The sequence below is a fragment of the Heptranchias perlo genome, chromosome 4 (genome assembly GCF_035084215.1).
Source record: "Heptranchias perlo isolate sHepPer1 chromosome 4, sHepPer1.hap1, whole genome shotgun sequence".
In the NCBI taxonomy this organism is placed as follows: Eukaryota; Metazoa; Chordata; class Chondrichthyes; order Hexanchiformes; family Hexanchidae; genus Heptranchias; species Heptranchias perlo.
This window is the reverse complement of record NC_090328.1, coordinates 71669138-71741226: the sequence shown is the minus strand read 5'-3', so window position 1 is coordinate 71741226 and position 72089 is coordinate 71669138. Positions and strand designations below refer to the sequence as shown.

The following is a 72089-nucleotide window of genomic DNA, read 5'->3' as shown; positions in this document are numbered from 1 at the left end:
AAGTTAGGTGAGGTGAGAGTGACTGCCCTTGACATCAAGGCAGCATTTGACCGAGTGTGGCACCAAGGAGCCCTAGTAAAATTGAAGTCAATTGGAATCAGGGGGAAAACTCTCCAGTGGCTGGAGTCATACCTAGCACAAAGGACGATGGTAGTGGTTGTTGGAGGCCAATCATCTCAGCCCTAGGACATTGCTGCAGGAGTTCCTCAGGGCAGTGTCCCAGGCCCAACCATCTTCAGCTGCTTCATCAAAGACCTTCCCTCCCTGTTCGCTGATGATTGCATAGTGTTCAGTTCCATTCGCAACCCCTCAGATAATGCCCGCATGCAGCAAGACCTGGACAACATCCAGGCTTGGGCTGATAAGTGACAAGTAACATTCGCGCCAGACAAGTGCCAGGAAATGACCATCTCCAACAAGAGAGAATCTAACCACCTCCACTTGACATTCAACAGTATTAGAATCGCAGAATCCCCCACCATCAACATCCTGGGGGTCACCATTGATCAGAAACTTAACTGGACCAGCCACAAAAATACTGTGGCTACAAGAGCAGGTCAGAGGTTGGGTATTCTGCAGCGAGTGACTCACCTCCTGACTCCCCAAAGCCTTTCCACCATCTACAAGACACAAGTCAGGAGTGTGATGGAATACTCTCCACTTGCCTGGATAAGTGCAGCTCCAACAACACTCAAGAAGCTCGACAACATCCAGGACAAAGCAGCCCGCTTGATTGGCATCCCGTCCACCACCCTAAACATTCACTCCCTTCACCACTGATGCACCGTGGCTGCAGTGTGTACCATTTACAGGATGCACTGCAGCAACTCACAAAGGCTTCTTCGACAGCACCTGTCAAACCCACAACTTCTACCACCTAGAAGGACAAGGGCAGCAGGCACATGGGAACAACACCACCTGCACATTCCCCTCCAAGTCACACACCATCCCGACTTGGAAATATATCGTCGTTCCTTCATCGTCACTGGGTCAAAATCCTGGAACTCCCTACCTAACAGCACTGTGGGAGAACCTTCACCACACAGACTGCAGTGGTTCAAGAAGGCGGCTCACCACCACCTTCTCAAGGGCAATTAGGGATGAGCAATAAATGCTGACCTTGCCAGCGACACCCATATCCCATGAACGAATAAAAAAAAGTTGAAGCTTTTTTGTAAGGGAATTATTCGCATGGGTCCTCCATTCAACTCGCAACAAGTTGAATGGTTGATTCCTTAGGTATTTGGTTATCCACTCAAAATGCAGTGTATGATGTTGCTACCTAACCTTTGTACCTCCAAAAAGGAGCCTACAATGAATTACATCCCAGTGCAGAATTCTCATTGAACAGGTATTTGGCGTGTTCAAATAATGGTTCCAAAGTTTGAAGTGCACCAGGGGAGTTCTACAATATAACTTGACTCAGTTAGCAGAATTGTATTGGTGTGCTGCACTATTCTGATAATGTTTTTTGAGATTCCACCCTCATACTCCCTCTTTGCTGTCTTTATCCCTCTGTAACCACTTTCTGTATTTTTCTTATTTCTATACCTATAGGCTCCATTTTTAGTCTGTTTCTAATCTCTCTATTTATCCACAGCATCCTGAAACTTGAAGTAGTCTCCCTTTTTCAAATGGTATATTTTTATTCTCCACCTTTGCAATCTCCTTATTAAAACTATCTCATTGTTGACCTGTCTACAGAATTCTTCCTATATTTCCCTCCCACAATTAGGAGGTCTGTAGTACAACCCCACTAATGTAACAATCTCTTTTTTAACTTTTATCCCTAACTATAATGAGTCTGTCTGACCTTTTTTGTTGTGTACACGAGTCCTGTCTACAGCATGTATTCCCTCATTCATTTATGTAAGTGGTTTGCCTTGGTGGTTCGAATTACCCCCCCACCCCCTTACACAGTTCTGGACGACGAGAATTACGGTGAACAGAATTGACTCACGGACAAGTTTCTCGGACTCAATCGTACAGTGCTTATTAAGGTTAACACACACCGCTGTCTTCAATATATCAAAAAAAACGGTGGCGTAAGACAATACAGTACACTACGTCACTACCCAGAGTAGAGTATACGCTATACCCCACCCGCAGAACCTTCCCACTAAACCCCTATGGCTTGGTTGGGAACACACAACACCCCTTCACACAATACCGGTGATCTTAAGGATGTGGACTTGGACAATGCTCACCCCAATCGTCCCTTGACTTTCTCGCTGCTTCCCCTTGTAGAAAACGTGTCTCCTGGTTCCGTATTGCTGACGCAGTATTCGAGTCTCAGCTTGAGGTTCGTCCATACAGTTGAAGAGCGAGGCTCTGTTTCTCATGGTGGTTTTTTCTCTCCGCCCCAGGCGGAGTGCTCGGTTCTTGTTGTGATGGTGAGGACAAGCGAAGATGAGAGTAGGCGAGGAAGCAAGAGAGAGAAAAGTCCCAAAACTGCCTCCTCTTATACCCCCCAAAGTTCCAAACTTCTTCGTGCCAAAAAAATGAAATGTTCCTTTTCCTGCGGTGCTGTTTTCACAGCCTGCTGTTATTGTGTAGTCAGTAATCTTACAGTGATGTCCTTTTGCTTCCAACCAGTCTGGGATTTTGATGGCCCTCCTTTGTTTGTTTTCCCGCCCTTCGGGGTTACCTCATCTAGGCAATGGTGGTAATGGCTGATAGTGGGTTTCACTTCGCACCCGGTCCTGGGTTAAGTGTAAAGAATCTTACAACACCAGGTTATAGTCCAACAATTTTATTTGAAAATCACAAGCTTTCAGAGGCTTTCTCCTTCGTCAGGTGAATGTGGGAATCCTTGAACGTTTCGCATTTATATTCAGAGAACAATACCTGGTGATTACAGATAATCTTTCCAACTGCCCGTTGTCAAGGCAATCAAAGTGTTCAGGACCACCGAATATACAAACGGCCAGAACACAAGACAGAGAGAGAGAGGGAGAAACATCCGAAAGGAAGAGAAAGACAGAGAATGACCCGTTGTATTAAAAACAGGTAACTTTTATTCGCTGGTGGGGTTACGTGTAGCGTGACATGAACCCAAGATCCCGGTTGAGGCCATCCTCATGGGTGCAGAACTTGGCTATCAATTTCTGCTCGACGATTTTGCGTTGTCGTGTGTCTCGAAGGCCGCCTTGAGAACGCTTACCCGAAGATCGGTGGCTGAATGTCCTTGACTGCTGAAGTGTTCCCCGACTGGGAGGGAACCCTCCTGTCTGGCGATTGTTGCGCGGTGTCCGTTCATCCGTTGTCGCAGTGTCTGCATGGTCTCGCCAATGTACCATGCTCCGGGGCATCCAAGGCCGCCTTTGAGACGCACGACAATGCAAAATCGTCGAGCAGAAATTGACAGCCAAGTTCCGCACCCATGAGGACGGCCTCAACCGGGATCTTGGGTTCATGTCACGCTACACGTAACCCCACCAGCGAATAAAAGTTATCTGTTTTTAATACAACGGGTCATTCTCTGTCTTTCTCTTCCTTTCGGATGTTTCTCTCTCTCTCTCTCTCTGTCTTGTGTTCTGGCCGTTTGTATATTCGGTGGTCCTGTAGGTAATATCTCTCTGTCTGAACACTTTGATTGCCTTGACAACGGGCAGTTGGAAAGATTATCTGTAATCACCAGGTATTGTTCTCTGAATATAAATGCGAAACGTTCAAGGATTCCCACATTCACCTGACGAAGGAGAAAGCCTCCGAAAGCTTGTGATTTTCAAATAAAATTGTTGGACTATAACCTGGTGTTGTAAGATTCTTTACATTTGTCAACCCCAGTCCATCACCGGCATCTCCACATCTGGGTTAAGTGGTTTAACATTGATTAACAATGGTGTCTCCATCTCCTGCCAATTACCGTATGCATTGCCCTTCCTGGCTCATTGATTTCCCAAAGAAACTCTGTCCGCTCAGACATTTCCCTTAATTGGCTTAGGGATCTGGTTGGAATCCCTTGTCCATTACACATACCTGGGCCACAACCACTTTTCAAACGGGCTGCTGTTTTTTTTCAGCAGAAAATCTTAAAACACAAAAGTCCACAAAATGTCTGTTTGTAAATCCCTGGGGCCTGCGCCGATGCTTACATTTATATTGCCACTCCTCCTCCATTCTTACCTATTGGGTCCCTCCTAAAAGTATTATAATCCAAAAAGTTCACATTCCACTTCTTCCCAATTTGCAGCCATGTTTCTCCGTGACATAATTGCTTCTAAATCCCGCAGTTTATTACCCATACTGAGCGTCGCAATACGTGTACTTTATCTTTTTTTTAAACTCATATTTAACACTACACCTTTTCTCTTGAATTTTTTTTTGTCCAAGCTAACAGCTCATTTTGTTATGTTAGTCTTTTCCTTGCTGTAGTAATAGGCTAAAGGTGTCGGCATTATCTTCCCTCTAACCTCTTACAATTGCATTCCTCACTGAATTGTTAATCTACCCTCTTTGAGCCAGCTCGTGTTTTTTTTGGAGTTATTGTAATCCATTTGATAGTCTGTTCAGTCATCATCCTCCCCACAGGAAGCTAATGCTTCAAACTTGTTGAAGAGGGTCATTTACTCTGGACGTTCTTGCTCTAGCCTGTCCCTCCTCACTCTCTTTGACCTGTGGATAATCATTACTCCTTCTTCTACCGCTGCCACCTCCCCATCTCACAATGGGGCGACTACCCCCTGAAACTCTTACTCCAAAAATCTCTCTCCCATCCTGAAGTGTTGGATTGTCTCCAACTCCACCTCAAGTTCTGAGATCTTAGGCTCAAGTAATCAGTTGACACTTCCCACAGATGCGTTTGTCTAAGTTAACATCGGTTACACAAAACATATCACTGTCCCTGCCTGTGCTGCCATTCTTAATATAAATGTCTGTTAAAGTATAATTAAATTTATATTCTTTCTCTACTTATAATTTCAATTATATTCTTTATCTACTTATAATTTCAATTTAACTACACTGCTCCTCCTTTCCCCTCTGCTCATAATTCCCACTCTAGCCAAATTCCCATTATAGAAGTGCTTTGTACCCCCCTTACTTCATTACCAACTCACTCCATGGTGTGCTCTCCGCTCCAGCTTTAACAAATGTTGAAAATGCACTATTCCAGGCACTAATTGTTATTTTCAAGTTACATACAAGACAGATGGTGCCTGTCATTGGAAAAATTGATGTATCTGTGACTTATGCAGATCAGACTGTTGTTTGTAAAAAGAGCAAAGATTTATTTTATGTTGTTTGAGGAATCAGCCCAGTTTTATTTGTATGTTGTTTGTAAAAAGAGCCCAGCTTTATTTGTATGTTGTTTGAGAAAAGAGCCCAGTTTTATTTGTATGTTGTTTGTAAAAAGAGCCCAGCTTTATTTGTATGTTGTTTGAGAAAAGAGTCCAGTTTTATTTGTATGTTGTTTGAGAAAAGAGCCCAGTTTTATTTGTATGTTGTTTGTAAAAAGAGCCCAGTTTTATTTGTGTTGTTTGAGAAAAGAGCCCAATTTTATTTGTATGTTGTTTGTAAAAAGAGCCCAGTTTTATTTGTACGTTGTTTGAGAAAAGAGTCCAGTTTTATTTGTATGTTGTTTGAGAAAAGAGCCCAGTTTTATTTGTATGTTGTTTGAGAAAAGAGCCCAGTTTTATTTGTACGTTGTTTGAGAAAAGAGCCCAGTTTTATTTGTATGTTGTTTGAGAAAAGAGCCCAGTTTTATTTGTATGTTGTTTGAGAAAAGAGCCCAGTTTTATTTGTATGTTGTTTGAGAAAAGAGCCCAGTTTTATTTGTACGTTGTTTGAGAAAAGAGTCCAGTTTTATTTGTATGTTGTTTGAGAAAAGAGCCCAGTTTTATTTGTATGTTGTTTGTAAAAAGAGCCCAGTTTTATTTGTATGTTGTTTGAGAAAAGAGCCCAGTTTTATTTGTATGTTGTTTGTAAAAAGAGCCCAGTTTTATTTGTATGTTGTTTGTAAAAAGAGCCCAGTTTTATTTGTATGTTGTTTGTAAAAAGAGCCCAGTTTTATTTGTATGTTGTTTGAGAAAAGAGCCCAATTTTATTTGTATGTTGTTTGTAAAAAGAGCCCAGCTTTATTTGTATGTTGTTTGAGAAAAGAGCCCAGTTTTATTTGTATGTTGTTTGTAAAAAGAGCCCAGCTTTATTTGTATGTTGTTTGAGAAAAGAGTCCAGTTTTATTTGTATGTTGTTTGAGAAAAGAGCCCAGTTTTATTTGTATGTTGTTTGTAAAAAGAGCCCAGTTTTATTTGTATGTTGTTTGAGAAAAGAGTCCAGTTTTATTTGTATGTTGTTTGTAAAAAGAGCCCAGTTTTATTTGTGTTGTTTGAGAAAAGAGCCCAATTTTATTTGTATGTTGTTTGTAAAAAGAGCCCAGTTTTATTTGTACGTTGTTTGAGAAAAGAGTCCAGTTTTATTTGTATGTTGTTTGAGAAAAGAGCCCAGTTTTATTTGTATGTTGTTTGAAAAAAGAGCCCAGTTTTATTTGTATGTTGTTTGAGAAAAGAGCCCAATTTTATTTGTATGTTGTTTGAGAAAAGAGCCCAGTTTTATTTGTATGTTGTTTGAGAAAAGAGCCCAGTTTTATTTGTATGTTGTTTGAGAAAAGAGCCCAGTTTTATTTGTACGTTGTTTGAGAAAAGAGTCCAGTTTTATTTGTATGTTGTTTGAGAAAAGAGCCCAGTTTTATTTGTATGTTGTTTGTAAAAAGAGCCCAGTTTTATTTGTATGTTGTTTGAGAAAAGAGCCCAGTTTTATTTGTATGTTGTTTGTAAAAAGAGCCCAGTTTTATTTGTATGTTGTTTGTAAAAAGAGCCCAGTTTTATTTGTATGTTGTTTGTAAAAAGAGCCCAGTTTTATTTGTATGTTGTTTGAGAAAAGAGCCCAATTTTATTTGTATGTTGTTTGAGAAAAGAGCCCAATTTTATTTGTATGTTGTTTGTAAAAAGAGCCCAGTTTTATTTGTATGTTGTTTGTAAGAAGAGCCCAGTTTTATTTGTATGTTGTTTGAGAAAAGAGTCCAGTTTTATTTGTATGTTGTTTGAGAAAAGAGCCCAGCTTTATTTGTATGTTGTTTGTAAAAAGAGCCCAGTTTTATTTGTATGTTGTTTGAGAAAAGAGCCCAGTTTTATTTGTATGTTGTTTGTAAAAAGAGCCCAATTTTATTTGTATGTTGTTTGAGAAAAGAGTCCAGTTTTATTTGTATGTTGTTTGAGAAAAGAGCCCAGTTTTATTTGTATGTTGTTTGTAAAAAGAGCCCAATTTTATTTGTGTGTTGTTTGAGAAAAGAGTCCAGTTTTATTTGTATGTTGTTTGAGAAAAGAGCCCAGTTTTATTTGTATGTTGTTTGAGAAAAGAGCCCAGTTTTATTTGTATGTTGTTTGTAAAAAGAGCCCAATTTTATTTGTATGTTGTTTGAGAAAAGAGTCCAGTTTTATTTGTATGTTGTTTGAGAAAAGAGCCCAGTTTTATTTGTATGTTGTTTGAGAAAAGAGCCCAGTTTTATTTGTATGTTGTTTGAGAAAAGAGCCCAGTTTTATTTGTACGTTGTTTGAGAAAAGAGCCCAGCTTTATTTGTATGTTGTTTGAGAAAAGAGCCCAGTTTTATTTGTATGTTGTTTGTAAAAAGAGCCCAGTTTTATTTTATGTTGTTTGAGAAAAGAGTCCAGCTTTATTTGTATGTTGTTTGTATAGGGGGTGGTGGTGTGTGTCAGCTTCACCTCTGACTTCTGAGCGGTTCGAATCGCTCCCACTCCCTGGGTTCTAGACCTTGGACTTATTTAGGGGTTGTGACAAAGTGCAGCAGACAACTGGTTTTAGTTCAAGAAACTTTGACCTTTATTCAAGAGAGAAAATACAACACAACAATCTTAACACTCTAATAAAATGGGGAACACTTCGGTACACACGAGGGAAATTACAGTAGAAAGATACCTCACCCCTCCCAATCCCACTGTACTAGCTAGGTTGGACTCTAAAGGGCCAGAGATAATGCTCACCAAACGAATCTTTGACAGTAATTCACCCAGAGGTAAGTCAGAAATAGATTGTAGAGTGGAAACTTTGCGGATCTTCGGTTTTCTCCCAAGTTGGTTTTCTTTGGTCGCGGTGGCTCAATATTACCCGGTTGGTTGGTGGTAATATTCGGTTGGTTGTTCCGTAAGGTCCTTGTTGCCGCGAGGTGTCTGATGGTCATTGGGGCTGTTGCTCTGGTTTCTTCTTGTGTGTCAGCCTGCTTCTAGAGCTGCTGATCTTCCCTGTCGAACTGCCTTCCCCTGGTCTTGTTGTTTGCTGGAAACTGCTTGTCTTTCCAGACACAGGCAGAACCAAGACAATTGTAAACAATTTTACAACACCAAGTTATAGTCCAGCAATTTTATTTTAAATTCACAAGCTTTCGGAGGCTACCTCCTTCCTCAGGTAAATGTTCAAGAGCTCTTGAACATTTACCTGAGGAAGGAGGAAGTCTCCGAAAGCTTGTGAATTTAAAATAAAATTGCTGGACTGTAACTTGGTGTTGTAAAATTGTTTACAATTGTCAACCCCAGTCCATCACCGGCATCTCCACATCAGAACCAAGACAAGCAGCCCACCAGAGCCAGCAAGCCAGAGAGAGAGAGAGAGAGAGAGCGAGAGAGAGAGAGAGAGCGAGAGAGAGAGAGAGAGAGAGCGAGAGGTTTCCAGTTTCCACTTGTGGATGTCTCTCTTACAATTGGTCTTCGACTCTTTAAAAAAAACACTTTGTGTCTGTTTAAACAGTTCTTACAAAGTCCTTAAGAATCTTTGATGGTTTTTTGATGGTCCCTCATCATGTTGCCATTGCTTCTCCCGATGGGTCATTGTTAATTCCGATTTGCTGATCACCTGGTATACAGGCTTCCTTTTGTATCCAACATCCTAGGTGTTGATGGGTTTTGCATTAAAACAAAAACATGGCCCCACCATGTCTGGAGCAGTTGCCTCTTTCAATGGCTGACTGCCTTTTGAATTCATGCTGAGTGTCGACCACCTACTGTCGGTTTTGCATTAAAACAGAGACATGTCTAAGCATTAATTCTCCGAAGTTCCACGGTGTGTGTGTTGTTGATTTCGTCTGGTGACCTCTCAACTCTCCTTCCATTTTAGGATTATAGTCAATGGCCAAAGTTTCCCCATACTCAGGGTTTTTTAGGGTTTTTCTCCGGGTTTTGGGGGATCTGTGAATTTTGAGAATCTTACATTTGAGAAAAGAGCCCAGCTTTATTTGTATGTTGTTTGAGAAAAGAGCCCAGCTTTATTTGTATGTTGTTTGAGAAAAGAGCCCAGTTTTATTTGGAGGAAACTGGTTGTCTTCAACATAGTTAAATTGATATAAAATTAAAGGTCTGAAAAGTGACACAATGATAAAAGGGTTACTGCATAAGTACACAGAATGTGATGATACACTAAGGGTTGTGCTTAGCAAAAAAGCTAAATTAAGAGTAAAGTGGGATGCCACCCGAAAGTTCTTTAAAAAGAAACATTTCTGCTGAAATGGAAAAACTAGAGTAACAGCAGTTGACTTGAATCAGTTGATTTGAATCTTCAGCCTGTGTCACAACCAAAGCATCCCAATATATTCAATTAAAGTATTTTCTTGGGTTAGTTAATTACTATAGAAAGTTAATTCCAAATTTTCCAACCATAACCAGTTCTTTAAACAGTTTGCTTCAGTTAAGATATGCCATGGAATTGGACGAGAGACTAATGAACGTAAGGCCACTTTTCATCTGTTGAAACAGACTTTGTTTTTTTAAAATTCATTCTTGGGATGTGGGCGTCGCTGGCGAGGCCGGCATTTATTGCCCATCCCTAATTGCCCTTGAGAAGGTGGTGGTGAGCCGCCTTCTTGAACCGCTGCAGTCTGTGTGGTGAAGGTTCTCCCACAGTGTTGTTAGGAAGGGAGTTCCAGGATTTTGACCCAGCGACGATGAAAGAACAGCGATATATTTCCAAGTCGGGATGGTGTGTGACTTGGAGGGGAATGTGCAGGTGGTGTTGTTCCCATGTGCCTGCTGCCTTTGTCCTTCTAGGTGGTAGAGGTCGCGGGTTTGGGAGGTGCTGTCGAAGAAGCCTTGGCGAGTTACTGCAGTGCATCCTGTGGATGGTACACACTGCAGCCACAGTGCGCCGGTGGTGAAGGGAGTGAATGTTTAGGGTGCTGGATGGGGTGCCAATCAAGCGGGCTGCTTTGTCCTGGATGGTGTTGAGCTTCTTGAGTGTTGTTGGAGCTGCACTCATCCTGGCAAGTGGAGAGTATTCCATCACACTCCTGACTTGTGCCTTATAGATGGTGGAAAGGCTTTGGGGAGTCAGGAGTGAGTCACTCGCCGCAGAATACCCAGCCTCTGACCTGCTCTTTTAGCCACAGTATTTATATGGCTGGTCCAGTTAAGTTTCTGGTCAATGGTGACCCCCAGGATGTTGATGGTGGGGGATTCGGTGATGGTTATGCCGTTGAATGTCAAGTGGAGGTGGTTAGACTCTCTCTTGTTGGATATGGTCATTGCCTGGCACTTGTCTGGCGTGAATGTTACTTGCCACTTATCAGCCCATGGAGCATATCAGCCCATGGAGCATATCAGCCCATGGGGCATATCTGCCCCAGTGTGGCAATCATCGCTGTAGCTCCTGCGAAATAAATTTACAAATGTACTTACTCTGGGCTCTGCGGCGTCGACTTGTGTGATTTTAAACTTTTAAAGAATTGTGAGCAATCAAACTAGCCTCTGAACAGCGTAGGTCGATGCACATGGAACAGTCTGTGAGAATAGAAGACATGCACACAAAATCTGTCAGGAAGATAAGTCACGCCCACAAGCAGGCAAGCAGACTTCATTGATTTAAAGTTAGTATTCTGGAAACCATTGTAAATAAAAATCTTTTTTTTATAAAAAGCCAAAGAAATAATTGAATTAAATTAAAGAGAGAGAAGGGAAAAGTAAAAAACAATTCAATTTTAAAAAATTGTAATCTTTTGAAAGACCAGAAACTATTAAAATAAGGAGTAATATAAGATGCCACATTTTTAAAATTTAATATTTAGTTGTTTGGCAGTCAGCAAGAGTTATCACACTTTTAAAACTTAATTTAGACCTGGTATTTTCAAGCGTACCTCTTGGCATAATTAGTTACGTTTCAACTGGGTAGATGAACAAGTTTGCGATTTTTCAGTGATTTCTATGATTGTAGGGTGCAATGGCCCTTTAATTTTTGCAGCTTTCAATTCGCCGGCGAACCAAAAGGAACAAGTTCACGACTTCCGCATTTTACTACGCATGTGCAAATGCGGCAACTTGCTCTTTCAATTCGCCATAAAAAACGGAGAACGCCGTTGAGCTCCTTTGTTTTATCAGGAGCAAGTTCTACCCCTACGACTCTTCAATCTGACACAGGGTGCCTCACATTATGGACTGGTGAAGGTCATTTCACATACATTCAACAGGGCTGGAGAAAGACCAAAAGCAGATGCTTCTTAGTTACTGACCTCTACAGAAGTTACTGACCTCTACAGAAAGGAATTATTCAGACTATAAAGGAAGCAATGGCTCAAAGGGATACCAATTATGACCCATGTATCATATGTGGCTCACAAAACCAAGCAATCTGGTCCAGGTGTAAGAAGAGGAGGTCTACTTAAAGATAGGGCCAGCTTCCCTCAAGGTTCTGAATTTAAGATGATGCAAAGCAACTAGCAGGTAGATGTGGATTTCCACTGAATAACTGAACAAGGTTTATTCACAATAACTACACAGATACTTCCTTCCCTAACCTATAGTACAGATAAAGACAAGTATAATTGCACAGGCTTACCACAGAACAACTTCTGTGGAAAAGACATCAATTTTTCCTACCGTAAAATTTATAGGAAGGGGTTTTATACCCCCTGCTCCACTCCTACAAGGGGTCTCCCCAACTCTAAAAGAAGGATCAGAATATCACCCATCCTCCTCCACACTTCACTGCCAGTCTGAGCCAATGGAACAAATCCACTGTCCTGAATCCTGGAGCTGGATGTAGTTAGAAGCTGAACAATTCCTCCCTTTATGAGGGAAGGGAAGCAGTTACTCTGCTGTGGACAGAATGCAACATTGTTCCAAAACACTGATCAGGGAACACCGTGTTCCAGCCTTAACAGTTCAATTCTGTAACAGTACAATGTACTGCTAAGCTGTAAATAAGAGATAAACTAAATTCACATTAATAAAGCAGGGGTTGTTAATATTCTTAGCGGGGTCATTTGTTGATAAAGTCCTTTTTATTTCAAGTCTATCAAATCTATACAGAGTCACCTGGTTCCAACACCATGCCCTCAATGTTGTCCATACCAATTGGGTGGAATACCCTTTGGTAGACCTGATGGATCTCTGCAGTCCCACCTCTCCTCTGTTTCAGAACTCACCTCTGTTTCTGAACTTGCCACTCCCAGGCAGACTATCTCTCTGATGTCAGTCATTTGTGGTTGATCTTGAATAGCACTGGTCCTGCTCCCATTTCATTGCTCTGTATTCCATCTATATCCACAATGTCCTCTATGGTTGTGCTGATATGGCCCTGCCTGCCCTAAGTCCTTGGCTATGCGAAGAATTCAGCATCTAGTAATCCTCACAACCTCAACTTTTTACCACTATCCCTCCTTGATCTTCAGACTCAGCCAGGCCTTGGAACATTGGAACAGGAGCAGGCCATTTGGCTGCTTGAGCCTTTTCTGCCAATTAGATCATGGCTGATCTGTACCTCAACTCTATTTACCCGCCTTTGCTCCTTAATACCCTTACCCAACAAAAATATATCGATCTCAGGGGGACAAGAGTTCCAGATTTCCATTACCCTTTGTGTGAAAAAGTGCTTCCTGATTCCTAAATGGGTTGGCTCTAATTTGAAGATTTTGCTTCCTTGTTCTGGATTCCCCCACCAGGCCTTACTGCTTGACCTGTTTGGAGGGGAAGCCTAAGGACACAGAAGGTTTCTATGCAACATCCTTTAGATTGATTAGTATCCACAGCTTGAGTTATATGCAATTTAATTGAAACATTTATTAAAATTTTATGGCCTAGAAATTCAATGGCACCGCGTCTGTTTTACAGGCATAAAACGGGTGCCCAAGGCTCCATATTGGTTAGGGCTGCTCAGTATGCACCCAGGGTGTGCATCTGAAACCGGCATTAAAGCCATTACCTTTGACAAATTGGTCTGAGCAAGCTGCAGTCAGTTTCTTCAAGCGCTCAGCAGCCAAACCAGCGGTCCTTAAATGGTCCGCTGAAGGCTGCAACCGAAAAGGTAAATTTCACGTTCTTTGCTTACCTTGTTGTGGAGCCAGGAAGAGCAGGAGTGCTCCTCCCGGCTCTACATTAAAACCACGTGCCACTGCTGGTCCCCCCTCCCGATTGCCTCCCCCCCGAGCTGACCGATCTTGTTGCCCACCCGTAACCGGCAAGGTGTTTCTGGGGTCGCGAATGGCACCCACAGCTCATTGGTACTATCCTAATGAGGCCGGTAGACCAGTTTGCCGTGATCCTGCCACCTGCCTCATTAGGTGTGTGTGACTTGTGCTGCAGCTGGATTGTGCTCTGATTCGGGCACGATCCAATTTCTAGACCTATATGTGGTTCACTGGGCTGAATGGGACACTTCTAAGAGGCCCACAAAGACAAAAAGCTTGGGCACTGCTGCACTAGCTAGCACATTTAGCCTATCAAAAACTAATATCTGTACAGCAAGAAGTTGATTTTGATGACTAATCATAAAGAACTTACTGTGATCAAAAAATAGAGAAATTCTAACTCTGGCAGCTTCTAGACTACAAAAATGGGCTATATAGGTATTGTCTTTCATTACAATATTAGGGATAGACCTAGTCAGCAAAATTACTAATACTTATAGATTCTCTTCGTTACCCCAAAAGGTTAAACAAACTGAGTGCTAGTAATTCTATTAGAGGCTTTTGTTTTTTTCTGTTCTGAACATTATCAGGTGACACCAAGTAAAATTGATGAAGCTGTACCAAGAGTTAAACTTTTGTCATTAATTTTGTATTTTGCACTATTAGGGTTGCCAGTTAGTAATGACAGTGGGGATGAAATCCTCATACAGGAAAAAGGACAAAGTTACATACAATAAAGTTGTCTGCTATGGGGTATTTGAGTTAACATTCCAATTCAGTATCAAAGCTAGGTTTGCCATGTTTGCATGAAAATCATCCTGATACTGTATGAAAGGCCTAACCAGATTCTTTGTTTCATGGCCAAATGTTCATTCTGATATTCACCAGTTGGTAGAATTCTCCACCTTGTCGAAACAGTCAAACTAAACCCATTACAAATCTAGTTAATCCCTGGATTTAGCTTTCAAGATTACAGCAATTGGTCAATATTAATTTTGCTAGTCCATTTATCAATGATAATTTTCTTATGAGGGTGGATGTTGCAACTAAGTGAAGTTAAGTCATTTGATGCATCCAGAACCACCAGTTCTACCATTAAAGCCTTGGTCCTCGACACCGTTAAAGTTTCCTTGGTTCTCCAATGATGGCCTGCTGCCACGCGATTTCCCACTCCCAATCACCAGTCAGCGGGTAATTCCCACTGGGTTCGGGTGGGAGTCAGATCTGAGATATTGTAATGAGGCCCATGTTAAAATCGAAGCTATCATCTCACAAACTTGATCTAACTTGACCCACCTAATAACTCCTTTAAACATTTCAACAATAACTTGCATTTATATAGTGCCTTCACCATAGAAAAAATCCCAAGATGTTTCACAGGAGAAAAGGACTGAGCACTGAGCCTTAGAGGATGGTCTGTCCCCATGTTAGACTTGTAGAGTGTCATGTTAATCTTAATTATCTTGCTGTTGATTGAGTTCTATACACAGGAACTATTGAGTTACAGCAGGGGCTTAGCCATGGCCCACCCAATTAGTACCCAGGCCAACTCAAATCAGCCTGAGTGAAATCATTCATTCACCTACTCAGCCGCCTTCTCCCACTAATGCTCCTTGAGTGGAAGTGATGGCATAGCAACCGTGAGCAGACACATATCGGCCACGGCCGAGTGCATGGGACATCTATTTGGCAGAAAACTGATTCTGCAGCGGAGCGCACAAGAGCCACGAGTAGTTTGTTGCAACAATTTCAGGGATTGCTCGTCCAAAGACGCTGTTCCATGCTGTACTCAACAGTGGGATCTGCAACAAAAAAAGGGGCGAGAGACTGCTCTTGAATTATTCTTTAATGTGTTGCAGGCTTTTTTAAATCAGAACTTGTTTGTTAATTTTCTCTAACAAAATAAAAACAAGCAGTGCTAATGAGAGTATTTTCATAAGTACCCTGGGTCATTTTGTCTTGTTAAAACATATTAAGTGGATGTGCTGGGGTAATAGTTAATGTATTCATTGTTTTGAATCATTGGCAAGATAAGTTTTAAGCACAGAGCTTGGTGAATCTGCTAAACAGAGTGGCTTGCTAAACAGACTGACGGCAGAAATTTGGAGAGTGGGAATTCGGTGCAGAGGGAGAAGGAGTTGCTAAATAATTTAAACCAAGAGGCAAATAAGTTAATATATAAATAATCACAGTAATTAATTAGATCTAAGAGGATAAAATTAAAATTAACTAGGTGGATTATACTAAGATTAAAGGGATCCAAATTGCATCACGCGCACACTTAAGCAAAATAATGGGGAAGCTGAGATCCGTTGCCTGCAATTCCTGTGCCATGTGGGAACTCCAGGTCATTTCATGTATCCTGGATAAACACATGTGCAGGAAGTGCCTCCAGTTGCTCGAAGTCAAGCTCAGGGTTTCTGAGCTTGAGGAGTGGCTGGAGTCACTGCAGGGCATACAGGAGGCTGAGAACTTCCTGGAGCACATGTTCCAGGAAGTGGTCACCCCACAGCTAGAGAGAGTTCAAGAGGATAGTAAGTGGGTGACCATCTGGCAGGGTAGGAAGAGGCAGGCAGTGCAGGAATCCTCTGGGAGTGTGGCACTCTCAAACCAGGTTCAGTGCTGAATACCAGTGAGGGTGAAGCCACCGCGGGGATGCAGTCCAGAGCACATCCACAGCACCGTGGGGCAAATGGCTGCACAGTGGGGCACAGCAAAGTGCAGAAATAGGGGATTTGTAGGGCAGGGGGATAGACAGGCATTTCTGCAACTGCAGTGAGTTTCGCATGGTGTGTTGCCTCCCTGGTAATAGGGTAAAGGACAACACTGAACAGGTGCAGAACATTTTGCGGGGGGATGGGGAACAGCCAGAAGTCCTGGTCCATGTTGGAACCAATGGCATAGGTGGGAAGAGGGTTGCAGTCCTTCAAACAGAGTTTCAGGAGCTAAGGAGAAAATTAAAGAGCAGGACCTCAAAGGTAGTAATCTCTGAATTACTCCCAGTGCCACGTGCCAGTGAATATAGGAGCAGTAAAATAAGACAGGTTAACATGTGGCTGGAGAAATGGCTTCAGATTCCTGGGGCACTGGGACCAGTTCTGGAGCAGGGGCGACATGTACAAGACGGACGGGTTGCACCTCAACGAGGCTGGGAACAATGTCCTCACAGGGAGGTTAACTAATGTTGCGGGGGAGGTTTAAACTAATTTGGCAGGGGGAGGGGCACTAGGATGAAGCATTAGAGATATAAAGGGTGCACAGAGGACTGGGAGAGACAAACAGCATTAGAATAGTAGTTCAGAAATTGGAGGGACCAGACAGGGGAGAAATGCGAGGGATTAGAGGGCGTAGAGTGCATGTGCATAAATACACGGAGCGCAGTAATTAAGGTTGGTGAGCTGCACGCACAATTAGCCACATAGGAGTGTGATATGATGGCAATAACAGAGACCTGGCTCAAACAAGGGGAGGAATGAGCACTTAATATTCCTGGCTACAATTGAGGAAAGATAGGGAAGGATTAAAAAAGGAGGTGGGGGGGGAGGGTTGCTGTATTGATCAAATATACTGTTACAGCACTAGAAAGGGATGATCGTTTTTTTTATTCATTCATGGGGTATGGGTGCCGCTGGCAAGGCCAGCATTTATTGCCCATCCCTAATTGCCCTTGAGAAGGTGGTGGTGAGCCGCCTTCTTGAACCGCTGCAGTCCATGTGGTGAAGGTTCTCCCACAGTGCTGTTAGGAAGGGAGTTCCAGGATTTTGACCCAGCAATGATGAAGGAACGGCGATATATTTCCAAGTCAGGATAGTGTGTGACTTGGAGGGAAACGTGCAGGTGGTGGTGTTCCCATGCGTCTGCTGCTCTTGTCCTTCTAGGTGGTAGAGGTTGCGGGTTTGGGACGTGTTATCGAAGAAGCCTTGGCAAGTTGCTGCAGTGCATCTTGTAGATGGTACACACTGCAGCTACGGTGCGCCTGTGGTGGTGAAGGGAGTGAACATTTAAGGTGATGGATGGGGTGCCAATCAAGTGGACTGCTTTGTCTTGGATGATGACGAGCTTCTTGAGTGTTGTTGGAGCTGCACTCATCCAGGCAAGTGGAGAGTATTCCATCACACTCCTGACGTGTGCCTTGTAGATGGTGGAAAGGCTTTGGGGAGTCAGGAGGTAAGTCACTCGCCGCAGAATACCCAGCCTCTGACCTGCTCTTGTAGCCACAGTATTTATGTGGCTGGTCCAGTTAAGTTTCTGGTCCATGGTGACCCCCAGGATGTTGATGGTGGGGGATTCAGCAATGGTAATGCCGTTGAATGTCAAGGGGAGGTGGTTAGACTCGCTCTTGTTGGAGACGATCATTGCCTGTCTGGCGCGAATGTTACTTGCCATTTACCTGCCCAAGCCTGGATATTGTCCAGGTCTTGCTGCATGCGGGCTTGGACTGCTTCATTATCTGAGGGGTTGCGAATAAAACTGAACACTGTGCAATGCTGTGTGCATACTATAGGCCACCAAATAGTGGGAAGGAGATAGAGGAGCAAAGTCACAGGCAAATTGCAGAATGATGCAAGAACTTTGGAGTAGGTGATAATGGGGGACTTCAATTATTCTAATATAGACTGGGAAAATAACAGTGTAAAGGGCAAAGACAAGGAGGAACTCCTGAAATGTGTACAAGAGAACTTTCTTGATCAGTATGTTTCCAGCCTAATGAGGAAGTAAGCAGTGCTGGATCTAGTTCTGGGGAATAAAATGGGGCAAGTGGAGCATGTTTCAGTGGGAGAGCATTTGGGAAACAGTGATCACAATTTCAGTAGGTTTAGAATAGTTATGGAAAAAGACAAGGAAAAATCAAATGTCAAAATACTCTACTGGAGGAGGGCTAATGTCAGTGAGTTAAAAAAAAGTGGGTTGGAATCAGAGATTGGCAGGTAAAATAGTAAATGAGCAATGGGAGTCCTTCAACGAGGAGATAGTTCAAGCACAGACTAGACACATTCCCATGAGGGGTAAAGGAAGGGCATCCAAAGCTCAAGCTCCCTGGTGACTAAAGATATAGAAATTAAAAATGAAACAGAAAAAGGACGGTTATAACAAATTTAAGGTTCATAATTCAGTAGAGAACCAGTCTGAATACAAAAAGTACAGGGGAGAACTGAAAAAGGAAATAAGAGGGGCAAAGAGAATGTACGAGAATAAATTAGCGGGTAACATAAAATGGAACCCAAAAGTCTTCTATAAACATATAAATCATAAAAGGGTAGTCAAAGGAAGGCTGGGGCCAATTAGGGACCAAAAAGATCTTCTTGTGGCGGCAGAGGGCATGGTTGAAGTGCTAAATGAATACTTTGCATCTGCCTTCACGAAAAAAAAGAGGATACTGCCAATTTCGCAGTAAAGGAGGAGGTAGTAGAGAAATTGGATAGGATAAAAATAAATAAAGAGGGGGTACTAAAAAGGTTGGCAGCGCTCAAAGTAGAAAAGTCACCCAGTCCGGATGGGATACATCCAAGTTTGCTGAGGGAAGTAAGGGGAGAAATTGTGGAGGATCTAGCCACAATCTTCCAATCCTCCTTAGGTATGGAAATAGTGCCAGAGGACTGGAGGATTACAAATGTCACACCCCTGTTCAAAAAGGGGAGAGGGACACACCCGGCTATTACAAGCCAGTCAGCCTAATGTCAGTGGTGGAGAAACTTTTAGAGACATTAATCCAGGACAAAATGAATTGGCACATGGAAAAATGTGTTAATAAATGAAAGCCAGCACAGATTTATTAAAGGCAAATCATGTTTGACTAACTTGATTGAGTTCTTTGATGAAATAAAGGAGGGTTGATGAGGATACATAAGAACATAAGAAATAGGAGCAGGAGTAGACCATATGGCCCCTCGAGCCTGCTCCACTTTTCAATAGATTATGGCTGATCTTCGACCTCAACTCCACTTTCCGACCCGATCCCCATAGAGTCCAAATATCTATCTATCTCAGCCTTGAACATATTCAACGACTCAGCATTCACAGCCCTCTGGGGTACAGAATGCCAAAGGTTCAAAACCCTCTGAGTGAAGAATTTTAAAAAAAAATTTATTCATGGGATGTAGGCGTCGCTGGCAAGACCAGCATTTATTGCCCATCCTTAATTGCCCTTGAGAAGGTGGTGATGAGCCGCCTTCTTGAACCGCTGCAGTCCGTGTGGTGAAGGTTCTCCCACAGTGCTGTTAGGTAGGGAGTTCCAGGATTTTGACCCAGCGACGCTGAAGGAACGGCGATATATTTCCAAGTCGGGATGGTGTGTGACTTGGAGGGGAACGTGCAGGTGGTGTTGTTCCCATGTGCCTGCTGCCCTTGTCCTTCTAGGTGTTAGAGGTCGCAGGTTTGGGAGGTGCTGTTGAAGAAGCCTTGGCGAGTTGCTGCAGTGCATCCTGTGGATGGTACACACTGCAGCCACGGTGCGCCGCTGGTGGAGGGAATGAATGTTTAGGGTAGTGGATGGGGTACCAATTAAGCGGGCTGCTTTGTCCTGGATATTGTCGAGCTTCCTGAGTGTTATTGGAGCTGCAGTCATCCAGGCAAGTGGAGAGTATTCCGTCACACTCCTGACTTGTGCCTTATGGATGTTGTCCAGGTCTTATCCGAGGGGTTGTGAATGGAACTGAACACTGTGAAATCATCAGCGAACATCCTCATTTCAGACCACATGATGGAGGGAAGTTCATTGATGAAGCAGCTGAAGAGAGAGAGACACGCACACTGAGAGAGAGACAGACGGCACAGAGAGAGAGAGACGCACAGAGAGAGAGACGCGCACAGAGAGAGAGACGCGCACAGAGAGAGAGACACGCACACTGAGAGAGAGACAGACGGCACAGAGGGAGACGCACAGAGAGAGAGACACGCACACTGAGAGAGAGAGAGACGCGCACGGAGAGAGAGAGACGCGCACACAGAGAGAGACGCGCACACAGAGAGAAAGAGAGAGACGCTCACAGAGACAGGGAGACGCACAGACAGAGAGAGAGAGATGCGCAAACAGAGAGGGAGACGCGCACATCGAAAGCGAGAGAGAGAGAGAATGAGACACTCACAGAGAGAGACGCGCACAGAGAGAGAGAGACGCGCAAACAGATAGGGCTCGATGTTACCAGGCCTGCGGGTTTCCGGCGGGTTGGGTTTCGGGAGAGTGGTCAACAGGCTCGGTGAAATTAGTGGGTTGCCCGCGCGATCGTAGCAGGCAACACACTAATAGGAATCAATTACCTGCTCCTCCGGGGTCCGCGCTGCTGGTCTGCGCGTCGGGCGGGCTGCGCATGCGCAGTACGATCTGTCAGCTGGAGGCGCTCTATTTAAAGGGGCAGTCCTCCACTGACAGATGCTGCAACCAATGGAACAAATTACAGCATGGAGCAGCCCAGGGGGAAGGCTGCTCCCAGTTTAATGATGCCTCACCCCAGGTATCATCAGATGGGGTGAGGAGGAGGGCGAAGACAGAGATCTTCCACCCGGTGGGCGTGAGGAAGCGGCCAGCCTCTGCCACCAAGAAGGCCTGGCTCGAGGTGGCAGAGGGGGTCACCTGCGCAACCAACATATCGCCCACCTGCATACAGTGCAGGAGGCGCTGCAATGACCTCAGTTGGTCAGCCACAGTGAGAACACAAAGTCTTTCCCCGACACTCCGTCTGCCACAACACTGCCCCAACCCCACATCTCCTTCGGCACCGCCAACACTACTCTGTCACATCACCCCTCATACCCACTCAAACCCCATCCTCATCTTACCTCCACCTACTCACCTCGCCAGTACGCATCCTGCCACTAACACGCGACCCAATCCTCATACAATCTCATGGCTCTATCCCATACTCACCCTCTCGTGCATCTCCCTCACGGCCAGCCTCACTCAACCTGCCACCACCTGTGCTGCAGCCACAGGGCATGCATCACATATGTGCAGTAGGCAGCGTAAGGCAAATGTTTCGTGAGCATGAAGGGGGTGCACAAGGGTGTCGGAGGGTTTGCCATGGGTGTTACCTATATTGAATTTCAGAGCAACAAACAGCACACATTATATTGGCACCACCACTGCCATGTCTCCGCGAATCCTGTCTGTTGTGTCCAATAATGCCCGCTCCTGGGTATCACTATGAGGACCCACCACTGATGCCACCCATCGTGTTACTGCAGAGTAGGTGCAGGTGTATTTGCAGGGCTCTTCCGCGCAGACGACTGAGAGACATCGGCGGTGTAGCCGGCTGCACCCTGGAAGGATGCGGAGGAGAAGTTGTGGAGGGCAGTGGTGACTTTGACAGCGACAGGTAAGCAGTTGGTGCTGGGGCCAGCCAGGAGCAGCTCGGCATGAAAGAGCCTGCAGATCTCCACGACTACATGTCGAGCGAATCTGCGCCTCCGTGTGCACTGCTGCTCGGAGAGGTCCGGGGAGCTGCGCCTCGGTCTGTGGACCCTGTGGCGAGGGTAGTGCCCTCTGCGATGCGTCTCTCTCTGCAGTAGCCCTCCCTCCTAGTGTGCAGGTGGGCGTGCAACAACACCGTGTTGGGGGGCTCCACGTCTCTGCGGCGGACCGCGTGGACTGCGAGGCTGCAGGGGCTGGTCATGCTGTTCGTCCTCCGAGGGTGTCCACGCACCACCCATCTGGCAGGTGTTGGTCTGAGGGGTTGTGCAGGGTAGGTGGGTGGTTCCTCGGACTGGGGCTGCGGTTTCGTGTCGGTCTGTCCTCTGGCTTGGCGGGGGGTGGTGGGGGGCAGGGGTTGCCCTATGTGACGCGGTGGCCTCCTGCGTGGGTGAGGGCTGTCCCCCGTGGAGTGCACCTTGGCACCTGCCACAGGCTGCTGGCTGCAACACGCCTGGTTGGAGAGAGACTGTTTCCCCCAGTGTGTGAAACACTCTGCGATGCAGGTGAAATCCCACACTTCCTCTTTTGACAGCTGATTCAGCTCATTAACTGACCTCAACAAGCAAGGTAAGTACTCTCAAGTGGAACCCCGCTGGCTTTAATTGCCTGCGGGATTCGCACCAGCGGGGGCCACGCACGCAGCCCCGCACGTCATCGGGGAACCCGGAAGTGGTCGGGATCGCGGCGCGATCCGGTCACGTGACCGCATATCGGGATTTTCGGGGCCCCCCCGCTGGAAACCCGCAGAAAACCCGACCCTAAAATCGAGCCCATAGAGAGGGACGCGCAGAGAGAGAGAGACGCGCACACAGAGAGAGGGACGGCACAGAGAGAGAGCGAGAGGGAGACACGCACAGAAAGAGAGAGAGCGAGAGAGAGAAAAATGATTTTGAGAGAGAGAGGGGGAATGGATTTTGAGAGAGAGAAAAAATTGATTTTGAGAGAGAGAAAGAGAAAATTGATTTTGAGAGAGAGAAATGGATATTGAGAGAGAGCGAGAGAAAATTGATTTTGAGAGAAAGAGAGTAAATTCATTTTGTGAGAGAGAGAATTGATTTTGAGAGAGAGTAAATTCATTTTGAGAGAGAAAATTGATTTTGAGAGAGAGAAAATTGATTTTGAGAGAGAGTAAATTTATTTTGAGAGAGAATTGATTTTGAGAGAAAGAAAATTGATTTTGAGAGAGAAAGAGAAAATTGATTTTGAGAGAAAGAGTAAATTCATTTTGTGAGAGAGAGGGAATTGATTTTGAGAGAGAGAGAGTAAATTCATTTTGAGAGAGGGAGAGAATTGATTTTGAGAGATAGAAAATTGATTTTGAGAGAGAAGGAGAAAATTGATTTTGAAAGAGAGAAAATGGATTTTGAGAGAGAGAGCGAGAGAAAATTGATTTTGAGAGAGAGAGAGTAAATTCATTTTGAGAGAGAGAGAGAATTGATTTTGAGAGAGAGAAAATTGATTTTGAGAGAGGGAGAGAGAAACACTGATTTTGAGAGGGAGAGAACATTGATTTTGAGAGAGGGAGAGAGAGAAAATTGATTTTGAGGGAGAGAGAGAGGTGATTTTGAGAACGAGAAAGAGGAAATTGATTTTGAGAGAGAGAGAGAGAAAATTAATTTTGAGAGAGAGGGAGAACATTGATTTTGAGAGAGAGAGAAAAATTGATTTTGAGAGGGAGAGAACATTGATTTTGAGAGAGGGAGAGAGAGCAAATTGATTTTGAGGGAGAGAGAGAGAAGTGATTTTGAGAAAGAGAACGAGGAAATTGATTTTGAGAGAGAGAGAGAGAAAATTGATTTTGACACTGAGAAAATTGATTTTGAGAGAGAGAGAAAAAATTGAATTTGATAGAGAGAGAAAAATGATTTTGAGAGAGAGAGAGAGAAAATTGGTTTTGAGAGAGAGACAGGGAGAGAATTGATTTTGAGAGAGGTAGAAAATTGATTTTGAGAGAGAGAGAGAATTGATTTTGAGATAGAGAGGGAGAAAATTGATTTTGAGAGAGAGAATTTATGGTGAAAGAGAGAGTGAAAATTGATTTTGAGAGAGAGAGAAAATTGATTTTGAGAGAAAGAAAATAATTTTGAGAGAGAGCAAGAGAGAGAAAATTGGTTGAGAGTGAGAATGAGAGAGAAAATTGATTTTGAGAGAGGGAGAGAAAATTGATTTTGAGAGAGAGAGAGAAAATTGATTTTGAGAGAGAGAAAAAATTGATTTGAGAGAGAGCGAGAAAATTGATTTTGAGTGAGAAAGAGAGAGAGAGAGAATTGATTTTGAGAGAGAGAAAAAATTGATTTTGAGAGAGAGAGAGAGAAAATTGATTTTGAGAGAGAGGGAAAATTGATTTTGTGAGACAGAGAGAAAATTGAATTTGGGTGTGAGAAAGAGAGAGAAAATTGATTTTGAGAGAGGGAGAGAGAGCGAGAAAACTGATTTTGAGAGAGTGAAAATTGATTTTGATAGAGAGAGAAAAAATTGATTTTGAGAGAGCGAGAGAGAGAAAAAAATTGATTTTGAGAGAGAGCGTGAAAAAATTGATTTTGAGAGAGCGAGAGTGAAAATTGATTTGAGAGAGAGAGAAAATTGATTTTGAGAGAGGGAAAGAGAATTGATTTTGGAGAGAGAGGGAGAAAATTGATTTTGAGAGAGGGAGAAAAACTTGATTTTGAGAGAGAGAGAAAATTGTTTTGAGAGAGAGAGAGAAAATGGATTTTGAGAGAGAGAGAGAAAATGGATTTTGAGAGAGAGAGAGAAAAAATGATTTTGAGAGAGAGAGGAAATTAATTTTGAGAGAGGGAAAACTGATTTTGTGAGACAGAGAGAAAATTGAATTTGAGAGAGAAAAAATTGATTTTAAGAGAGAGAGAGCGAGAAAACTGATTTTGAGAGAGAGAGAAAATTGTTTTTGAGAGAGAGAAAGGGAGAAAATTGATTTTGAAGGAGAGAGAGAGAAAATTGATGGAGAGATAGAGAGAGTAAATTGATTTTGAAAGAGAGAGAGAAAGAGAGTAAATTGATTTTGAAAGAGAGAGAGAAAGAGAGTAAATTGATTTTGAGAGAGAGAAAATTGATTTTGAGAAAGTGAGAAAATTAATTTTGAAAGAGAGAGAGGGAGAAAATTGATTTTGAGAGAGAGAGAAAATGGATCTTGAGATAGAGAGAGCAAACTGATTTTGAGAGAGAGAGAAAACAATTGATTTTGAGAGAGAGAGAGAGAGAAGATTGATTTTGAGAAAGACAGATAGAGAAAATTGATTTTGCTAGAGAGACAAAGGGCTCGATGTTAGGAGGGAGGCGGGTTGGCAGCGGGGGGTCGACTGGGTGCGTGGGTAACGCGCCCAGTGAATTTGGGGTGCTCCTCATGCGATCGCAGCCTAATTGAAGGCACTTACCTTGGCTTCCGGTTTTCTCACTGGAAAGCTGTGCAGCGGGTGGACTGCGCAGCCGCATCATAGGCTGTCAGCTGGAGGAGCCCTAGTTAAAGGGGCAGTCTTCCACTGACTGATGCTGCAGAAAGGAGCCAAAATTACAGCATGGAGCAGCCAAGGGGGAAGGCTGCTCCCAGGTTTAATGATGCCTCACTCCAGGTCCTACTGGATTCAGTGAGGAGGGGGAGGACAGAGATCTTCCCCCCGGCAGGCGGGAGGAAGCAGCCTGCCTCTGCCACCACGAAGGCCTGGCTCGAGGTGGCAGAGGAGGTCACCTGCACCACCAACATATCACGCACCTGCATACAGTGCAGGAGGCGCTTCAATGACCTAAGTAGGTCAGCCGAAGTGAGTACACTTACTCATTCCCCTACACTCCGTCTGCCACATCACTGCCCCCACCCCACATCTCCTTCTGCACTGCCAACATTACTCTATCACATCACTCCTCACACCCACTCAAAGCTCATCCTCATCTTACCTGCACTTACTCACCTCGCCAGTATTCATCCCACCACTACCACTCAACCCAATCCTCATACAATCTCATGGCTCCGTCTCATACTCACCCTCTCATGCATCTCTTTCACGGTCAGCCTCACCCAACCTGCCACTAGCTGTGCTGCAGCCACAGGGCATGCATCACATATGTGTAGTAGGAAGCATAAGGCAAACATGTCGTGAGCATGAAGGGGATGCACAAGGGTGTTTGAGGGTTTGTCATGGTTTTTACTTATATTTGATTTCTAATCAACTTACATTACATATTATATTGTCACCACTACTGCCACGTCTTTGCGATTCTTGTCTGGTTTGTGCAATAATTCCCTTTCCTGAGGATCACTATGAAGACCCATAACTGATGCCACCCATTGTGTCACTGCAGAGCGGGTGTAGGTGTATTTGCAGGGCTCTTTTGTGCCGACGACTGAGAGACGTTGGCAATGGAAGGATGCGGAGGAGAAGTTGTTAAGGGCAGTGGTGACTTTGACAGCAACAGGTAAGAAGATGGTGCTCGGGCCAGCCGGGAGCAGTTCGGCATGAAGGAGGCTGCAGATGTCCACGACTACATGTTGAGTGACTCTGAGCCTCCGTGTGCACTGCTGCTCAAAGAGATCCAGGAAGCTGAGCCTCGGTCTGTAGACCCTGTGGCGAGGGTAGTGCCCTCTGCGACGCATCTCTCTCTGCAGTTGCCCTCCCTCCTGCTGTGCAGGTGGATGTGTCACAACACTGTGTTATGGAGCTCCATGTGTCAGAGGCGAACGGTGTGGCCGACGAGGCTGGTGATGCTGTTCGTCCTCCGATGAGGTCATGACTGCATCTACGGCGGCCCCCAAACGGAAGATGTACATTTGAGGGGGTCCGCAAGGTCGATAAATGTGTCTGCACACCAGGGTTGAGGTTGCAAGTTTGTGAATTTTATTGTTAGGAGGAGGGTGGTGGAGGCCAAACTTTGTCCCAAGTGACAGAGTGGCCTCCTGCAATGAGTGAGGGTCTCCCCCCCACCTGTCAAATGGACCTTTGCAGCTGCCACAGGCTGGTGGCTGCAACACGTCCATTTCAACTGGGAGTGTTTCCCCCAGTACGGGAAACATGCTCAGTTGAGTTGAAAATCCCACCCCTCCTAAAATATCCTACAAATCAGGTCTGCAAACGACCTGAACTATCTAATCAATTGGTTTAAGTGGGATCCCACCGGCAATTAAAGCCGGCGGGAGTCCCGCATGCAGGAGCTGCGCGCACATCTAAGCGCGTCACTGGGGAACCCGGAAGTGGGTGTGTTGGAGCCGGGCTCCGGACCCGCCCCAGGAATCCCCGATTTTCGGAGCCCCCCCACACGAACCTGCCGTCTCGGACGTCCAAAAATCGAGCCCAGTGAGAGAGAGACAGAAAATTGATTTTGACAGAGAGGGAGAGGGAGAAAATTGATTTTGAGAGAGAGAGAAAGAGGGAAAGAGAGAGAAAATTGATATTGAGAGAGAGAGAGAGAAAGAAAATTGATTGAGAGAGAGAAAATTGATTGAGAGAGCGAGAAAATTGATTTTGAGAGAGAAAGAGAGAAAATTGACATTGAGTGGAGGAGAGAGAGAAAATTAATTGAGAGAGAGAGGGAGAGAGATAGAAAATTGATTTTGTGAGCGAGAGAGAAAATTGATTTTGAGAGAGAGAGAGAGAGAGAATTGATCTTGAGAGAGAGAGAAATTGATTTTGAGGGAGAGAGAAAGAAAATGATTTAGAGAGAGAGAGAATTAATTTTGAGAGAGTGCGAGAGAAAATTGATTTTGAGAGAGAGAAAGTTGATTTTGAGAGAGGGAGAGAGAGAAAATTGATTTTGTGAGAGAGAGAGTTGATTTTAAGGGAGAGAGAGAAAATTGATTTTGAGAGAGAAAAGATTGATTTTGAGAGAGAGAGAGAAAAAAGTGATTTTGAGAGAGAGAGAAAACAATTGATTGGGTGAGAGAGAGAGAAAATTGATTGATAGAGAGAGGGAGAGAAAGAGAAAATTGATTTTGAGAGAGAGAGAAAATTGATGTTGAGAGAGAGAGTAAGAGAAAATTGATTGAGAGAGAGAGCGAGGGAGAAAATTGATTTTGAGAGAGAGAGAAAATTGATTTTGAGAGAGAGAGAAAGTTGATTTTGAGAGAGAAAAAAATGATTTTGAGAGAGAAAAAATTGATTTTTAGAGAAAGAGAAAATTGATTTAGAGAGAGAGAAAATTGATTGAGAGAGAGGGAGAGAAAGAATAAATTGATTTTGTGTGAGAAACAGAGAGATAATTGATTTTGAGAGAGAGGGAGAAAATTGATTTTGAGAGAGAGAGGGAAAATTAATTTTGAGAGCGGGAGAAAACCGATTTTGAGAGTGAGAGAAAATTGATTTTGAGAGAAGGAGAGAGAGAAAATTGATGAGAGAGATACAGAGAGAGAGAAAATTGATATTGAGAGAGATAACATTGATTGAGAGGGAAAATTGATTTAGAGAGGGAATGAGAGAAAATTGATTGAGAGAGATACAGAGAGAGAGAAAATTGATTACAGATATCTGTAATCACCAGGCATTGTTCTATGACTATATATGCAGTAATTTTCAAGGAATCCGACACTCACCTGACAAAGGAGAAAGCCTCCGAAAGCTTGTGATTTTCAAATAAAACTGTTGGACCATAACCTGGTGTAGTAAGATTCCTTTGGTTTTGAGAGAGAGAGAGAGAAAATTGATTTTGAGAGAGAGGGAAAGAAAGAAAATTGATTGAGAGAGAGAGAAAATTGATTGAGAGAGAGAGAAATTGATTTTCAGAGAGAGAGAGAAATAAAATTGATTTTGAGAGAGTGCCTTCCAAGGCTTCACACAAGTCCTCCAAACTGTCGTCCAGCAGGGTGGAAGGAGTGATGTGGGCCTAGCCCAGGAGAGGGATGATGGCGAAAGGGGACATGGAAGTGGGGACGCCACTCAGAGTGCTTCCACGTCTCACCCGTTACCCCCCTCTCAACCAGTACCTGCAATGCTGCCTCCTCTCCAGGTGGCTAACTCTGCCCCTGCACAGGTGCAGTTGGAGCAGTCTTTGGAGGGACCCTCACAGGCACCGAAACTCAGAGGGTGTCAGTGCAAAGCATCTCATCGGTCAGGGCATGGACAAGAGCAACCTGCCACTACCTCTGCTCAAGCCACAGGGGTAGCACCACGTAGGGGTTCCCGTAAACGTAAGGCTAAGGTTTTGTGAGCACAAAGGGGATGCACAAGGGTGTATGACAGAATGTCATGTTTTTAATTTAGTTTTATTTGTTTTGCCAAGCACATTAAAATTTGTTATCACCACTACTGCCACGTCTTTGCAAATCTTGTCTGGTTTGTGCAATAATTCCCTTTCCTAAGGATCACCATGAGTTCAATGTAGTGCTTGAAAGGGAAAAAAGTGAATCGGCTGCTAAGATTCTAGACTTGGGCAAGGCCGACTTCAATGGGATGACACAGAGACTGTCCACAGTAAACTGGGCAAATCTGTTAATGGGTAAAATGACATGATCAGTGGGAAATGTTTAAAGAAACATTTAACGTGATACAGAATTGGTTTATACCCCTGAGGGGCAAGAACTCTACTTGCCAAAAAAAACAGCCATGGACAACTAAAGAGGTAAGGGACAGTATAAGACATAAGGAAAGGGCATACAAAAAGGCAAAAAATGGCACAGATCCTGGTGAATGCGAAAGATACAAAGATCAACAAAGGGTCACAGATAGTAAGGGCTACAAAAAGACAGTATGAAAAGAAACTCGCAAGGGATATCAAAACCAATATGAAGAACTTTTATAGTTATATTAGGAAAAAGAGGGTGGTCAGGAGCAGTGTTGGCCCCTTAAAAACTGAAAGTGGGGATATTGTCATTGACAATGGGGAAATGGCGGACGTGTTGAACAATTACTTTGCGTCAGTATTTACAGTCGAAAAAGAGGATAGCATGCCGGAAATCCCAAGAAAACTTATATTGAATCGGGGACAGGGACTCGATAAAATTAACATAAGTAAAGCAACAGTAATGAAGAAAATAATAGCACTAAAGAGTGACAAATCCCCAGGACCAGATGGTTTCCATCCCAGGGTTTTAAAGGAAGTAGGTGAGCACATTGCGGATGCCCTAAATATAATCTTTCAAAGTTCTCTAGATTCAGGAACTGTCCCTCTGGATTGGAAAATTGCACATGTCACTCCGCTTTTTAAGAGAGGGAAACCAGGGAATTATAGACCAGTTAGCCTAACATCTGTTGTGGGGAAAATGCTGGAGTCTATAATTAAGGATAGGGTGACTGAACACCTCGAGAATTTTCAGTTAATCAGAGAGAGCCAGCATGGATTTGTGAAAGGTAGGTCGTGCCTGACAAACCTGATTGAATTTTTTGAAGAGGTGACTAAAGTAGTGGACAGGGGAATGTCAATGGATGTTATTTATATGGACTTCCAGAAGGCATTTGATAAGGTCCCACATAAGAGACTGTTAGCTAAGATAGAAGCCCACGGAATCGAGGGAAAAGTACGGACTTGGTTAGGAAGTTGGCTGAGCAAAAGGCGACAGAGAGTAGGGATAATGGGTAGGTACTCACATTGGCAGGATGTGACCAGTGGAGTCCCGCAGGGATCTGTCTTGGGGCCTCAATTATTCACAATATTTATTAACGACTTAGATGAAGGCATAGAAAGTCTCATATCTAAGTTTGCTGATAACACAAAGATTGGTGGCATTGTAAGCAGTGTAGATAAAAACATAAAATTACAAAGCGATATTGATAGATTAGGTGAATGGGCAAAACTGTGGCAAATGGAATTCAATGTAGACAAATGTGAGGTCATCCACTTTGGATCAAAAAAGGATAGAACAGGGTACTTTCTAAATGGTAAAAAGTTAAAAACAGTGGATGTCCAAGGGGACTTCGGGGTTCAGGTACATAGATCATTGAAGTGTCATGAACAGGTGCAGAAAATAATCAAGAAGGCAAATGGAATGCTGGCCTTTATATCTAGAGGACTGGAGTACAAGGGGGCAGAAGTTATGCTGCAGCTATACAAAACCCTGGTTAGACCGCACCTGGAGTACTGTGAGCAGTTCTGGGCACCGCACCTTTGGAAGGACATATTGGCCTTGGAGGGAGTGCAGCGTAGGTTTACTAGAATGATACCCGGACTTCAAGGGTTAAGTTACGAGGAGAGATTACACAAATTGGGGTTGTGTTCTCTGGAGTTTCGAAGGTTGAGGGGTGATCTGATCGAAGTTTATAAGATATTAAGGGGAACAGATAGGGTGGATAGAGAGAAACTATTTCCGCTGGTTGGGGATTCTAGGAGTAGGGGGCACAGTCTAAAAATTAGAGCCAGACCTTTCAGGAGCGAGATTAGAAAACATTTCTACACACAAAGGGTTGTAGAAGTTTGGAACTCTCTGCCGCAAACGGCAATTGATACCAGCCCAATTGCGAAATTTAAATCTGAGATAGACAGCTTTTTGGCAACCAAAGGTATTAAGGGATATGGGCCAAAGGCAGGTATATGGAGTTAGATCACAGATCAGCCATGATCTTATCAAATGGCAGAGCAGGCACGAGGGGCTGAATGGCCTACTCCTGTTCCTATGTTAAGACCCACACCTGATACCACCCATTGTGTCACTGCAGAGTGGGTGTAGGTGTATTTGCAGGGCTCTTTTGTGCCGACGACTGAGAGAAGCCGGCAATGACCCCGGTGGCACCCTGGAAGGATCCGGAGGAGAAGTTGTTGAGAGCAGTGGTGACTTTGACAGCGACAGGTAAGAAGATGGTGCTTGGACCAGCCGGGAGCAGCTTGGCATGAAGGAGGCTGCAGATGTCCACGACTGCATGTCGAGTGACTCTGAGCCTCCGTGTGCACTGCTCCTCAGAGAGGTCCAGGAAGCTGAGCCTCGGTCTGTCGACCCTGTGGCGAGGGTAGTGCCTTCTGTGACACATCTCTCTCTGCAGTTGCCCTCCATCCTGCTGTGCAGGTGGATGTGACACAGAACTGTGTTGTGGAGCTCCACGTGTCAGAGGTGGCCAGCGAGGCTGGTGATGCTGTTCGTCCTCCGATGAGGTCATGACTGCAGCTATGGCGGCCCCCATCCGGAAGAAGTAGGTTTGAGTGGGTCTGCAAGGTAGGTACATGTGTCTGCACACCAGAGTTGAGGTTGCAAGTTTGTGAATTTTTGTGTTAGGAGAGTGGTGCAGGACAAACTTTGTCCAAGGTGACAGAGTGGCCTCCTGCAATGAGTGAGGGTCTCCCCACCTCCCCCCCCTTCACCCCACCTCCCCCCCCCTTCACCCCACCTCCCCCCCCCTTCACCCCACCTATCAAATGGACCTTTGCAGCTCCCACAGGCTGGTGGCTGCAACACGTCTGTTTCAACTGGGAGTGTTTCCCCTAGAACGGGAAACACGCTCAGTTGAGTTGAAAGTCCCATCCCTCCTAAAATATCCTCCCAATTAGGTCTGCAAATGACCTGAACCATCTAATTGGTTTAATTGGGATCCCGCCGGCTCTAATTGCCGGTGGGAGTCCTGCATGCGGGGGCTGCGCGCGCATCTAAAAGCGTCACTGGGGAACCCGGAAGTGGGCGGGTTGGAACGGGGCTCCGGACCCGCCCCGGAATCCCGAATTTTAGCAGCCCACCCGCCACGAACGTGCCCACTCAGACATCCAAAAATCGACCCCATAGAGAGAGAAAGTTGATTTTGAGAGCGAGATGTGTGCGGAGAGCACGGGCGAGAGAGGCGCCGCGGAGGTGGGAGAGCACGGGCGAGAGAGGCGCCGCGGAGGTGGGAGAGCACGGGCGAGAGAGGCGCCGCGGAGGTGGGAGAGCACGGGCGAGAGAGGCGCCGCGGAGGTGGGAGAGCACGGGCGAGAGAGGCGCCGCGGAGGTGGGAGAGCACGGGCGAGAGAGGCGCCGCGGAGGTGGGAGAGCACGGGCGAGAGAGGCGCCGCGGAGGTGGGAGAGCACGGGCGAGAGAGGCGCCGCGGAGGTGGGAGAGCACGGGCGAGAGAGGCGCCGCGGAGGTGGGAGAGCACGGGCGAGAGAGGCGCCGCGGAGGTGGGAGAGCACGGGCGAGAGAGGCGCCGCGGAGGTGGGAGAGCACGGGCGAGAGAGGCGCCGCGGAGGTGGGAGAGCACGGGCGAGAGAGGCGCCGCGGAGGTGGGAGAGCACAGGCGAGAGAGAGATCGTTGTTTAATTGTCCACCACCATTCACTACTGGATGTGGCAGGACTGCAGAACTTTGATCTGGTCTGTTGGTTGTGGAATTGCTTAGCTCTGTCTATAGCAATAGGGGACTGAAAAGCACCATCAAGACAAAGCACTATGTCAAACCAACAAACTTTTATTTTACACAAAATACATGAACAGAATGCAGTTTTCATAGCAAGATAATTTCCTGTGCTCCAATTTCTTAAAAATGAAACCTTATTACCCCATAGACGTTGGTCCACTTTCAAGCAAAGTTAGCTGGTTCAGAATATTAAAACACAAGCAACTTTCTGCTTTTACTTGCTGGTCAACATCACAACTATCCGGTAGGGCGAACAAAACTTCTGTTACCCACCTCAAGCCTGTGCGGTCGGAGGTCTGGCCCACCAAGCTATCAGACAGCTCCAGATGGAGCCCGCTCTTAGAACTGCAGGCAAACATCATGATTCATAGAATAGAATCATACAGCGCAGGAGGCCATTCGGCCCACTGTATCTGTATTGGTTTGTTTAACCCAGAATAGTTCGCTATCAACATTGAATGAAAATACTCTTTGCTGATGGCTATTTCAACTGACTAACATCCTGGGTTCTTTCCACTATTTCAAAGTGGAGAAATATACATAAATAAGCAGTTTCAATACCAGCATGCTTCAGCTGTGACTCTGGGTAGCTAATTAACAATTCAAATTAGTATACCAACCAGCATGATTTAATCCCTGCTGGCTTAAATGTTAGTCAAAATCATGCATGTAGCATTATAAAAACACTAACTGAAAAAAACAAGTTCAGACAATATAGCCGAGGACCAAATTGTCATGGGTAAGCAGAGCTAGTGCTGAGCCAGTGTTTAAAAAAAATCAAGAAAGCAGGCCAAATAGAGTGCAGTTGCAGAGTTAAAGCCGGAGTGCTCCTTGAAAACATGAAAATAAAATTTAGCTAATTCCTCATGTTATGGGGAACTAGCAAGAGTCCAACGCAACCTGCCTTGGTATCCTGCATTCCCTTGGCTCACATACTTAATTCAGGGTCCCTTTACTTCTTCCCATGCAATTCATCAGATCATGCACATAATGTAGACATCACTAAGCTGTACTTGCTATTGCCTCAATTGTTCCAATATTTATATGTCCCAGTAGGTTCAATACATTAAAAAGTAAATATTTTCAAATATCCAACATTTAGAAAATACATTGCCTTCAGATGAAAGGTTGCACTTTACTTGGCAGGTATAAAACCGCACTTGAGCTGCAAGTTTAATGAACGTTTACTATCGGGAACATTTTATTTCAAGTAGAAAAAAAAATCAAGAAAGTTTTACATATCACAAAAGGGCATTGCAGCAAACTAGAGATGATATTTGACAGGGCAATGAGATTAGTGTGCAACATATCACAAAGCAAGCACATTGCAAGAATGTTTTAGGTTTACTTAAAAGTTCCACATGGGCTAAGATACGCTACTCCACAGAACACTAAACCAGGGGTTTCAATCGTACAGCCTGTGGGCCATTATTCGGCCTACACAAGTTTCATCCAGCCCACAGACCTCCCACGAATCATCTTTTCTTTATCCAGAATGTTGAGGTGGCACCCCTGGCCAAGGCTGTCTACGAGTTAAAGTTAAAATCAGTTACGCATGATCCACCGCATTTAATACCTGCTTTTGCCTGACCCAGTTTTGCAATGTCTTCATGGAATTATAGAAATTTATGGCGCAGAAGGAAGCCATCCAACCCATCGTGTCTGTACCCCGAAAAAGAGCTATCCAGCCTAATCCCATTTTCCAGCTCTTGGGCCACAGCTTTGTAGGTTCTGATGCTTCGAGTGTACATCCAAGTACTTTTTAAATGCAATGAGGGTTTTTACCTCTACCACTGTTCCAGGCAGTGAATTCCAGACCCCCACCACCCTCTGGGTGAAAAACATTTTTCTTCAGCTCTCCTCTAATCTTTCTACCAATTACTTTAAATCTATGACCGATTATTGACCTCTCTGCTAAGGGAAATAGGTCCTTCCTATCCACTCTCTCGCGGCCCTTCATAATTTTATATACCTCAATTAAATCACCCCTCAGCCTCCTCTGTTCCAAAGAGAACAACCCCAGCCTATCCAATCTTGCCTCATAGCTAAAATTCTCCAGACCTGACATCCTCGTAAACCTCCTCTGTACCCTCTCTAGTACAATTACATCCTTCCTGTAATGTGACCAGAACTGTGTACACTGCTCAAGCTGTGGCCTAACCAGTGTTTTATATAGTTCCAGCATAATCTCCCTGCTCTTATATTCTATGCCTTGGCTAATAAAATATTCCATATGCCTTCTTAACCACCTTATCTACCTGTCCTGCTACCTTCAGGGATCTATGGACATACACTCCAAGGTCCCTCTGTTCCTCTACACCTTTCAGTATCTTCCCATTTATTGTGTACTTCCTTGCTTGTTTGCCCTCCCCAAATGCATCACCTCACTTCTCCAGATTGAATTCCATTTGCCACTTTTCTGCCCACCTGACCAGTCCATTGATATCTTCCTGCAGTCTACAGCTTTCCTCCTCACTATCAACCACACGGCCAATTTTTGTATCATCTGCAAACTGCTTAAATGTAGGGGGCATGATTAAGTCAAAATCATTAATATCTCACAAAAAGCAAGGGACCTAGTACTAAGCCCCACAGCACCCCACTAGAAACAGCCTTCCAGTCACAAAAACACACGTCGACCATTACCCTTTGCTTCCTGCCACTGAGGCAATGTTGAATTCAACTTGCTACTCTCCCTTGGATCCCATGGGCTTGTACTTTTTTGACTAGTCTGCCACGTGGTACCTTTTCAAAAGCTTTGCTAAAATCCATGTAGACTACGTCAAATGCACTACTCTCATTGACCCTCCTTGTTACCTCCTCAAAAAGGTCAATCAAGTTAGTCTGACACGACCTTCCCTTAACAAATTTATACTGACTCCTGCCTTTCTAAACGGTGATTAACACTGTCCCTCAGAATTTTTTTCTAATAATTTTGCCATCACCAAGGTTAAGCAGACTGGCCTGTAATTACTCAGTCTATCCCTTTTTAATAGAACAGTACATTGGCAGTACTCCAATACCACACCTGTGCCCAGAGGGGATTGGAAAATGGTCGGAGCCTCTGCTATTTCCTCCCTTGCTTCTCCACAGCTGGGGATACATATCATCCAGGCCTGGTAATTTATCTACTTTCAAGGATGTTGAACCCCTTAATATTTCCTCTCACTATGTTTATCCCATGCAATATGTCACACTCAACATCTGCATTGTCCCCCTCGTGAAGACAGATGCAAAGTATTCATTAAGAACATACCCACGTCTTCCTCCTCCAGGTTACCTTTTTTGTCTCAATAAGCCCTACTCTTTTAGTTATCTTCTTGCTCTTTATGTATTTATAAAACATTTTTGGGTATTCCTTGATTTACTTCCCTGCCAGTACTTTCATGCCCTTTCTGCTTTCCTAATTTCTTTTGTAATGTCACCCCTGCACTTTCTATACTCCTCTAGGCTTTCTGCAGTATTGAGCTCAGTATCTGACTGAAGCTTCCTTTTTTTGCCTTATGCTCCTTAACATCCAGGGGGCTCTAGATTTAGGAGTCCCACCCTTTTTCTTTGTAGAAACATATTTACTCTGAACCCTATCTCCTCCTTGAATGTCTCCCACTGCTCTGATACTGATTTACCTCCAAGTAGCCGTTTCTAGTTCTCTTTTGCTAAATCACATCTCAGAATTGGCCTTTCCCCAATTTAGAACTCTTACTCCTGTTCTATCTTTGTCCTTTTCCGTAACTATGCTAAATCTAACAGAATTATGATCACAACCACCAAAATGCTCTCCCACTGATACCCTGTCCACCTGCCCAGCTTCATTCCCTAAAACTAAGTCCAGAACTGCCCCTCTCGTCCGAATTGCTACGTACAGGCTAAACAAATTCTCCTGAATGCATTAAGAATTCTGCACCCTCTATACCTTTTACACCAATTCTACCAGTTAATATTAAGGTAGTTGAAATCCCCAACTATAAAACTGTCCTATCGTTTATTGTTTCTACACTTCAGAAATTTGCTCTAGCTCCCTCTGATTGTTTGGTGGTCTATAATACACTCCCAGCAGTGTAATTGCCTTTTTTTGTTCTTCAGTTCAACCCATATGGCCTCATTTGTGAGCCTAACTATCCCGCCTCACAGCTGCAATTGTTTCTTTAACCAATATTGTGACCCCTCCTCCTCCCCCTCATCTGAAAACCCTGTAATGAATAATGTTGAGCTACCATTCCTGCCTTTCTTTAAGCCATATTTCAGTAAAACTATGATAGACATATCATGTCTCTGTGCCCTCAGCTCAGCTGCCTTACTCACAACTCCTTGCATTGAGGTATATATTAAGCACTTGTCTATTTTCTAGACTTTGTTTTCTCTGCCTTACAAACGGTCACTAATTTTCTGCTTTCCATTTCCAGCTCTGTTTCTCTCCCTTATGAATGTAGGCTCAGGTTCTGATTGCCCTGCCAAGCTCGTTCAAACCCTCACCAACAGCACTAGCAACCCTCCCCACAACAATATTAGTTCTGGCCCTTGAAATACAACCAGTCTGGCTTGTACAGGTCCCACCTCCCCCAGAACCAGTCCCAATGCCTCAGGGATCTCTAGCTATGCATTCATCTACACTATCCTCACTAGTGTGTGGCACCGGGAGTAATCCGGAGATTACTACCTTTGCAGTCCTGTTTCTTAATCTCTTGCCCAGCTCCCCAAAATCTGCCTGCAGGACCTGATCCCTCTTTCTACCTATGTCATTGGTACCAATACAGACCACAATCTCTGGCTGTTCACCCTCCCCCTTCAGAACCTTCTGCAGCCACTCATTGACATCCTTGACCCTGGGAGCAGGGAGGCAACATAGCATCCTGGAATCATGCCTGCAGCCACAAACACCTATTTTGTTCCCCTAACTACTGAATCCCCTATTAGTATTGCTTTCCTGACCTGCCTCCTCCTTTTCCTCCTTCAATACAGCTAAGCCACCCATGATGCCATGGACTTGGCTCTGGCTCTACTCCCCAGAGGAGCCATCACCAGTGTTCATAATACTGGTTAGAGAGCAAGATGCACTCAGGGGGACTCTTGCACTACCTGCCTGGTCCTCCTAGTCTGTCTGGGGGTCACCTATTCCCTCTCTGTCTGCACATAAGCTGCGGAGTGACCACCTCCTGAAACGCACTATCCACGTAGCTCTCATCCTCACAGGATATACTGCAGTGACGCCAGCTGCTGAAACTGCCAAACCTCAAGCTCCTCCAGCTGATGACACTTCCTGCACATGATTGTCCAGGACACGAGGCGTGTCCTGGAGTTCCCAAATGGTGCAGGATGGGCATTTAACAGGATTGAGGTGCCATGCTGCACCTCTTTATTCAGCTACTAACTCAACTTACCAGAAAGGGATCTGGGCAAAAAAAAAAATTCAGCTCTTGTGCTGACATTGCTTTAGATTTTTTTTTTTTAAAAACACTCTGGCTGACACTCTTGCTCCCTACCTCTGGGCTCTGCAATTGAGGCCTACTCAGGGACTTGCTACAACTCCCCTGCTGCTCTATCCCTGAACTCTCAGCTCCACCCTCCAAGCTTTTATCCACTCTTAGGCCTCCAATCAATCACCTACCTGCTGTTGTGTGATGTCACTTTCAAATTTCTGCTTGCAACATTGATCCCTGCCTTAAGGGCTACTTGTCACTACAGAACTTATGTCTTCAAAAGGAAAAGAAAGGTAGATCAAGAGTGCTGTGCATTGAGAAAATAGGAGAATTGCATATTTCTTTGCGGACATGAATAGAAAGCCCATGTGCTTGATTTGTAATCAGATATCTGGTGAAGGTGAGAAACATTCAAAAGACTCCATGAAACAAACCATGGTAAGAAATATGATAAATACAAATGGGAAGTTGTGAAGATAAACATTCTGAATTAGCACAGTTGTTAGAAAAGCAGCAAAGTTCACTAATGCTCACTACACAAGCAATATTGCTAAGGCAAGTTATGTAATTGTCAATGAAAGCTGTCAGCAAAACAATTTTCTGAGGGAGCATTTTTGAAAACCTGCATACTAAGAGTTGCAGAAGCAGTGTCCAGATAAGCTGAAAACTTTTGCAAATCTCAGCCTCAAATACAAGTTTCAGAGAGAATTAATGATTTCTCTCAGAATTTGAACAGTCAATGCCAGGGGAAGGCCACATCACACTAGTTTGATGACTAAATCTTGAAACGGTCAATGCTTTTTTTGACATTGCATCACGATCCAGCTGTTTGAGAGTCAGACAGGGAAAGAGCTTACTGAATTACAGAACAAATAGTGCTAAGACCTTAACTTCATGGTGGATGTTAAAAAGCACCTGAATGCAGCAGCACAACCAAGTAGTGACAATACAAACATACAAATTAAGAGTAGGCCATTCGGCCCCTTTAGCCTACTCTGCCATTTGATAAGATCATAACTGGTCTGATTGTGACCTCAACCCTACTTTCCAGTCTACCTACTATAACCTTAGATTCCTGATTAACAAGGGAGTCAATCTAACTCAGCCTTAAAAATATTCAATGTTCCTGCTTCCAGCGCTCTCTGGGGAAGGGAGTGCCACAGACTCACGACCCTCAAAAGAAATTCTCCTCATCTCAGTCTTAAATGGGGAAACTCTTATTTTTAAATCTGTGGTCCAAGTTCTAGTCTCCCACAAAGGGAAACATCCCCTCAGCATCTACCTTTTCTAGTCCCCTCAGGATCTTGTTTGTTTTAATAAGATCACCTCTCATTCTTCTAAATTCCAGTGTATACAGGCCCAACTTGTCCAACCTTCCCTCACAAAAAAGGTGACCCCCTCATCCCAGGAATCAGTCGAGTGAACCGCCTCTAAAGCAATTATGTCCGTCCTTAAATAAGGAGACCAAAACTGCACACTATTCTAGATGTGGTCTCACCAATGCCCTGTACAATTGTAGCAAAACATCTACTTTTATATTCCATTCCCCTTGCAATAAATAACATTCCATCTGCCTTACTAATCACTTGCTGTACCTGCATACTAACTTTGTGATTCATGTACTAGGACACCCAGGTCCCACTGCAGAATTCTGAGATACAATCTCTCCCTATTTAAATATACTGCTTTTCTATTGCTCCTGCCAAAAGTGGACAAGTTCACATTTTCCAACATTGTACTCCATCTGCCAAATTTTTGCCCACTCACTTAACCTATCTATATCCCTTGCAGACTCATGTCCTCTTCACAACTTACTTTCCTACAATCAGCAAATTTAGCAGCCATACATTTGGTCCCTTCATCCAAGTCAGAGATTGTAAATGAGGCCCACGCACTGATCATGTGGCACTCCACTGGTCACATCTTGCCAACTTGAAAATGACCCATTTATGCCTACTGTTTCCTGTTAGCACGGATAAAGGATTGATTAGCTAATGTTATAACATTCATGCCTGAGATTAAGCTTCACTGTGGGTGAAGCAACTTGGCACTATGATGGCACCACAGACCAGTACATGGGTAAAATTGCTAAACTGAAAGAGCTTGCACCTTTCATGACCTCAGGCAATGAACTGTTGTAATAAAAAAGGAATTTCAAGAACAATTATCTTACTTGAACTATGAAAAAATTTGCAATTTAATACACCTTTCTGTCCATGTGTATGATGTATCAGAAGCTCCAAATGGAAGCTGTTCAACCAAGTGTTGCACTGCAATTCAAGCACTAGTTTTCAGATATTGGTGTTATCAAGTTTTACCAATACCTGGCAGCAAATTTATTCCAAACTGAAGTCCTTTGCATGAAGAATTTTTTCTATGCTTGGGACCATGTGTGTGCATGAATAAGTATTCTCCATCACAACTATCAAGTGTAAACCACAGTCTCAATATTACCAACCTGAACTCTATACTCAAGATAGCCTCAGACCAGTCATTTGTTCCAAATGTTGATGCAATGGTTCAAGCCAAGGGAGATGCTGAGTTATCAGGGAGGAGCAGTAAATAAAAACCTAAATGCAAGCAAGTACTAATATGGTTTATCTTTATTTCTATTTTAATAATTTGTTGAATATGGCCCATGCCAAGGTACCTGACCAGTCCCATCATATAAAATGGAGGGGGATTTCGGTCCATATCCAGGTTTTATTTTATTTACAGGTTGTGCAACTACTACTCAACATTACATTGGATTTTTCACAAGTACCATAGCCACAATTCAGCTAGTTAGAAGGCTAACTTTAAAGAGGGGCAGCCTGAATTTGAAGAGAAAAAAAAGCAGCATTAGATTAAGATTGGGATTGCATTGGGAGTTCCTCCATCAAGCCACAGCGTACTCCTGAATGTATAGTACTTGGTGATCCAAGAGTGATTTACACTTTGAACATTTCTGGTAGTACCAGCACTCCATTAAAGAACCATACAAAATATCTCAATAGGACACAAAAGACTAGAGGCTTACAGTGTATAAGATTATGCAGTGGTAAAACCAAAACTGAAGCTTGGTACAAAGACAAAAAAGTTTACACAAGATGTTCTTTCATAAAGTTGATCATAAGCTCTGCCAGCTTTTGAGCTTCTTCCACTGTCACAGCATTATAAAGGGAGGCACGAATCCCACCAACAGACCTAGCACAAATAGCAGAGCATACGGAATTAGTACTATTTATATAAAGGCTAGTTTTTAAATAAACTTTATAACCCATCCCTCTGCCCTTTTGAAGGGACCCATTTATGCAATTACATTTCATAAAACACAGCTATTAAAGTAAATCTTCAGGGATGCCATTTAACAGCTCATACTATACCAATTTTGAAGTTTAAAAAAAAAAATCAGATTTACCTGTGGCCTTTTAATGAAATCATATTGCATTTAGCAGCTTTGTCAAGAAACTTATTTTCAAGAACACTGTCCCCATTAGCATTTCCAATGTGGAATGGAATATTCATTCTGCTTCTGCAGGTTGAAGCAGATGGACACCTAAAATTAAAGAACAGTTTTTAAAAATAGTATTTTCAATCAAGACCTTCCAATAAGACTGGAGTGTATAACCCTTCCTTAATACCATAAAAATCTAACTTTTGTTCCTGGGATGTGAGTGATACTGCAGTATTTATTGCCTATCCCATTTGCAGAGGGAATATGGAATAAAAATGGGGGTAATTTTAACTTAGGCGATGGGGTTATGTGGGTGATATTGGATCAACTACAGTCATACACCGCACCCATTTTACTTTTCCCATTAACTTCAATGCGGGTGTACAGCAGGCTGCTAATCTGATATCACCTGTATTACACCATCACCGAAGTTAAAATTAACCCAACCAGCATTGGTCTGGAGTCACATTGGACAAACCAGGTAGGGGTGGCAGAATTCCTACCCAGAATAGAATAGTTGGGTTTTTAATAACAATCCAGCAGCTTTCATGGTAATCTTGTACTGACCCACAAGTTACCAGATTTATTGAATTTAATGTCACAACTTGCCATGGTGGGATTTTCATTTAGGATCTCTGGGTCACTAGCTACCTTGGAAGTGCAGTAACTGTTACTGTTCAGACATTAATTCTTACATAAATGTTTCAAAGCACTGTATAAATACAAGTACTAAATTAGCAATGTACACCAACTTACACATAGAATCCATTGGATCCATCAATCACATCATAAATCAACTTTGATTTAGCAATACTGTTTTGTTCCATTGCTTGAGCACCCCCACAGTTCTTAATCCATTGCAAGACCAAGCCCATAATGTAAATGCTGAAAGAAAAAAAAAGATCTTGTGTAGGTATCACTCTGGACACATTTCATAGATACAGGGCAAGATGGAAGGAAGAGCAAAAAAAATGTTAAGAAAAGTGACTTAAGGCACCTTCAAGTTCAGCAGATTTGTTTATACACAGAAAGAGAATGGTTCTATAGAAGTACAGATAGAATAGGTTAAGGAATGCATTCTACTGTACCACTGAACTATTGCCCAACATAGATGTCACCATCCTTGTAGGAGGATGTGCAATTTCAGGCAACAGTCTCTGCACTTAATACTGTACTTGTTGGTTACACCATCTGTACTCTTAGGACATTTGAGCTCCTACCTGATGTCAATACCATTATAGGTGGCCAGTGTATGAATATGCTTGATTTCAAAAGGAAATCAGAGTAGCCAGTATTAAGAGCCCCAACAACTGTCAAATCATGTTAAACTTGGAAAGGAAAGCAAGTATAAAAGATGGTAGTACTGATGCATCATAGTGCATAAATTACTTCTAGGAGCATCATGTCAGTTCTGCATTTCACACTGGAGGCAAATACAAATACTCAAAACCACTTATTTCCAGTAGTGTCATGGATACTTCATTTGGTATGCCTACACTTACTGAACACAAGAGGTTCTCTATAGACAAAGTACACAGATTGTTGCCTTCTTTTAAAGAAGGCTACCACATGAAACAGAATAAACACAATTAAACCAATAATGGTACCAAGAATTGTCATACAAGTTAAAAATAAAAACCATTTACCTGTAGCATGGTGGAGTGTTGTAGAGAGAATTGCTACTGCCTTGCACTTTATAGTCAAAAACTATTGGACATTCCTTCAGTGCAAATCCCAGAAGATCCTCTCTGATTATTACCACAGTCACCCCAGCACAGCCAACATTCTTCTGAGCACCAGCAAAAATCATACCAAACTGCAGAAGGAAATAAATCTGGTCAGTTTTGTTGCTTCATCAGCTAACAGCTAATTCCCAATAGCAAACAAATTACTAGAGTGGAATAAAGCAAGGTTTATTATTTTTAAACTTATTACTTGATCTCCCACAGTATTCCTGACAGTTTAAGTTAAAAATTACAATAAGTAGGAGTCAGCTGCCAGGTATTCTGACTGGACTTGTCCTTGCATTGAGGCCCAGAAAGTCCAGGGATGCTGCTAGGTAGAAAACTCCCAACAAGTACTTCAGGGAGGTGCAGGGGAAAAAAACCTCCAAGCCAAAAAGGGACCAGCATGTCCAAGACAGTCATGATCAACTAAATATGGCAACTCCCAGTGTACCCTCCCACTCAAAAAAACCCCACAAGCATGGAAAATTCCTGTGATCCATTTTGGTGCGGGGGTTTGGGGAGGGAGGGGGGGGGGGCAAGAGGGAGGGAGGGAGGGAGGGAGGAGCAGAAACCTCACTGAAGGGATTCTAAGCTTTGCATGGTCAGGAAGAGAAGTTGCATGGTCATCAGTTTAGTGAAAATAGGCCTGGCCTAGGCCTGGCCCAAGCCTTCAAATTTAGTGTTAAAAAAAGTTATTTCAATTCAATCTTTGGTTAAGAAAATAGTAAAGGGACAAATCAAGTGTCTAGGGAGGCCATCTGGCTACTTCTAAAAAAAGTTTGTCACTTTAAATTGTCCATGCCCTCAAATATTTTAAAGGGAGAATCTGGGAAAAATCTGTCTCCACTGCCTCACTGGGCCATCTATTCCACATGTTTGTTACCCTGTTTAAAAGTAGTAAAATCTGCACTGTCCATGTGCATTTCTTCACGCTTGAAGCCATGTCCCCTGGCTTAGAGTTTGTAGCAATCCCAAACATATCAGGGCTCAATTTATCCATTCCTTAAAATAATTGAATACTTCAATTATGGTCTCCCCTGAACCTTCAAGACACAGACTCTTCAATCTCCTCAAAAAAGGTCACGTGCTTAAGTTAGGTATTGTCTGTTTACCACTCAAGGGTTGAAAGAAAAAAAAAACTTACATTTATATAGTGCTTTACAGCCAATGAAGTATTTGAAGTGTGGTCACTGCTGTAATGTAGTAAACACAGCAGCCAACTTGCACACAGCAAGGACCCACAAACAGCAATGTGATTATAACCAGATTATTAAGAAAGGTTTTAGGTGTTGGTTGAGCGATGAATATTGGCCAGGACACCAGGGGAATTTTTCCCTGCTCTTTATCAAAATAGAGCCACAGAATCTTATGTCCATCCTAGATGGCAAACAGGGCCACAGTTTAGTGTCTCATCTGAAAATGAGACCTCTAACAGTCTAGATTTTGTGCTGGAGTAGGGTTAGAACCCATAGCCTTCTGCCTCTGGAGCCAAGAGTTCTACCACTGAGCCACAGCTGACACTAAAGTATGCAGATTTTTTTTGGTCATCCAACTGCTACCTTTTAATATGGACAAAGATCAACTGTATGAAGAGCCTATGCTGCTGTCAAAAGAAAACAAACGTGCCCAACTCCTTAGATAAATGGGAGCTAATCTTACTTGTCCCCTCAGCGCCTTCCCTTTTTCCCCCATCCCCAAGCTTCAGAAACAGGTATAAATTACTTTAGGTTTTCTGGTGTGCTTTGAGTCAATTGACCACCAAAATAAGATTCTCATCACAGAACAATTCTGCAAGTGGACTAGATATCCACTGCAATGTAAAGGCAAGGGTTGTCTTGAAAGTTGAAATTTAGACCGTACCTTGGAGACCTCCACCGGCTTTGAAAGAAAACTTGATGACATGTCACAGACCAGTACAGTTCCTTGTGTGTCTGGGACAAAGGGAAATTCCACACCATGTACAGTCTCATTGGCACAATAGTAGACATAAGAGGCATTTGGGTTCAAATTCCAGCTACTTGGGTTAGGGATTGCTGGAACACAAGAGAAAACTTAAGCATCCCATATATCAAGTCTACAGTAGGACAATATCAACCTGAATTTTAAGACTTCAAAAAGGAATTTACATTTTGTCTCAATTTTTACTGCTGCCTGCTCCCACTCCCTTAGTGTAAGACAGCATGAGCCTCTAGACTTCGACATAATTAGCAATGAAGCTCCTTCAAAAGATGAGGATTAATCTTGCCAGATTTTTTTTTTATTAGGATATTTTAGGCTCCATACAGTGACTAACCACTACTGCACTAAAACTTGCCCAGTTATCTGGGCAATCAACCTTGTGACTTTCTGGCAGAGTGGGGGGAAGGAGGTGCTGCTTTGCCTTGCTTTTCCTAACTTTTTCCACAGAGCGGCAGTGGACCTGAGCGTAGAAGACTGAGATTGGGGAATAAAAGCAGCAGCAGACCTGCAACGAGAAAACTACTCGAGCGGCGGTACTAAAGATGAGCCCTGAGGCGGCTTACAAATCCAGGTTCCGGGAGAGGGAAGCAAAAAGTATTCGTAGTGTGACGTCACCAAAAAGCAGGTAAGTGATTGGTTGGTGAGTATTTTCTTCCTCAATTTTTCTAAACTTATATTTTGTGGTTACTACAGTCTCTGTGTAGCGGGGACGACTGTTAAGCAGGGGCCCTTGAGTATATCACTTAATTCCAGTGAGATTGGTGGGATCCATTTAATTTAAATCAATTAAAGGGTAAGTCATGGCAGGACAGCTCAGCCCCACGGCATGCTCCTCCTGCTCTATGTGGGAAATCAGGGACACTGTGTCCCTGACGACCATGCGTGCAGGAATTGTATCCAGCTGCAGCTACTGACAGACCGCATTGCGGCACTGGAGCTGCGGATGGATACATACTGGTGCATTCGCGATGCTGAGAACCACGTGGATAGCACGTTTAGAGAGTTGGTCACACCGCAGGTAAAGGGTGTACAGGCAGGAAGTAAATGAGTGACCACCAGGCAGAGTAAGAGGTGCAGGCAGGTAGTGCAGGGGTCCCGTGGCCATCCCCCTCTCAAACAGATATACCACTTTGGATACTGTTTGGGGGGGGGGGGGGGTGGGGTGGTATGATTTATCAGGGGAAGGCAGCAGCAGCCAACTTCCTGGCACCATGGGTGGCTCTGCTGCACAGGCTGGGAGGAAAAAAAGAGTGGAAGAGCTATAGCGATAGGGGACTCAATTGTAAGGGGAATAGATAGGCGTTTCTGCGGCCGCAACCGAGACTCCAGGATGGCGCGTTGCCTCCCTGGTGCAAGGGTCAAGGATGTCTGAGCGGCTACAGAACATTTGAGGGGGAGGGCAAACAGCCAGCTGTTGTGGTGCACATAGGCACCAACGATATAGGTTAAAAAAGGGGATGAGGTCCTAAAAGCAGAATATAGGGAGTTAGGAGGTAAATTAAAAAATAGGACCTCAAAAAGGTAGTAATCTCAGGATTGCTACCAGTGCCACGTGCTAGTCAGAGTAGAAATAGGAGGACATTTCAAATGAATACATGGCTAGAGGAGTGGTGCAAGGAGGAGGGATTCAAATTCCTGGGGCATTGGAACCGGTTCTGGGGGGAGGTGGGACCAGTACAAACCGGACGGTCTGCACCTGGGCAGGGCCAGGACCGCTGTCCTAGGGGGAGTGTTTGCTAGTGCTGTTGGGGAGGGTTTAAACTAAAGTGGCAGGGGGTTGGGAACCAGAGCAGGGAGACAGAGGAAAGCGTGTCAGGAAGGGACAGAAGGTATGGAGTAAAAGGTAAAGTGTTTAAAAAAGGAAAAAGCAGGAACTAAGTGTCACAAAACATATTTGAAAGTTCTTTATCTGAATGCACGTAGCAATCGTAACAAAATGGATGAGTTAACAGCACAAATAACTACGTATGGGTATGATCTTGTGGCCATTACAGAAACATGGCTGCAGGGTGACAACGACTGTTAAATACCCTGGCATATTTAATTCCCAATCAGGAAGGACAGGCAGGAAGGGGAGGTGGGGTGGCTGTTAATAAAGGAAGGAATCACTAATACAGAGAAATGATATTGGGACAAAGGATCAGGATAAATGAAACAGTTTGGGTAGAGATAAGGAATAATAAGGGGGGAAAAAAAACTTGTGGGCGTAGTATATAGGCCTCCTAATAGTTGCAACTCTGCTGGAAGAAGTATTAATCAGGAAATAGTCGGGGCATGTAATAAGGGAACAGCTATAATTATGGGGGATTTTAACTATCATATTAACTGGACAAATCAAATTGGGCAGGGTAGCCTTGAGGAAGAGTTTATTGAGTGTATTAGGGATGGATTTCTCAAGCAGTATGTAACTGATCCTACAAGGGGGCAGGCAACCTTGGACCTGGTCCTGTGTAATGAGCCAGGATTAATTAATAAGGTCCTAGTTAAGGATCCCCTTGGAATGAGTGACCATAACATGGTTACATTCCATATCCAATTAGAGGGTGAGAAGGTTGGTTCTCAAACAAGCATACTGAGCTTGAATAAAGGAGACTATGATGGTATGAGAGCAGAATTGATTAAAGTGGACTGGGAAAAGAGATTACACAGTACATGAGCAGTGGTGTTCATTTAAGGAGTTATTTTACAACTTTCAAAAAATATATATTCCACTGAGGAAAAAAGGATGTAAAAGAAATGACAGCCATCCATGGCTAAGAAATTAAGGACAGTATCCGACTAAAAACAAGGACATAAGGTAGCCAAACTTAGTGGGAAGATAGAAGACTGGGAAGTCTTCAAAAAACAGCAAAAAGTAACTTAAGGATTGATTAAGAAAGGGAAGATAGATTATGAAAATAAGTTAACAAAAAATATAAACAGATAGCAAGAGTTTCTACAGTTATATAAAAAGAAAAAGGGTGGCTAAGGCAAATGTAGGTCCCTTAGAGGATGAAACTGGGAAATTAATGGTGGGAAACATGGAGACGGCAAAAATGCTGAACAAATATTTTGTTTCAGTCTTTACGGTAGAGGACACTAAGAATATCCCAACACTGGACAAACAGGGGCTCTGGTGGAGGGGGGAGCTAAATACGATTAAAATCACTAAGGAATTGGTACTCAGTAAATTAATGGGACTCAAGGCGGATAAATCCCCTGGATCTGATGGCTTACATCCTAGGGTCTTGAGGGAAGTGGCAGTAGGGATTGTGGATGCTTTGGTAATAAATTTTCCAAAATTCTCTGGACGCAAAGGTCCCAGCAGATTGGAAAACTGCTAATGTAACACCCTTATTTAAAAAGGGTATCAGGCAGAAGGCTGGAAATTATAGACCAGTTAGCCTAACATCAGTGGTGGGTAAAATTTTAGAGTCTATTATTAAGGAGACAGTAACTAAACATTTAGATAAACATAATTTAATAGGACAAAGTCAGCATGGCTTTACGAAGGGGCAGTCATGTCTGACAAATTTGCTTGAGTTCTTTGAGGACATAACGTACAGGATGGATGAAGGGGAACCAGTGGACGTAGCGTATTTAGACTTCCAGAAGGCATTCGACAAGGTGCCACATAAAAGATTATTGCTCAAGATAAAGAATCGGGGGTAATATTCTGGCATGGTGGAGGATTGGTTATCTAACAGGAAGCAGAGAGTTGGGATAAATGGTACATTCTCGGACTGGCAACCAGTAACCAGTGGTGTTCCGCAGGGGTCGGTGCTGGGTGCCCAACTCTTTACAATCTATATTAACGATTTGGAGGAGGGGACCGAGTGTAACATATCAAAGTTTGAATACGATACAAAGATGGGAGGGAAAGTAGAGAGTGAGGAGGACATAAAAACCTACGAGGGGATATAGACAGGCTGGGTGAGTGGGCGGAGATTTGGCAGATGCAATACAATATTGGAAAATGTGAGGTTATGCACTTTGGCAGGAAAAATCGGAGAGCAAGTTATTTTCTAAATGGCGAGAAACTGGAAAGTACTGCAGTAGAAAGGGATCTGGGGGTCCTAGTGCAAGAAAATCAAAAAGTTAGAATGCAGGTGCAGCAGGTGATCAAGAAGGCCAACGGAATGTTGGCTTTTATTGCTAGGGGGATAGAATATAAAAACAGGGAGGTATTGCTGCAGTTATATAAGGTGAGACCGCACCTGGAATACTGCATACAGTTTTGGTGTCCACACTTAAGAAAAGACATACTTGCTCTCGAGGCAGTACAAAGAAGGTTCACTCGGTTAATCCCGGGGATGAGGGGGTGGACATATGAGAAGAGGTCGAGTAGATTGGGACTTTACACATTGGAGTTCAGAAGAATGAGAGGCGATCTTATTGAAACATATAAGATTGTGAAGGGGCTTGATCGGGTGGATGCAGTAAGGATGTTCCCAAGGATGGGTGAAACTAGAACTAGGGGGCAAAATCTTAGAATAAGGGGCTGCTCTTTCAAAACTGAGATGAGGAGAAGCTTCTTCACTCAGAGGGTAGTAGGTCTGTGGAATTTGATGCCCCAGGAAGCTACATCATTAAATAAATTTAAAACAGAAATAGAGAGTTTCCTAGAAGTAAAGGGAATTAGGGGTTACGGGGAGCAGGCAGGAAATTGGACATGAAGCTGAGTTCGGATCGGTCAAGGCCCTGTGGGTGGCGGAGCGGGCCCAGGGGCTGAGTGGCTGGGTCCTGCTCCTACTTCTTGTGTTCTTTAGATTTGAGGTTAGGATCAGATCAGCCATGATCTTATTGAATGGTGGAGCAGGCTCGAGGGGCCGATTGGCCTGCTCCTGCTCCTATTTCTTATGTTCTTATAATATTCTACTGCTAGAATACCAAATGAATCTCTTCACCCCCTTTGACAATGGATCAGTTAGACTTCTACAGTCAACATATAGGTTCTTACTTGTGTATGAATCAAGCTTGGGGTGGACAATATTCACTTTTCCATACTTTGCTGCTTCTTTGGCTGCATTAGCAGACCAGGATCCAGTAACTACATAATCGGCACACCTCTCTTCTTTCAATCCAATAAGATTTAAAGGGACAGCACTGAATTGACCGGTTCCACCTCCCTGAAGAAAGATCACCTTGTAGTTTTCGGGGATATTTCTGCATTAAGATACAAACAGGAGTCATAAGATTACATGAAAATCTCCTCCTGCTCACTCAACCTTTTGCATCAAAGAGATTATGGTCTAATTTCATGTCAAAAAGTTGAGTTTTCTTCATTGCTATTTTACAGAAAATCACTTCAAAAAAAGTTATATTAGTTGTTCACCCCACTGCAGCATTGTATTAAAAGAACTTGTACTTATAGTATCTTCACAATCTCAGGATATCCCAAAAGCATTTCACAGCCAATAATACTTTTGCAGTGCAGCCACTGTTGTAATGTAGGAAAAGGTGGCAGTCAATTTGCTCACAGGTCCCACAAACAGCAATGAGATGTTAATCTGGTTTAGTAGTGCTAGTTGACAGAAAAAGTGTTAACCTGGACACCAGGAGAACTTCTTTACTATTTGAACAGTGCCATGGGATCTTTTACAGCCACCCAAGTGGGCAGGCAGGCCTCAGTTTAAAGTCTCATCCAAAAGTCAGTACAGCATTCACTCAGTTTCACTGAGGTGTCAGCTTCAATCATGTGCTGAAGTCTCTGGATGACCTCCATAACCTTCTGATTCAGAGGCAAGAGTGCTACCAAAGTCAAGGCTGACACTTTGTATTATATAATCATTAATTCCTAGCTACTGAACATTATAATACACCACCCATCCCCTTAACCAACATTGCTAAACACTATTAAACAAATCTAACCAACACAACAATTTCAACAGAAAGGACACTTATTGTTAAACATAAAAAATTCATCCATCTGACAGCATAATTAGCAGATGTTAAGATGGTCATTCAAGCAAACATGAACTGGTTGCTCTTTATTCTATTGCTATGCATTGTAATAATGCCACTAATTAAATATACACACACTACATGCGAGTTAGTCTTTTTTTGCACTTCAAAAATCAGCAGCTATTTATTCCAGTAAAATCACTGATCTCCTCGAACCGTTCAATCACGTCACAATGTATTTACATTGTAAAGAACAGCCTGTGAAATTTCAACTGTAGCAACTAGATTTAAGTGCACTTGCTCCTTACAGCAGCTCTCGCAGGTCATTTTCTGTGGTGTTGATAATTTTGATGAAGTCTGAAGATCTGTGACTCATTTCTGTTGAAGAAAAAGATGCAGTTAGAACATGAAAACATGATGGCCAGTTGACATGATAATCTACCTATTTGGGAGCTCACCTAGAACACTAATTCCAAGTTCTTTGTAATCCAGCAGCTCTTTCTGTGCTTGAAGCAAGACCTGGAAACATGAAACACCATTGATTAAGCCACAGACACTCCAGTCACTCATTTATCACAACACATCTAATGAACCCCAAAACATTGACCTTCTGTCAAATGCTGCCCGACCTACAAATGTTTAACATTGCTATTTCTATTTCAAATTTCCCTCCATCTTTACTTTATAGGGAATGTATTCATTAATGTACTATTCAGATATAAATCAAGTTATTACTTGCATTTTAACTACCAGGCAGCACAGTAAGCTCATATTCTGAACCAAATTTAATGTCTTAAGGTTCACTGGTCAAATAAAAATTTGATTTCACAAGAAAAATCTTAATTTGATTGTACAAACATCCTTATCAAAGCAACAGTTATGTTCAACATTGTTACATGAGGTGTTGAACTGGATCCCTTTCCCATGCCCAAATATAAAAAAGATGATGCCAGTACTGGCATCAAACATGGCAGAACCATTTCCTTAGTGCCACTTCTGAATTTTACTTGTTGGCAACAATCACAACAGCCTGAACGATGAGTGGTTCCATGCAATAATTTGGTGTTGTGCAATGGAAAAAGTGTGAATAACCAGTTTAACTGTGCATCATTAAATTTCAGCATCATTAAAAACTTACTTTTTAAAAAAAAGTTACCTCATTAGGTATTAAAGGTCTTACAGGCACTCCAAGAAAAATAGATTTTATGATCATATCTGTCAAGCTAGGTTGAAAGATCTGTACCATTGTGACAGTGGCAGGGCCTTTGGCCTCTTGTTACAAAGAGTGCCCAGCATTAAATACAGTACATCTTGCAAAGATGGACCAAAATGGAGTTTGGTGGATTTATAAAGCAGATTTGTCACAAGGTCAATGAATCAATAAGTCAGCTCGCACTAAACCAATGTTTTCCCGATATGCCAAGATATGGAGAACATGGTCCTAGCCTGTTTTGTTGAGGCAGCAAAAAACTTTTGAAGATGCTTTTGTGAACCAGTGCATGGTGGCCATGGTAGATATAGTCTATCTGGGGAACAACTTTGTCAACATTAGTTTATCACACAACACAGCAGAGTGGAACAACTAAGGATGTTGCAGAGTATTTGGTTGAAAAGACCCAGGAGTTGTGCAATAGAGCCTTGCTATGGAAGCACCAAATGCAGATGGTGTCCAACTGCTCATTATTGTGACAGAAGTAGACTACTTCTTCAATGTGACTGAAGAACTCACTGCTTTGGAATGTGCAAGGAACCACAAAAAGCTTTAGTTTCCACATCAAAAAAGTAGTTCAATGCAACACTAATATGAATTGGTTTGTTAACAGAATTTGATCTCTTGCATCTGGAAGAGACAATGGTGTGAACAAACTGTGGACCAAGCTTCCTGGCTTGACCACTGACTGTGCTGCAGTGCAGAGACTCAAGGCACTGTTCAAGATAACAGATGGGATACATGCAGTGTTTTGCTTTCTGTGCTACCATTACTCCAGAATGGTACGCTAGCATTGAATAGATCATGCACATTGCAGGTATTCTGACAGATTTTTAAAAAAGGGTTAAGCCTTTTTGGACACTACTGCAAAACTGCTGCTATCTACAGAACAATCAGGCCAACCCAGAATCATAATGGACAATGGCTTAATCCGAGTGCACGTCTACATACAGAATGAACAGGTCCACAAGGGATCACAATGGACAATGGCTTGCGTGCAGATTGAAGTCTGGTACAGAGATTAAAATAATTAATGAATGAGGAAGATCATTAACCGGAGTGCGTGGGCAAAGGAAACAAACATCTCAAAACCAGACAATGCAGTTGATAACAGGACATGCCTAGGACTGGAGCTGGTGTGGCAGTTTGATTTGACTCAATTACAAGACTGTCATAGACCAGCCAATTAAGGCGGCCTAAACACATTGCGGTTGGCTAAAGTGGAACTTTCGGCAACTGGTACTCGCCCCAAGAAAAATAAGAGGACATCGAACTAGGTCGGGGCTGCAGTCAGTGGGAAGATAAGGAGATCCATCTAGGAAAAAAAAACGTGTTAAACCTCAAGTGCAAATGGATTGATCACCGGTAGCCTTGACGGCACTCCAGTTTTTCAAGGTTGTATTATGAAATTGAGATATTATTGTTGAATGTATAATAAAAAAGGACAATTTGTCTCGTTTTCCTCGACTGCACCACTTGGGTCCACATTACTCCGGTACTAATGATGGTATACAGAAATCTTATTTACTGACCCAGCTCAATCACTGCCTGCCACAGCTTATTGATGAACAGCACAGAATGACCAACTTGTAGCTAGTAATGGTTGTGGTCGTCAAGGCGATCAATTTATTTGACCAAGAGGCCCAAATCATCAATGCCATCTTTGAAATGTGCTGAAGTTGAATGCACTAGTGTCCTGCTATACCATAATGTACACTGGTTTAGCCATAGTACACTGTCAGTTCAAGTTACATAGTGAAAGAGCAGAAGACCCCTGCAAGGCATGGCACTTGGATCTTTCATTTTTATCTGACTTTAAACCACTTGAATGTTTGCAAAAGACTGCAATGGAGTTGTTCATATGAGGAAAGATGGGAAGTGATACTGAATGGGACCCAGTGATCATAGCTCACACAAGGGTAAATGATACCAACTTTCCTCCCCACCCCCCCCATGTCTTAAAAATCATGAAGTGTCTCAAAACTCAAGAAGGTGCAAAGTAATGTTCTCTGGTACATTCCCAGTATTTTGGAAAGGAGTTGAATTTACCCAGAAAAAAAATGAGATGTTAGAATGGTTGGCAGCATGGTGTGAAAATAAAAGTGCAACCATCATAAAATCACTAGGAAAACTTTCTTTCTTATTGTGAAAGGGCTGGTACAGGCAGGGTAGGCTGCAACTAAACAAAGTAGAAAGACTTCGATACTGGAGGTGGCTATCAAAAATCATTTAAAGTAGATAGGTACGGGTGGATTGAAGCATGAAGGAATCTAGATCCCAGAGGAGACATATTGTGGGGGAGAAGGTTGTTAATTGATTAGGTATGGATATAGACATCTAGATGTACGTGAATTAGAAAATCAGGAATAGGCAGACTGAAAAAGGAGGTAAATCTATAAAGATGTATATAGATGGATGCTAGAAGCATTGGGAGTAAGATACCACACTGGGGACTGTTGACAGTAGGGAACTATGATGCAGTGGTAATATCAGAAACACCTCAAGACTAAGGATGGAAATGAATGCAACATCCAAGAGTATAGAATGTTCAGAAGAGACAGTGGACAAAAAAAAGGTGGCACAGTCTTATACATCAAGCACCTGGGAAGTAAATAAAATTGATCCTGTGGAAGGGAAAAATACAGAATGAAACACTCTGGGTTGACATCACCAATGCTATAAATTCCAAGCTAACACTTAAAAGGGGAGGGGGGAAAGATAATGCTACAGACCTCCAGATCAGCACAAGGACAACAAAAAAAAACCTCTCTGAGGATTTATTTCAAAATGGTACACTTCAACCAACTATAAAAGTAGGAAAACATTAAAGTGGAAAAATACAAGTGCTTTAGAAAGTCAGTAAATGTAATACATGACTGGGTCACAAAACAACAAGCAGTACTCATTTTGACCTGGTATTTGTAAATGACCTGAATATACAGGAAGTCTAAGGTATAGCAGCTCTGGGAGACAACAACCAGAGAATGATCTTGTTTAACATAAGATAGGAGTCAGAAATACCCACAAGCAAAAGCCAAGTATATGAATTTAGTCCTTTATAAAGTTAACATGAGTGAACAACCAAGACATTAAGATGGGGGTGGGGGCAGGGTGCTATGACAGACTTCCTATACATTTTTGTAGGTCAAGAGGAGTACTGCCTCTTGTTTCATGGCCCAGTCATGCATTACTGAAAAGATTGAAGCTGAAAGGCCTGGGAGCCTTTGTTGACTTCATTGCTCTACATCAGACATTAGTGTCAAAGCCAGCAGAATATTGCCCTGTTCAGGGCACCATTTCAAAATTTTCAAATGACAAAACTTGGACGTGTAGTAAACAGTGAAGAGGATAGTAATAGATTGCAAGAGGACAGACAGGCTGGTGGAATGGGCAGACACATGCAGATGAAATTTAATTCAATCAGATCATGGCTGATCTCTGACCTCAACTCCACTTTCCCACCCAATCCCCATATTCCTTGGTTCCCAGCTGGCTCTCCATTGAAACCAATGGAGGAGCATGAACTTGCTGCTGGAACACAGTAAGTACCCACTAAAATAGTTACACTCAAATACATCAGGTGTAAACTAACTTAACAGCATGGTAAGTCTTAAATGACTTCCAAAAAAAACCCTCGGGCTCTGAAAATTAAATTTTAAAAAATGTGGAGTCTCATTCATTGCAATTTAAATAGCTGTTGCACTTTTTAATTTCAAAATTCTCTTTAAAAACTGTCTTTGATCTGATGTTTCTTACCCTCTATTTCACTATCTCAACTGTTTTTAAAGTGATTTTACTGTTGTAGATTTCAACTCTTTGCAGCTTATCAACGAGGCTGCAATCTGATTAGTCGATGGGAAAGCACGATCTTCTCATTGGCTACATAGGTCCTAGGTTCATGGAGTTAACGCTGGACTCTTCAGGTTCGCTTTAGAGAAAGCTCCCGCAGTAAAGATACAACATGGGTAAGTTAGTACACAAGGAGCAGCAAGTACGGATCGTTCATCGCTTACAGCAATTTCCGGCCCAATATGTTCAAATTCTGGATTGGGACTTCAGGAGATAAGGGTGCTACTGACTAAGCCAAGTTGACATTACCGAGTAGTTCATACTGAAATAATGGCAAAAAAGTTTTTAAAATTCTGTATCAAACATTTATATCTTGCAGGTGTGCACTGATCAGGTTTCATTAGCTGCTTTTATATTGTTCAGGCATCGGCACAGCTGATGACAATGAGGATAAACTTAAGAAAACAAAAAGACAGCTTGGGAAACCCTTTTCTGAAAAGAAAAAAATTCTTGACTGCCAGTGTCCCTGTGGCCAGTAATTACTCTAAAAACAGCAGCAGTGTCTTTACTGCTAGGAATGTCAGGACTTCACTTACACATACTATCATGTCCAGTTGGTACATGTGCAAAGCAACAAGTCCCACAGTACAGCCAGCTTACTGTTAGAACAGCAGCACACCCAATTGGTAAATGTAAGAGACTGGCAGTCAGGTCACTCCCCCAGGAGTCACTACAACAATGAAAACAGCCATTGTAGTCACTTAAATAAACAAATGGCAAAAGTGGCACTGAACTAACTCAAAAGAAAATGAATACACATGTGAGAAACTCATTTTAAGAAGTATACAGATGTTGAACCAACTGTAAAGTACCAGGGGAAAAAAATTGTTTGAGTTGGTGACTGTAAAGTGACTTAATAAACCAGTGATATCTACCAACTTTGCATTATCAAGTTAAACATCTATATTGCCTAGATTTATTTTATAACCACTGGTTAATGAAAACTGTTAATGAGCAGAGGAGTGCTCAATGACCTACACTGGCTCCTGGTCCAACAATACCTTGATTTTAAAATTCTTATCTTCATTTTCAAATCCCTCCATGGCCCCTCCTTCTCCATAACCTCCTCCAGCCCTACAACCCTCAGATCTTACCACTCCTCCAATTCTGGCTTTTCGCACATCTGATTTTCATCACTCCACCAATGGCAGCTATGCCTTCAGCTGCCTAGGTCCTAAGCTGACATTTCCTCCACCTCTCTCTCCTCCTTTAAGACACTCCTTAAAACCAACTCTTTGACCAAGCTTTGTCACCTGTCCTAATATCTCACATGGCTCAGTATCAAACAAAATTTGACAATGCTCCTATGAAGCACCTCGGACCATTTTACTACCTTAAAAAAAGATGCTATTTAAATGCAAGTCATCCATGAAAACTACCATGTAACATTTTCCACTGAAAGGACAGAGGCTAATTCAAACATTCTGACTATGTTTAACACCTGACTGGAATGACTGGGCACCACCAAGTTAGAAAATCGTCCATATCACCCCTGACTGACCAGATGAAAGCTTCTCAATCAGCTGGAATGGTTCCAACCAGCCAGTCCCAACCTTGTAGCAACAAGGTCACATCACAAAATGACCAATCATTCAGGACTGGTTAACTATAAAATTAGCAATCTCAAGAAACCATAAAGCTAGGCACAATGGAGAATACAAAAATCCTACTGAAGCTTATTGCCGATGTCAATACACTCAACAGCAGGAATATGCAACAAACCTGCCCTTCAAATGCTCACAAGTATCCTGGCATTTCCTAAAGGTACATCAAGTAGTAATCATTTAGAAGGTCACACCAACTGCAAATACTCCATCTCATCTTTACCACTGAAGATACTAGAAGAGGCACTTCAAAACGACAGGGAAGACAACATCTGTTTTTAATAGGTCTCTTAATAGCTAGCTGCAACATGGCAGCAAATGCAAAGACAACCTCCATTAAAAGTTTACAATTTCTTTTAATATTAAAAGTGAGCTACACAGAGGCATTTCAAACAACAGAAAACCCATTTCGAACATGCCGACAAGCCAAACATCAATCCCGCCTCAATCAAAAACTGATCATTCTCAACACGCTTGATTAACAGAGAGGGGACAGCAAGTAACTCACCGGTAGTGGGAGCTTAGAAGGACCAGGACCAAAGTTGATGACTTGCTTGGTGCCGTTTTCCATCGCGCGCTGTCTATTCGGGACAGACTCGAACTATCGCGCGCTGTCTATTCGGGACAGACTCGAACTATCGCGCGCTGTCTATTCGGGACAGACTCGAACTATCGCGCGCTGTCTATTCGGGTGAGTCCGTTGGCCGCGCGCTGTCTATTCGGGTGAGTCCGTTGGCCGCGCGCTGTCTATTCGGGTGAGTCCGTTGGCCGCGCGCTGTCTATTCGGGTGAGTCCGTTGGCCGCGCGCTGTCTATTCGGGTGAGTCCGTTGGCCGCGCGCTGTCTATTCGGGTGAGTCCGTTGGCCGCGCGCTGTCTATTCGGGTGAGTCCGTTGGCCGCGCGCTGTCTATTCGGGTGAGTCCGTTGGCCGCGCGCTGTCTATTCGGGTGAGTCCGTTGGCCGCGCGCTGTCTATTCGGGTGAGTCCGTTGGCCGCGCGCTGTCTATTCGGGTGAGTCCGTTGGCCGCGCGCTGTCTATTCGGGTGAGTCCGTTGGCCGCGCGCTGTCTATTCGGGTGAGTCCGTTGGCCGCGCGCTGTCTATTCGGGTGAGTCCGTTGGCCGCGCGCTGTCTATTCGGGTGAGTCCGTTGGCCGCGCGCTGTCTATTCGGGTGAGTCCGTTGGCCGCGCGCTCACTCTCACAGAAACTGAAACTCTCCCAAACTGCCACAGAACGCACTCATTGCCGGCGCTTCTTATTGGCTGTTTTCACATGGTGATTGTATTCAGCGCCTTCTAATTGGTTCTTCACCGGCTCACGTGATGTTCGCAGCTGGTGGTGGTGCACGAGCTGGCCGCGTGATCAGAGCAGCTTTGTGCAAGAGTGGGACGGGTTGCACCAGTCTCTGGACGTGCATCCAACCTCAAGGCAAACAAATAACTCCCTGTAATCCCGAATGAATACCTCAAGTATTTAACAAATAAATGTAGATTAGATTTTAGTGGAGATTAATATAAATATGTTTTAATTAACATTACAAAGAAATTCCCTACTGGGAAGCTAACGTATAAGAAAGAAACTAGTTTTCGTTTATATAATGATTTCATACCCTGTAATTTTGTTTTTTATATATTCAAATGTATGCGTAGAGAGCGAGAGAGAGATGGCGATTCCACTATATATGCTGTATTAGCCGAATAGTAACTTTGCAACAAGGCAATTATGGAAAAATATATTTTGACTGTTAACATCAGCTGGTCAGTCAGTTGTTATAAACATGCTGGCAGTAAATAACACATGACATCATGCTCCTTTCTCCACTGCTTCTTTCCAATCAGAAGGTTGCCATTCTTCCTGCACACAGTCTCACCTTCTCAGCTTTGATCTTCCACTCTTACCTAGTCTCTCACACAAGTCTCGATGTGCTTCAAGTACAATTAATTACTTTGGAGTGCAGTGACTATTGTTATGTAGGCAAATATGGTTGTAAAACCTAAGATCTATTCCATTACCTTCTTAGGGTACTGATCTTCAGCCAGGCTACACATTTTTTTCCCTTTTCAGTCTTAGAATAGAAAGAATCATAGAAAGGTTACAGCACGTAAGGAAGCCATTCGGCCCATCGAGTCCCTGCCGGTTCTATGCAAGAGCAATCCAGCTAGTCCCACTCCCCCGCCCGATCCCCACAGCCCTGCAATTTTCTTCCATTCAAGTACTTATCCAGTTCCCTTTTGAAGGCCATGATTGAATCTGCCTCCACCACCCCCTCGGGCAGTGCATTCCAGATCACAACCACTCGCTGTGTAAAAAAGTTTTTCCTCATGTCACCTTTGGTTCTTTTGCCAATCACCTCAAATCTATGTCCTCTGGTTCTTGACCCTTCCGCCAATGGGAACAGTTTCTCTCTATCTACTCTGTCTAGTCCCTTCATGATTTTGAATACCTCTATCAAATCTACTCCCAACCGTCTTTATTCCAAGGAGAACAACCCCAGCTTCTCCAGTCTATCCATGTAACTAAAGCCCCTCATCCCTGGAAGCATTCTAGTAAATCTCTTCTGGACCCTCTCTAAGGCCTTCACATCTTTCCTAAAGTGCGTTGCCCAGAACGGGACACAATACTCCAGTTATGGCCAAACCAGTGTTTTATAAAGGTTCACCATGACTTCCATACTTTTGTACTCTATGCCTCTATTAATAAAGCCCAGGATCCCGTATGCTTTTTTAACTGCTTTCTCAAACTCCCCTGCCACCATTAACTATTTGTGCACATATACCTGCAGATCTCTGTTCCTGTACCCCTTTTAGAATAGTGCCCTCTAGATTATATTGCCTCGCCTCGTTTTTCCTACCGAAATGTATCACTTCGCATTTTTCTGTGTTAAATTTCATCTGCCACGTGTCCGTCCATGCCACCAGCCTGTCTATAGCCTCTTGAAGTCTATCACTATCCTCCTCACTGTTTTGTGTCATCTGCATCCTTCCAAGTTTTGTGTCATCTGCATCAGGTTAATGTTTCAGATGGCATCCTTCAGAACTAAAGACAGACGAACAAGCATTTAATAGAATCAAGGGGGAAAAGGAGGAAAGGAAGAGGAAGGAAAATAATAGATGTGGCAATCATACATTGGAACTTAAGAAAAGTAGGAGATCATTAGATGATCCAAGAGATATGCAGAGGCAAGAGAGACACAGGGGTGATTTTGGGTTGGGGCGGGTGGGAGTTGAAAATAGTTGCTTTTTGGGTCATGACCGCAACCCGGTTTTATTTCCAGGTTTAACGTTGGCGCGTAAAAGTACAGGCTTCTCACTGGGAATGCAAAGTCTGAAAATTTTGGGGTTGCAACCCAAAAACACAACTATTTTCAACTCCCACTCGCCCCCCAATCTGCCCGTTCTTGGGGTTTAAAATCACCCCCACAGACACAGTAGAACTTATAGCTACGGCAGTGATAGGGCAGCCTTTGGAAAAAGTGAGCAGTGGTGAAAAAAATGGAAAAAAAATGAGAAAGGCTCAAAATACAGGTGTGGAATTGAAACTGAAATGCTGTAAAATGGAGGATACAGCTACAGTCTGAAGTTATTAAAATTAATACTAAGACTAGAGAGCTGCAGGGTGCCGGAAGATCTTGGATTTATATAGCATCCTTCACGTTCTCAGAACATCCCAAGTCGAATAGAATCATAGAATGGTTACAGCACAAAAGGAGGCCATTCAGCCCATCGAGCCCATTACGATTCTAAGCCCAATCCAGTTAGTCCCATTCTCCCGTTCTTTCCCTGCAGCCTTGCAAATTTTTTTCCCTTCAAGTATTTATCCAATTCCTTTTTGAAAGCCATGATTGAATCTTCTTCCATCAGCGTAATCCAGATCATAACTACTCGCTGCGTAAAAAAGTTTTTCCTCACGTCTCCTTTGGTTCTTTGACACGTGTTTGGTTCTGGGTGAAAAAACATTTCTTCAGCTTTCCTCTACTCCTTCTACCAATCACTTTAAATCTATGCCCCCTGGTTATTGACCTCTCTGCTAAGGGAAATAGGTCCTTCCTATCCACTCTATCTAGGCCCCTCATAATTTTGTACACCTCAATTAAATCAATCCTCAGCTTCCTCTGTTCCAAAGAGAACAACCCCAGTCTATCCAATCTTTCCTCAGCTAAAATTCTCCAGTCCTGGCAACATCCTTGTAATTCTCTTCTATACCCTCTCTAGTGCAATTACATCCTTCCTGTAATGTGGTGACCAGAACTGTACACAGTACTCAAGCTGTGGCTTAACCAGTGTTTTATAAAGTTCCAGCATAACCTCTCTGCTCTTATATTCCATGCCTAGGCTAATAAAGGAAAGTATGTCTTCTTAGCCACCTTATCTACCTGTCCTGCTACCTTCAGGGATCTGTGGACATGCACTCCAAGGTCCCTCACTTTCTCTACACCTTTCAGTATCCTCCCATTTATTGTGTACTCCCTTGCCTTGTTTGCCCTCCCCAAATGCACCACCTCACATTTCTCCAGATTGAATTCCATTTGCCACTTTTCTGCCCACCTGACCAGTCCATTGCTATCTTCCTGCAGTATACTGCTTTCCTCCTCACTATCAACCACACGGCCTATTTTTGTATCCTCTGCAAACTTCTTAATCATGCCCCCTACATTTAAGTCCAAATCATTAATATATATCACAAAAAGCAAGGGACCTAGTACTGAGCCCTGCAGAACCCCACTAGAAACAGCCTTCCAGTCACAAAAACACGCGTCGACCATTACCCTTTGCTTCCTGCCAATGAGCCAATTTTGAATCCAACTTGCCACTCTCCCTTGGATCCCATGGGCTAGCAGTTTTTTGACCAGTCTGCCATGTGGGACCTTGTCAAAAGCCTTGCTAAAATCCATGTAGACTACATCAAATACACTACCCTCTTTGACCGTCCTTGTTACCGCCTCAAAAAATTCAATCAATTTAGTTAGACACGACCTTCCCTTAACAAACCTATGCTGATTGTCCTTGATTACTCCGTGCCTTTTTAAGTGACTGTTTATCCTGTCCCTTAGATTTGATTCCAATAATTTGCCCACCACCGAGGTTAGACTGACTGACCTGTAGTTGCTGGGTTTATCCTTACACCCTTTTTTGAACAAGTGTGTAACATTTGCAATTCTCCTTCTGTAACATACTTTGTTGCTACAATCCTCATCACTTGACCCGGGGTGACCATCCTATAGCAAATTCATATTTTTTTGCAATTCGGAGTGACTGACAAGAGGAGGTGGATCCCAAATGTGAAGCATCTCATTCGCTGCATGGTTACCAGGGTCTGTGCCAGTGTACACAACTCCAAGTCACTGCATTCAGGTGAGGACAGAAAGGAGGAGGAAAATCATTAAAAAATAGGAACAATTTTTGATATCTATGAAGTGACAAACATTTTAAATCCAATTTCAGAACTGTAATCATTGAAACTATTCATAATGTTATTATATTCAATATTACACCAGTCTCCATTGTTGTTTTCAATCTAAATATTATTTTGAAGTGATCCAGTGTTTTCATGCAAGAATGTCTAACAGAAATTTCTTACAACATTGTGCTTTTAAGAACTGGCTACTTATATTAACCTCTAGAAATAAATAAAATAATAATTGTATCTAGGAATATGTTAAAGGGTGCACATAATGGTTGACTAATAAAATTAGTGCGTGGAATTATTTGATTTTCTGGAGAAGTGATGATTCAGAAAAAATGTTGAAGATGCGTGAGAATCCAGTGGTGCAGGTTTTACAAGGAAGGGTGAGAGGTAGAAAACGGTCACTTCAGAAGCAGGGTGTTGATGTGTCAATGAGAAAAAGATGAACCTTTATTATGCTTCAATGTAAAATGAAAGTGTCAATTGAACTGGTGCTATTTACCAATTCCAGCCTCGGCTAGACCTTGTTAGGCTCACTGTTAACTAGAATCTTTAAGATTATAAAACTGTGCACATATAACATCTGGGAATGTCTTCTTTTGCAAACAAACCTCTCATTTCTACTACAATATTTAATTAAAACTGGCAGTTCACATGATTTTAACGCAAGTCATTCAGAAAAGGATACAAGTGGGAGACAAGCTAATCTTTGTTTTCAGCATTTACATTTTAAACTGCCTCTTGAGGAGTAAAACCATCCTCTAATCAATTAAGGAAGTAAATCTAATTGAATTAAAATAGCAAAAATTGAATATAACAATACATTACCATGGATACTTCCCAATTGTCATGGAGAAAATGTTAAACAACCAAACTACAAAAACTAGAGGCCAAAGATTCTACCTTCCAGCAAACTCCAGCAAGAATGTGGCAGAAAAGCTGCAAACAGATATGCCAGGTCCTGACCTAGCACAGGAGTTTCCAATAGCCTTTTTGGGGATGGAGCCTCCGCCTACCCCTCAAACAAGGATTGATGATGAGGAGGTGAAGTTGGACACTATCCCAGGCCTCTCAGAGATCTTGTGGATCTTCAAAGGCTGATACACCAAGGAGAATGTGGTGGTTGTGGTTGTGGGACAATCTTGATCACAACTTGAGGCCTGGACCCCCAAAGACCTTGCAGATAAATTTTAAAACTTTTTTTTATTATCATCCCCCTTTGTGACAAGGCTGAGGGAATCCCAACACACCCCTCTGACCAGCAGAGGATGGCTGATGGCAGTCGGGTGCCTTAGAAGCACCTGTAGTGGTGTAGATACCTGCCATGTGCATGCAAATGATAAGACCTACCTATCAGACCTGATTTTGATTCTCCCCCTGAATTGTATCAGATAACTACACATGGAAACATTACATTGCGAGTAAGGCCTCGGTGCTCATTGGCTGCCAAGAGGAAAATTGGGCCAGCAGCTCTTAAAAGGGTTTGTACTGGCTCTTAAGGAGGAATCCACAGGACAGTTCTTGGCTGCAATTGGAGCTGCAGTAATTCTAATTTGCCTGAGGATGGTTATGGGGAAGGCTTCTGGTAGTTTATTTGTACCCACTTGAGTGGAACTCCAGCATTGCATTGGCCAAATGTTCCCAATTCCAAAGGACTTGAACCAGTCCATATTTCCAGATTCAGGTCATAAGTATACAATAACAATTTGCCTTTATATAGCACTTTTAATGTAGTAAAACGTCCCAAGGCGCTTATGAATATGCACCAGGTGTACATAGTACCAGAGATTGGGCAGCCACCCAATAGAGGAGGAAGTCAAAAAGCTTGCAGCAGCTTGAAGAGGCATTGTTTGCGATTTGGCTGAGATGTCTGGCAGTAGTAAACAATTGTAAACAATTTTACAACACCAAGTTATAGTCCAGCAATTTTATTTTAAATTCACAAGCTTTCGGAGATTTTCTCCTTCCTCAGGCAAATGTTTCAAGATCTCCTTGAAGCCTACGCATTTATACATATTGAACAATAATACATGGTGTTTACAGACTGCCCCTGCAACTGCCCGTTGCCAAGGCAATCACCGTGTTCAGACAGAGAGGTGTTACCTGCAGAACCTCCGAATACACATTCAACAAAAAAACAAACAGGGAAAAAAAACAGAGAAAAAAAAACACAGAGAGAGGCAGAAACACAGTAGTAAACAAAGCAGAGGCCCCTGCATTGAGGATGCCAGTATAGTAGGAAGTGCAGGTCAGGAGGGATCAAATATTTTGCTAAGATGGCTATAAGGTCTCTAAGACCATGGGATGAAGTGCTTGGCAGGAAGTGGGAGAAAGCATTAAAGACAGCAGCAGTCTGGAGGACAAGGGTGCAGTGTCACAAAACAATTCAATGGTCTCACCAGAAGTGGTAAGGTAGAATCCTGCAATGTCATATCATATACCAATGTCATATCCCAACTACTACTGTCATAAGCCTTTCTTTTTCACCCGTTCATTCCTTTACTTTCTCTTCAACTTCCGATGGGTCCCCATGTTGCTGCACTGTGCACGTTCCAGCACCTCCCTTGCCTCGCACAACCTTCTTCAGCAGAAGGAAGCCCAGAATAACCCGCAGCCAGCACCTTTCTATTTTCTCAATACCCACAGAGAACATCTTCATACAAGAGGATAGGGACATTCTGTGTCGCCACGGTCACGTATCCATGCATGTTTCCGCTTCTTTAAGAAAAGATAGCACATATCAGGAGGTAGATGTCCAAACATGAAAAGGGAGCATCCTTATTTATGCAGTGGACCTTCCAAATTCAACGATGGTACTTGGAAGAGAAGGCAGGAGCTGAAGAAGCAAGAGGCAGTGCCCAGCTCAGGATTTGTACAACACCTAACCTTCCTTTACACTCCATCCTATTCACTCACAAGTACTTACATGCAAATTTCCTTACATCAGCAGCTCCATACCAGATAGTAGCAAAGGCTGCTTTTGAGATAAGTTGTTATGAAGATGTGTGCCTAACACTTATCCTCCTTCTATATCTGCACATATGGTAGAAGAAGCCTTAACACCTGTACTCTCCTAGCACCTCACCTGGCAATTCGTCACTCAATCTCACTATCTAACACCCACAATAGATTCATCCACCTGGGGGATTTAAATACTCAAGCTGAACACTGATGGAATAAAATACTTGTCGTTCATGTATGGAGCATTCCTGGCTGCAGGAATACATAAGGACACTCTGAACTTAAGGGAATCCTGCTCTTCTTTAAAAACTTAGGGCTCTCTCCTGTTGTTCCTTGTGTCCATGGGGAAACTGATGTTTGCTTGCTCTGGCAAACAAGGCATCAGTCATCTACTTTATGCAATAATGCACTGCAGACTGACAGATGCTACTCATATTCCCACCAGCCCTCAGAAAGAGCCCAAGGCAAAAAAGGTTCAGGGCAGCGGTTACCTTTGCTGCCACTGGAGTTGGACTGCAGGTCCTTCTGCAACATAGTGCACAGCTCTGACCCAGTCTTTTTGGTGAATTGTAGCCTCCGAAGGCATTACTCCTCTATAAAGTCCAGATTATTCCTTCATGGCTAATATATTCGGTTTGCATGGTAACAGCGGATAGGAGCCCTCTTCCTGTGATGCTGTCTCACTTCCCTGGTATTCAAGCATTCTTCTTCCTCCTCCTTCCCTTCCTCCAAGTAGCACATTGTAATAGAATTCCAAATTGGACCCCTTTGTGCTAAGGTAGATAGTGTGAATACAGAACTTCCCAGTTCCCCATCAAAGATCCTCCTCATAGTGTAGCACTGCTGCAATAGCAAACTTTTACATTATTTTCACCTCTTTGCACGAAAATCATTTGGTCACCTTTTGTCTAACCTGTGGCTTGTCTCGATAGACTATTAAGGATTCAAAATGTAGCATTAAAAACCATAATGCCTACTGTTGGCCAGAGGCTGCAGAAGGCTGCTGAGCTGGATTCAAAGTGCTAACAAAGACACTGACCTTTTGAACTGAGGTGACCTGGAGTTCAGTCACTGGTCTGAACTGGCCAGAACCGGTTTGAATTCGTTCCGCTTCTTACAGAGACAAAGGGATGGTGTGCTCCCTGAGTCCTTGGAACAGAGCCAATCAGGGGATGACATCGGTCACTCCAGCAACTCTGAGCCAACCGGAGAAGACAGCATCGTTCGAAAAGACAGACTTGGGGAATAAAGCTGAGGAGTTGCTGGCTTGGGGTCAGTGTGTGTCTTTGTTTGTTTGTGAGCAAGAGAGAGAGAGAGAGAGAGAGAGTGTGTGTGTGTGTGTGTGTGTGTGTTTTTGTTGGTGTGTCTTTGTTTGTGAAGGAGACTCTGGGAGACTCTGGAAACTAACCCTCGTGGAAGTAGGAACCCTGCGTCAAGGACGTGGAGACGACGTCAGGAGTAAGAGGGAGAATTGCCTGGCCAGCAGTGTCTCTCTTTTCCGGGTAATATAATATCCTTTCTATTCTGGGACCACTCTGGGAGTGTCGTCAGGAAACCTAGTGGGTGTGCGTTTAAAGCCTGATACTCGGGGAGTATTAATGGAGAAACCTAGTGGGTGTGCGTTTAAATCCTAGTTTGAGTATAAACCTGTATAACCTGCTGTAAACTACATGCCTATATCTAACTAGACGTATAAGCGGTATGTACATGATCTAATAACGTTAATAAAGCGAATTGAGAATTAAGAGAGAATTGACTCTTCCTCTGTGTACGAAGCTAAAACCGTTAACCGGTGACTTCCGGTCAACACTACCTTATACAGGCACTGTCTGCACATTACCTATGACCAGCAAAAATGGAGACATTTGACTTACAGGCCCCAGTGATATCATTTTCTGGTCATTTTAATTTTAATGCAAATCGCTGTTTCAGGCACTATGACTTAGCCCCCACTCAACCTGTGACGAGATGGGGCACCAATGGGGCAGTACCAGGCATAAGGAGTCCCTTCCCCTTTTCCTCTGCGTCATACCCCAGAAATAGGTATATACAAAGCATAATGGAGAGGAAGATTGTCCTGGAGCATTCAGCCCTGATGCAGCTCCTGATGAGGGAAATGTGTCAAAGGGCAGAAAGCCACTCCTTCTGAAATTGGAAGCTTAAGCTGCCTGGGAAGAGGTTGCCTGGCAAGCGAATGCTGTCTCTCAGATCCAGTCGACCTGGGAATAAATGGAGAAAAAGTTCTTGGCATCAGAAAAAGTGCCAAGGTAAGTATACTCACTTTACATACATGCATATGGTTCCTTCAGACATTGGCACATCTTCAGTGTAACTGACTATTTGCTATGATGTGGAGGTGCCGGTGATGGACTGGGGTGGACAAATGTAAGGAGTCGCACAACACCAGGCATATATGCTGTGCCTTTATGCAACTCCTCCTCACTTCACCTGACGAAGGAGCAAAGCTCCGAAAGCTTGTGATTTCAAATAAAGCTGTTGGACTATAACCTGGTGTTGTGCGACTCCTTACATTTGACTATTTGCTGTATACTCAAATATAACAACTGCAAAGGTTAAACACTGTTTTGTCCCCTTGAGGCTACATACCTCTATTCTATAGAAATTCATGGCACTTTGAGATGGTGAGACGGAAGTTCCATGTAAAGAGCTCCTTACAGGACATCACAAAAGAAAACTAGCAGGAATCACAGAATTATAAATTAATGGGAGAAGTCTGCCTTAAAGAGACATGTGCTCAGGACACAGGGGTGTTGTTTCCTGTGGTTCACACACTAATATATTCATTGATGTGCTCTGCTTATAGGCTGCCCACAACCATTGGGAGAGTACAAAGACAGGAGATGGGCCAGCTGTACTCAAACAGTGACAAAATGTAAGGTGGTAGCATATGCTCTTCGTGCAAGGGAAGCTGTGGTAGGCAGCAGAGAGAATGAGTTTGGAGTTGCATTGCAATCATCCAGCAAGTATCCTCCAATTATTATGAGCATTCATGTTGGCAAATCCTCACAGCAGGGCCTGCATTTGTTACACTTACATGACACACTAAAGTAGTATTATGTTACCTGTCTTGTAAGCCGTTGACGGAGAGATGCATTGTAAATTTTACCCCTTTTCATTTCCTGCAGGTCCTTCCCAAGATGAGTAGGCCATTGAGGGTAACACCACCATCCACATGTACTTCACAGAACATTGGGACAATTATTCCACCACAGTTACAGGCACTCTGGAGATTGTAGTTAGTGAGTTCAAGGAAGGGACACTAGATGGAGCACAACTTGCAAGTGAGGAAGAGCAAGGAGAAATGACAGGAGAGGAGAAGGAAATATCTCAGCAGGCTGTGAGCCCACATTATTTGCAGCATCATGGACAACGGATTAGGATCCTACTGGACCTGCCTTCAGAAGGGGATTATTGTAGGAGCAGAAGGCTTTCAGAACATCCTTTGAGTCCACCGTCAGCAGCCTGCAGGTGGTGAATGTGAATGTGCGTGCAATATGCGCACTACTAACATCACTGCCTTTCAGTGGTAGGAATTACTCAAATGCAGAGCATCAGGGAGCAAGTGGCATCTTCATAGCCTTCTGGCAGGGAGTTGGGACTTCGCATGAAAAGGGAGCAGTAGTGAGACCTGTAACTTTTGAGAGTTGAAGCAGCAATTCAGTCTCTATTTATGCAGAAATATTTGGGATTGTTTTTCGTTGGATCAAGGTCCAATCTGGAGGCGGGGAGGGGGGGGGGCGCGAGGATTAGTGGCTGGGGTAGGAAATAGCAATTCAGAACTTTGGTCAGGTAAGTTATTAATCAGCACACCAGGTGTGTAAGGAAGGTTTAAAAATATTTATATATGGTCATGTATTGTTAGAGGGTAGATCATGCAGTGATTCCTGAGAATTGTAGTTCACATATTTGGCACAATTCCAGGGCCTGCAATTTTTTTTATAGGCACAGCTTGGAGCAGACTTGTATGGGGTTGCAAGTACATGATGGAATAGATAAGCTTATAACTTTGTGAATTATTTAATGTTTTATGTGCAACAAAGAAGGGTTCTGTCTTTGGGATTGAATGACACCCTCCACTCCAAACAGATGCCTGCAATGTGTGGGAGCAAGTGACATTGGAATGAATGCTGTCTCCCAGCTCGAGAGATTGTGGGAGCAAACATGTAAGAGGGTCTCCAGCCTCATGGAGATTGCTACGGCACTGTAACTATTGTCACACAGAAATCCTGCAAGTCGTGCCCACGATGCAACCAACGTTCGAACAAAAATGGTAGGTGCCTGCTGCATGTTCATTGACTCACAAAAACTGCGAAGTAATGTGTACTTGAGTGCCACTATCTTTCCCATCAAAATTCAAACATCTTTATTTTTGTATGTGATTGCAAGAGAAGGTGGTACATAACAGATGTGAGCAGAAATTCTAACCCATACCTCATTTTGAGTATGAAACTCTTAAAATTCTGGGCCTGAAGTACATGGAGGAGTTTGGGTAGGAGGCCTCCCCCAAGCAGGGCTAGTACCATGTTTTATTATTCTTTCTCCCCCTTCCTGCTCACTTACTAGCACACAGGCACTCACTATACACAGCAGCATGACACATTAGGGCTGATCCCACACTCCCAGTAGAAAATCTGTGCTTGCAGAAAATACATTGTAAACCTGATTTTCTGACTGTTTCCCACTAGGAGTGCAGAAACATTCCTAAAATATCTTGCTATATAAATGGTATTTGAAGGGGTGTCGTGCTGTATCTATAGGTATCCAGGGAGATCCAGAAGCAGGTCAGTAGCCATGATGAACCCAGCAATTCACAGTATCCTGCTTCACTTACTAACTGTCGCAAACACAGCCATAGATACATGCACTCAGGAATGTAGGTAGTGAATTTAGGAAACACCAAGTGAAGCATTGAACAGAAATCTGTTGCCTGTGAGCCAGTTCCCTCAGGTGCTGAGCTCAGGGATTAGCACCACAATGGATTTGCATACAAAAAGTCTGCTATTTCAGCACAAAAAAATGCAGTCATTTTAAAGAGTGCAAAGAGCCCTGTAAAGTCTGTCAGTGTAAGTAGGAGTCCATTACCTGAATCTGTGCAATGGTGCATGACTGCTCAACAGAACTGCAGTCCATTATGTCACACAAGGGAACTCCAGGGCAATCTGCAACAGTGTGCCCAGTGACTGAAGTCTTAAGGCCAATCGTAGTTTTTCTTCTAAATACCTAACTCTGGCTTGGGCTCCAAAGTATACAAGTCTCTCTTTGTCCGGACTCAACATGTTGGGGGATCGGATTGAGCAAAGCTGGAAGCAGGGCTTCACAGACCACATTACTGCCCTGCGGTCTGCTGCCACTCAATCACTGATCATGTTGTGGGAGTGTCCAGTAGAATGGCTATGGCAGGATTTAGCATGGATGAGGAAGCTCTCTGTCAGGACACCACCACATCTGGCCCACTCAGCCACCCCATTCAAATGACACAAGATGTGCTAGAAAGTGGGTAGCAGCATCAAATGTGGTGCCAACAGTTGGAAGGCCACCTCATGACCCAGCACAAAGAAATA

At 43.4% G+C, this 72089-nt stretch overlaps 1 protein-coding gene across 2 annotated transcripts; it reads right to left on the bottom strand.

Annotated features, from left to right (window-relative positions):
- Positions 1–33089: 33089 nt before the first annotated feature.
- On the bottom strand, positions 33090–59354 carry LOC137321017 (phosphoserine aminotransferase-like). Of its 2 annotated transcripts, XM_067983120.1 has the most exons (9): positions 58652–59354; positions 51939–51999; positions 51789–51858; positions 50537–50742; positions 45499–45671; positions 43558–43727; positions 42668–42796; positions 41876–42013; positions 33090–41661 (listed from the first exon to the last, which is right to left on the bottom strand). In XM_067983120.1, the coding sequence occupies exons 1-9, from the start codon at positions 58712–58714 to the stop codon at positions 41556–41558; spliced, it is 1116 nt and encodes a 371-aa protein (XP_067839221.1). In that variant the 5' UTR covers positions 58715–59354; the 3' UTR covers positions 33090–41555. The 2 variants fall into 2 exon arrangements, with proteins under 2 accessions (XP_067839221.1, XP_067839222.1); XM_067983121.1 differs by lacking the exon at positions 51939–51999 and having other exon boundaries at positions 58652–58738.
- Between the last annotated feature and the right edge of the window lie 12735 nt (positions 59355–72089).

Bases quoted from the DNA above. Each gene is read 5' to 3' on its own strand.
- LOC137321017 (XM_067983120.1), bottom strand. From the start codon at position 58,714: ATGGAAAACGGCACCAAGCAAGTCATCAACTTTGGTCCTGGTCCTTCT. The intron at 51,859-51,938 runs GTGAGCTCCCAA...TTTCTTCAACAG, and splicing joins ACTTGGAATTAGTGTTCTAG to AAATGAGTCACAGATCTTCA. The intron at 45,672-50,536 runs GTAAGAACCTAT...CTTGTGTTCCAG, and splicing joins CAAGCTTGATTCATACACAA to CAATCCCTAACCCAAGTAGC.